General features: G+C 43.7%; 2 protein-coding genes and 1 pseudogene across 9 annotated transcripts; all 3 read right to left on the bottom strand.

Moving 5' to 3' along the window:
- Positions 1-4,099: 4,099 nt before the first annotated feature.
- Positions 4,100-25,702, bottom strand: HNRNPF (heterogeneous nuclear ribonucleoprotein F). Of its 7 annotated transcripts, none has more exons than XM_082854835.1 (4): positions 25,679-25,702; positions 25,286-25,352; positions 10,614-10,673; positions 4,100-6,611 (listed from the first exon to the last, which is right to left on the bottom strand). In XM_082854835.1, exon 4 carries the CDS (start codon positions 6,558-6,560, stop codon positions 5,307-5,309), a length of 1,254 nt encoding a protein of 417 aa, XP_082710961.1. In that variant the 5' UTR covers positions 6,561-6,611; positions 10,614-10,673; positions 25,286-25,352; positions 25,679-25,702; the 3' UTR covers positions 4,100-5,306. The 7 variants fall into 7 exon arrangements, with proteins under 7 accessions (XP_082710961.1, XP_082710958.1, XP_082710959.1 ...); XM_082854832.1 differs by lacking the exon at positions 25,679-25,702 and adding an exon at positions 12,615-12,758 and having other exon boundaries at positions 25,286-25,506; XM_082854833.1 differs by lacking the exons at positions 25,286-25,352; positions 25,679-25,702 and adding exons at positions 12,615-12,752; positions 13,574-13,689.
- A 6,142-nt stretch (positions 25,703-31,844) lies between these two features.
- Positions 31,845-33,222, bottom strand: LOC309971831 (phosphatidylethanolamine-binding protein 1-like; the record flags this gene model as incomplete). The annotated part of the gene is made up of 1 exon (XM_082855228.1): positions 31,845-33,222. The coding sequence occupies one exon, from the start codon at positions 33,220-33,222 to the stop codon at positions 32,659-32,661; it is 564 nt and encodes a 187-aa protein (XP_082711354.1). The 3' UTR covers positions 31,845-32,658.
- A 17,394-nt stretch (positions 33,223-50,616) lies between these two features.
- LOC309971807 (myelin protein zero-like protein 2) lies at positions 50,617-51,351 on the bottom strand (annotated as a pseudogene). Its single transcript has one exon. The product of its transcript is annotated as a myelin protein zero-like protein 2 (transcript).
- Positions 51,352-59,896: the final 8,545 nt, after the last annotated feature.

Here is a 59,896-nt window from a genome sequence, read left to right as displayed (position 1 = left end):
AAACCAGTACTTTAATGGAGGAATATTATTGAAAGCTTTCAATAAGATGCCCTCTGACCCCAAATGTTCAGCATCACATTTCCTAATGATAAAAAATAAACTTACCTTTCTTTGCAACAAGGCAAAGAAAAAAGTACATAAGGATTAGAAAGAAATTAATCAAAATGTCATTATTTGCAAATGGCACGACTTTGTAGAAAATCCAAAGAATCTACATTTAAATCAGCATAGGTAAAAGACTTTAGCAAGACCACAAAGGTCAATATAAAAATCCAGTTTTGTTTTTTTTTTTTTAATCCTTGTATTTCTAGTCCCAGGAACAAACTCTCAGCAAGAGAAATTTAAAAGACACCATTTAAAATATAATAAAATACCTAGAAACAAGTCTAACAAAATGTCCAAGAATTTTTACACAAAAACTAAAATCAAAACTCAGATACCGTAGAAGAGCTTCAGGACTTGATGCAACTGCTAACACTCAGTGCAGGGTGAGCACAGTACCTCCAGGAGCTGCTTTGAATAGTAAACGGCTCCCTGCTGCAGAGAACGTCGTGCTGATTCCTACCACTCAGGGGCTGAGCTGCCACTGTGTAGTGAGACATCAGAGACACCACACAAAACCATTTAGAACAGATACCTGGATGATGGAGCCTACTCTGTCCTTCGTAGCAGATGGCAGAGCAGCTTGCAGAATCCAGGCAGCCTTCTAGTCACCTGGTAATTGGGTATGAGCACTATTTTCAAGTGTAAAATAAGGTTTCTCCAAATCCAAAAGGTCCTACCAACAGTTATGCCTCTTTCTTGGTGATGCAGTATCTTGACCTTTCCACTGGAGGAAATGTTCCAGTTCTGCCCAGGTCCAGAGGTCAGCAAACATTTCCTATAAAGGCTCAGAGAGTAAGTGTCTGCTAGGCTTTGTGGGCCACATGGTCTCTGATGAACTACTCATCTATCTGCCGGTGTAGCTCAAGAGCAGGCTAGACAAAATAAATGAATGCACATGGCTGTGTACCAATAAAACATTATTTATAAAAACAGGCAGCAGGCCAGATTTGGCCCATGGACCCTAGTTAGCCAATCCCTGCCCAAGACCATTAGACCCTGAAAATGTCCCTGACATGGCAGAGCCCTGAATTCTTCCATCCCCTAGCACACAGGTAGGTGTCTTCCTAAGGAATCCCAAGTACTCACTGCTTCCTCCTCACCAAGACCAATGAGCATGTCATCAATATAGTGGATCATGGCAAGGTGATCAATGTCTCTCCAGACTGTATTGTAACAGAGAACAGGAGTTATACACACTTGGAAAAAGACAGGGAATGTGTTCTGATGTCCATGTTATAAGGTCATTTAAAAAAAATCTTTTGCTTGACTCTGTTTGAAAAGAACATATTCGCTAGGTCAGGGGCTTCCCAAGCTCCAGAGGCTTGTTGATCTATCCGGGCAAACACGCCACATTAAGCACTGAGCTGTGACTGGGGCAACTACATGGTTAAGTTCCTGGTCTTTCGCTATCTGCTGGAATCCATCTGCTCTTTCTGGGGAACAGGCAGGCAAATAAAAAGGGCTAGGCTTGCCTTTTTATTACGTGTTTCAGCATGGCCCTAAACCCAGACGCTGCACACACATCACAGAATCTTCGTTCACTGTCTTGGATGGGGAATGCCTTCTGAGAGGTTCCTCTTGGCCTTTCCTACCATGATGACTCTTCACAAGCCAGGGACCCAGTGTGAGGTATCTGTCAACTGCCTAGGGTACCCCTTCCCACTCACTCAGGGAGATAACCTAAGGGGTCTGCAAACCTGTTTAACCCACAATGAAATGAACATGTCACCTGGACTTCCTATGCTCCCAATCTTAACAGAAGGACTATGATCGCACTTTGGATCCCCTGGTATCAGTATCAACTCAGACCCCCTATCCAACAGCATATATAAGAGACTCGGGTCATTTCCTACCCCTGGCCGCAGAGGGGAAGATGTATAGAATCTTTATTACATAGTTGTTGCAATGCTGTCAGGCCCTTCCTCCACTCCAGTTGATGGTCTCTGGGACTGAGACCTGGCTCTGTTCTGGAAATAAATATAACAGACCTGTATGACCCCTGGACACACAGAGGTCTGACAGCCTTCACCACAGATCTGGCTGGGTAAAGGCTCCTCCTGCCTTTCGGGTTTTGGTGCCCGTCATGACAATTATGCTTACCTCACCATCTGATGATTGCCACTACCTGATCTCTGCTCTTCTGGAATCCTTTTACCCCTATTTTCTCCTACTGCCAACCCTGGCCAAGAGCTTCCATTAATGTCTCAAAATGCTGGTGCACCTCACCAGCACGTTATCGAATTTAGTGGAATGTCCTTGGATCCTTCCAGGAGAACATCTTTTAGCTGGTGTTTTTTCTGGCCTTAAATACTAATCTTCTCTAGCATGCCCACCTGAGTCCCCCAACCCCCTTTCTCAACACCCAGCATCTCTTCCTCCTATAGGCCATCGTCTCCAAGCTTCAAGGGTCAACTCTAGATTAGGATGGGCTCCAAGAATGCTTAGAATTTATATCCTGAGTCACAAGAGATGCCCCACATCAATCGTTTTATACTCAACCCTCTGGCCCAGCATCCTCAAGATCCCCTTGTGTGCTACGGCTCCTGTTCATACATACTAATCAGGCCCTGCAGTTTCCTTCTGTGCCACACTCAGTCCTGAGACTAGTTTTCTGAAACAGGAGTCAGTCATTTCCTTTAAGGGGCTAGAAATAGTAAAAATTCTGCAGGCCAAGGGAATTTGAAGTTTTCACAAATTTTTTTTTGGATAAAACTAAAACACTAAGAGCAGTATTTTGTACTACAGGTCTGCTAATAAGAATGGTATTCTTTTGGGAGAGATTCTAATTAATCGGGGTTTCCTGCCACCAAATTGACTCAACTGGAAACCATTCTTAGCTCATGAGTTATACTATATACTAAACCATATGGCAGGCTGGATTTGGCTTACCAGCAGCTTGCCAGCTCATTCTTCCAGCAGACTTGGAGAGCAGATATTATCTGATCAACCACATACCTCAGGTGATGCCTCTGGATAAGTCTTTCTTCTAATAAGAGGCACCAAAGCAACTGCTGCTGGCCCAGAAATTTGAGTCACTGTGGGATTTAAGGGCATCTAGCACATTCCCAATTTCCCACCCCAGGTTCTTGGAGCCCACTCCTTCCATATCTGAACCTCAAAATTAGCAAAGATTTACGGGGAATAAACGTACTCCTTGAACCTTCACTGCCCTATTAAGCCTTGGTCTTTTTTTGCGGTACGTGGGCCTCTCACTGCTGTGGCCTCCCCCGTTGCAGAGCACACGCTCCGGACGCGCAGGTCCAGCGGCCATGGCCCACGGGCCCGTGGGATCTTCCCGGACCGGGGCACGAACCTGCATCCCCTGCTTCGGCAGGCGGACTCCCAACCACTGCAACACCAGGGAAGCCCAAGCCTTGGTCTTTTAATCACATCCTAGACCTTGCCATCACAGGTTTCATGAACTCCCAGGTTTTCTGCCTGGGTTTCTCTGGGTCTTTCTCACAACCCAGATGGCCTTTGCTTCCCTGCAGTGGACTGTCACTCATGAGATGAGCAGACTGTGAACACAGCCTAGAACAGATGCGTGGTCTCTGCACAACTCACCTGCCCCCCAATTATGCTATCCAGTCTTCTCAGTTGACCTTCCCAGTTCTGCCTCTGGCATTACTGGGTTATGCTGCTGCCCTATCTCCAGCCACCTGAGTCTGTAGAACACTAGTGGGAAGAATGGCAGGGTGGGGTTGTGAAGCCCAAAAAAGCCAGGAAAGGCCTAAGACTCTCCAATCTACCTATAAAACCATCAGAGGCTTGGCTAACACAGCAGCTTCTCTGTAAATGAGGCCAGTGTCTTAAAATGAAGACACCATACAAAGATCCTATTAATGCTGGTGAAACTTGGGTAACTGGGCTACATTGTATAGTTATTAAAGTGGAAAAATAAAGCTGGGAAAGTTAATAGCTATCAAGCAAAGTTCTTTTTAATAAACTTCATTCACACTTTAAAGTCTTGACGGTTTTGGTGTATGTGTTAAGTTTAAAATGATGGATCGCTGTGTGCAGAGCTACCTGAAATTTGGAACTTGTTTCCAACTGCCAGATAGACAATTTTCTAATAACAATTTGGAAGTAGGTTTCAAACTTGAGAATATGTGTATCCTGCAATAACCAGTAACTGTAACCCAGCAGCGTGTGCTACAGAAATAATCCTAAGTGTGGAACAAAGACTGTTTAAATCAGCACATCTTATAGAAAAAAAAAAAACATAAAAATTGTGGCTAATGACTCAGTGTATGTAGCACACAAAACTAAAAATCTCTAACTATGAACAGGTGCCACCCGGCATAAAGGAAGGGAACAGCAGGACATTACAAATGGCTGATGAACAGAACACAAGTCACAGGAAGATGGGACTGTAGGCTTCTACTTTCATACTTTGTAGTCACCATTTCCACTCATATATTTAATGTTTTTAAATCTGAATGTTTAATTTAGCCTCGTTTTAAGAATACAAGGGAAATCATAGTGCTAAATTTTAAAATTCACACTGAAATACAGTAGTAAAATGAAATTTTCAACCACCCAGTCATTTTGCTATTTTTTGGTGAGTATATAGTCTGTGCCAGTCATTGTGAAAAAGTCTTTTTATTTTAAGAAAAAAATTTAGTCAACAAAAAAATTTAACAAGTTTCACTTAGCAAAATACACCCAAAAGGAAATCACAGTACAAAGAAAGTTTTAAGTCAAGGCCTCACCAATTCCTACAGTATTAGTAATGTGTCTCAATTTTCAAAACTAACTTTATAAAGCTTAAACTTAACCTAAAAGATTTTAAATGAAAATAAACTAGAATGAACAAACATGAGAAATGTTCATCTTTGAATTAGGGATCTAGCACCTTGAGTTTTCCAAAAAAGCACACCTCCCCAATGTGTTCACGATGATGTGGTGTAAAAGATCCACATTTAACGTACTTAAAACTACTTTAACTCAGATAACATCACTCCAGAAAGTACACTACCAAAATGTTGAGAAAAGCTGAAAATGGTTTTAGTTTACTCAATATAACATGCTAGAAGAAAGTTTGCATGAGAAAACACTGAAGAGGTAATTTTTTAATCCAGATTTTACAAACTCATGGTGCAAAATGGGTCCCACAGCTTCCTCTAGAGTAATAACTGCTTTTCACTGCTTGTTGGCTGCCTGTGAAAATCTGATGAAATAACTCAAAAGCTACTACAAAACTAGTCATATCCACTCATGCTGTTCTGGCCACCATAGCTAGCCGCCGCCCCATAACAGCCACTCACGGATTGGCTCTCAAGGCCACTGTAAGTGGACGGGGTTGACACCCCTATGCCTTGCATCATCTGGCTGCTATATGCCCCGTTGCTGGACCCTGTCGTGGAATTCAAGAAAAGTTCTATGTATCTGTGCTGCATGTTAGCCCTGTCTTTGGACATGGCCGCCACAGCTTCTTCGTGAGTGGCAAATTCGACATCAGCTTCACCGGTCACTCTTCCATCAGGGCCAATCTCAATATGGACTCTCACTGGGTTGAGTGGAGAGAAGAAGTTGTAAATGTCGTTCTCCGTGGCTTTGTAGGGCAGCCCTCTCATGTGGACACAGTGTCCAGTGGTGCTCTGGACAGTGAACTCGCCATCTCCATACCTTTGGTCATACATCCCAGAGAGACAGTAACTGAGGTCTCTTCCAAACAGGTCGGTGGTGAAGCCGTAGCCATCGCTGAGGCCACTGTACTCCTCATAGCCCCCATAGCCTGCAGCACTGTAGGCACCAGACCTCATCCTCTCCAGGCCTGCTTGCTTGACAATGCCGATATACCTCCTGGCTGTGCCAGGCCGGTCATAGGGCCCCGGCCGCTGCACTGACATGAACTTCAGAGGGGGATCCGAGTATGACCTAACTTCTTCCTGACTGCTCTTGAACACCTCAATATACCTGTGCCCTATTCTCTCCTTGTGCTTCCCTAGAGCCTTCTCAGCTAACTCCTGTGAGGCAAACTGCACAAAGGCTTCCCCTGTAATCTTGCCCTCGGGGTCCACAGGCAATGTGATCCCGTTTGGCACGATTTCCAACCCTGAGAAGAACTGAATGATTTCTTCCTTGGTGCATCCAAACGGGAGTCCTCGAAGTCGCACGAAACCATCATTGGCGGTGTCAGCACTGTTTGGACCACTGTGCTTCAACACCCAATCCATCTCGGTTCTGTGGGACTTGAACACCTCAATGTACCGATGTCCCATGCTTTCCCTGTCTTTTTTAAGGGCCATTTTTACATCATCTTCTGATTCAAGTTCAACAAAAGCCTCACCACTCTGCCTGCCTTCTCTAGTGTAGATAAAGTGAACGCCTGCAACCCCATCATGAATTGTGCAGTCGGAGAGGAAATTCTGCACATCCTCAACAGAGCAGGACCAGGGCAGGCCACGGAGCTTGACTACAAAGCCTTCACCTCCCTCGGGGCCCAACATCATGGACACTTGACAGAGCAGACGTCAAACAAACTTGGATGCAGCTTTTTGTGGCTGAAAAGAAAGCAAAAACTACTTTACATAAATTTTCATTTAATATGTATAACAAGAATATACAGTAAATAGTTTCCATTTTACAGATGAGGAAGGATGAGTGAAATTAAAAATGTTAAGATATATGAGCAGAGATTCAATCCTACATCTCTCCAAAAATAGTTACATTACTCACAGATAGATTGAAAATAACAAATTAGGGGGTCTTAAAAAAAAGAAATAAGTGAAACAATAGAGAGTAAAATTTGAAGAGCAAAATAGTGATCTGGAAGCTTCAATCAAGACAAAATCTACAAATTCTTATGATCAATTACTATGAGTTCTAGAAGGAAAGACAAGGGAATGAATTGAGGCAACATTCAGAAATACTAAGAACTTGTCAGAACTACAGGAAAACAGATGAGCTGTATTGTTGCATCGCTAAAGTAAAAGGCAAGGGAGGGTAGGTGTGACCTGGTACTTTGAACACAGAAGAATCTAAATATTGGGCAGGGCATTTTCTTGTTTTATTTAGTCCACGTTATCTGTTGTGATGAAATTTAGTGGTTCATTTAAAACAGCTCCTGTGTGATTCTTCAACTACAAGCCCTACATTTAACCAATTTGCTTGTTTGTGGCAAGACACTACAGAAGCAAAAAGATGTGACAAACACAGGCTATTTTAAATCACAATACAGAATAACATTTCCTGTGACACTGGGGTGAACCAGAATCAGTGTTCTTATCAGCAACAATGATGCAAGGATACAAGACAGCAATGGCTTCCAGAGCCTAAGGAAGTATCATTATTCCTATTGTCAAACCTAAGTGTGAGGTCAAATTAAGACATATCCAAACAAGCAGATTAGTGCATCAGCAATATCAGTTAAGTGTGATGCAAATGTAAAAATCAAATTATATGCTTCTCAGTTTCATATATTAAAAAAGGATCAACTGGGAATTCTCTGGTGGTCCAGTGTTCAAGACTCGGCACTTTCACTGCCATGGCCTGGGTTCAATCCCTGGTTGGGGAACTAAGATCCCGTAAGCAGCACAGTGCAGCCAAAAAAGAAAAGAAAAGAAAAGCGGGGGAGGGGGGAAGATCATAAAACACATTATGGGGACTTCCCTGGCTGTCCAGTGGTTAAGACTGCGCCTCCCAGTGCAGGGGGTGAGGGTTTGATCCCTGGTCAGGGTACAAAGATCCCACATGCCTCGAGGCCCAAAAAACATAAAACAGAAGCAATATTGTAACAAATTCAATAAAGGCTTTAAAAATGGTCCACATCAAAAAACAAAGGAAAAAATCTTAAAAAGAACACATCACGTTGATCAACGTAACACACATACTTTGCTGTGTTTCACTGAGGGACTACAAAGGGAATGAACTCCTCAGTGTACAAGAGGCGTGACAGGTGCCCTTCCTGACAGGGAAGTGCAAGTGCCATCTGACACCCAAGAGTCCAAACTGAAAAAGAGTAAAGGTCAAATCCATGTAAAGGGCTGTATTGTGAAGAGTAGGAATTGAGTCATCAGATAGCAATATACATATAACAGAGAGACAATAAAAATACAGATAGGACCCAAACTACATTCTTAGTGATCAATGCTCAAAACGGGCACTACTACAAGGAAATTGTTTCATGAAATTGTCATTTCACATCAAGTGTAACAGATGTAGCTGTTAAAGGTAAAAGCCACCTTTTGAAAAAATCTGGGCACGTTGGTCATTATGTAGAAAAATATAAAGCAGAATCCTACCTCAGATGAATCCCAAAACTATCCCAGATGGAATGGGGTATTTACACTATTAGAGCAAAACAGATTTCTAAAAACCCCACAATTTAAACAAATTAGAAAGCATGAATGGTTAAGAAAAAGAAAAGCAAACTGCTAATAGAGACACAGTGAAGCAAATTAGAAAAAGATTTAGAAATTTATAAACAAGGAGTTGCTTCTTCTCATAGCTAAGCTTGTTATCTGTGGCTCTGCTCTGTCAACTCCACCTGCCCCAAGAAATCCCCATCTTCACAAATGCTTCACAGAACACTATTTTCCTTGTCAATTAAGGAGATTATCTCATTTCTAACCAACCCTGTAATATACCCCTTCCCTGATACCAAGTCTGTCTCCAGCTACTTGCTGATTTGCTTTCCCTTTCAGTAAAATCTCATCCTCAAAAGGCCTCTACCCACCCCCACCATAAAAAGAAGGGCATGATCTCACTCTGCCAAGGACCTCCACGGCAAGAAAGGAACATTTTTTTACCTCCATCTTTTCAGTTCCCACAGCAGGATTTAACCATTCTCTCTGGAAATCCTTTCTCCCCATGGCTCTTGGTTTTCCTGTTAATTCCTTAGGCACTCTGCCTCTCTGAGCCCTTCCTCAAGGCTCAACCGTATGCAATCACTGGCCCTTCTTTCTTTTATGCCCCCCCACCCCCGCTTTGTAGGCAGCCTCACCTGATCTTTATATATGTCCAGGGCCAATTCTGGGCTCCAGAACCCAAGTTCCCAGCTTCAGGCTCCCTGAGGCCAAGATTGGTATACACAAACTCTACTCCATAGCACCACCTATGTACCACAAATGAACACAGCCTTTTTTCTGTAACTCTTCTATAGCAGCACCCTGGTCAGCCTTACCTGTCATCCAGAAGCTCTAGAATGAAACTAAAGTAATCCTTGAACAACTCCCAAGCCCTTAAATCCAATGAGCTCATCATTTCTTTGGGGGTCATCCCATTCTCCACCCTAATCCTATTCCTAACCCATACCTAAATTCTATTCAGTAACCCTTGACTCCAACAAGCAATAAATGTTTCTCACAACTCTTCTCAGTCCCTAGCACACTGCTTGGCATTATGATTTGAACTATCAAATCATCATCATCTTTGTGCACTTCCCTCATATCCCTTTCTACTTCCTTTCTTTCTAATCCCAGCACCAATAGCCCTTTCCAGGACACATTCACATCTGATCCTTAAAACTTTTCCAACCCTTCCTACAACCTAATCTGTAGCTCTTTTAAAGTGACTTTATGTCACTCTCCTGTTCTAAGATCTCAGTGGCTTCCCACTGCCTGGAACACAAACCACGGGGCTAAGGGGGTGCTCAGGCCTTGCAGCTCTGACCTGCAACACACGCTCACATCACTTGCATTAAAAAAATATACATCCTCTTATTCCTATATTTCTCTGTGCCTGCAGTGTGCCAGGCTCTCTGCTGCCTTGGGTGTGACACGTGGTAATTATCTCTCCAAATATACTCCCCCCAACCTTCTGTCTAGCTAAATCCCACTAATCCTTAAGGTCTCAGCTCAAATATACCACCTTTCCCATAAAATCTTCCCCTTCCACAAATTAAGTCTTACAGTTCTATGATCCCACAACATTCTAGGGAAACAAATTCATGATTTGTTTAAAACCCTTCAAAAATGCAAGAGAGCCTAGCAAGGACAGACTGATCTGTTCCGTAGGTCACTGTGGTCCCACCCCCAGCACAGCAGGCCCAAGATTAGCAAGAGATTAACTGATGGCCAGGTGGGGTGAACACCACTCTAGAATATGGCAGCCTGGTTAGGTTAAAAAAGACAAGCAGGGGGAAAAAAGACAAGCAGGAAACATAAAAGAACACAGACATTTCATGTAAGGACTACTTAAAACGCCCAATATAAAACAATTATAAATATTTTTTGTTTCAGAAAATAATGTTTCAAAAATAAAGTGACTTCTCTGAAGGCAATGTGAGGAGAGCACTCTTCCAAAACACTTATCTATACTTCTAATGTACGTAATGCAATATCCTCATCTTTGCCCTCAGAATCCTCTACATTTGGATTCTTTGCAGACTTACAGTACTTAGAACATTAACTAACACTTGAGAAAGTTAAGAAAGCTGGAGTTCTGCTCAACATTAGATTTACAGCTAGTGAAAAAAAAATTTACTTCACACTCAAGAAAGTGTTCTGTGTCAATAAAGTAAATCAATTATAAACTGAGAAATTACTTTTCTTAAAATAGCTCACCTTAAAGAACAGCGGGGGATGCCCACAGTCGAAGACACTCCAGGCAGGTAACGAACTGTCCTAAAAAAGAGCGATAAGGCCGTCTTGCCGCAGTGCCCCAGCACTCCCAGAGTGAGCAGAGCCAGCGGTTCCCCGGCTGGGCTGGGCTCCGGGCTCCCTTCCTCCGGAAAAGCCAAAGCCCGGGCTGTGGGAGGCCGTTTACAAAACCGCGGGGCTGCCTTCAAGAAAGTGCACGCCCGCCAGCCCCCACAGCTTTGAAACGCTTTACCTCTTTCCTAGGGTAACGCCGAGAGTACCAGCCTGGAACCCTCCCACTTGCCCTGAGAGATGTACTCAAAACGCGAGTTCTATACGCGAATACCTGAGCGCGCTAAGGCAGTTTAAATATCGAGGGCGGGAGGCACTATCGGGATGGAGCAGGGGCAATGTCAGCGCGGTTCCGGGAAGCCGCGGGCCGGGCGGGGGGGCGAGGAGCTGCGGCGCCGACTCGCACGGGAGGCCAGAGGCGTGGCCCGATTTTCACAGGGATGGACTCCAGAGAAAGGTGGTTTGCTAGAGACTGTTCCAACAGTATTTACAATTTACAAGCGTCCCTGGAGGACTGGCTGGAGATACTTAAGACTTTCTTTCCCAGTTTTATGTGATAGCTTCACTTCTTGAGACCTAATGTATTTGATCTAACATTAATCTTTTAACTGAGGAAGAGTGAGGGGAGGAAATGTTGAAATATGCTTTTCAATAGGAAAAACATCAGTACCATCAACCACAGCCATAGGACAAAGCTGTCCCCAAAATACTTATGTCCAGCGAATTAGTTTGAGAATTAAAGCACATTCTTAGTTTTAGAAACGTAGAACTGAGAAAATCAAGTTAATTTCTGAGCCTGCTGTCTTAGAGGTAATATCTGCCTTGCCTTATTAACGTCCTGTAATTATTACACGAGATACTATTTTTGGGGAAAGACCTATATAAATGTAAAGTATTACAATTTAAGAAGTAACAGTTTCAAATTCTCTAGAAGAGGGTTTTCAAGAGGCTTCACCAACCGTCCCTCTCCTCTGTTCCCAGAAAAGAGTGAAATCTAAAGTGTAGAAGCCAGTCATCCTAACGGGCCGAACCCCTTCTGCCTAGGTTTATCCCTGCTCCTGGCTCATTCCAGTGTGGTCCGCACACCAACGGCTGAGGCGCCTCCTCGGGCACGCACACTCGGGGGCGGCCAGAAGCAAGGAAGCCGATTCTCACGAGACTGAACCGCGTCGCACACACAGTTGAAGCGCTGCGGGGGAACACTGGTCGCCCACCCTCCTCCCCGGCAGCACCCTGCAATCGCTGCTGGCGGCGGCGGCGGCTAACAAAATACTGCTCTCGGGTGTTGCAACTGGAGACCGACTGAACTCAACGTACCGAACGGAGGGGACAACCAAGGATCTTACGCGCGCGCCACACACCCGCACACACACACACACACACACCCGCAACTGGACTATGACGTAAGTGCGCACACGGACCACCCGAGGATCTTGTCAAAATTCAGATCCTAAAACAATAGATCTGGGCCGGGGTCGAGACTAAGCATTTCTAACAGGCTCCCAGGACTCCTGGGACGGTCTCCAGAACATGCTCTTCCTCACTCTAATATACAGGTTAGGCAGGATTTAGTTCGGATCCAGGTGAACCAATCAAGATAAACAGGGTGCGCCTGAACGCACGGCTGATTAGGTTTCTCTAGGGATCACACAGGGCGCTTTAAACTGCACCCGCACCGTCTCTCTTCAGAGACGGGAACTCGGTGGGTTCCCAGCTTCACCCCCTTTATTTGTGTCCCAGTGAGGCCTGAAAAGCATTTCGTCCTCATTTGTAAATGAATTTTAACCTACAGCTGGCAGCACTCAGACTGTTCTGGCTGTCTTAATCACTCAGAAAGTTCTACCTCTTAAACCACAGTCCGCGTGAGACCCGGCCTCAGGATTACGCGGTTGACTCTTTGGCCCTAAGACTTACCGCTGAAAGGAGCAGGACCGATTTCTATCTTCATGAAGCAAGCGCGGTTCACAGCCAAAAGACCCCCAATTCCACCCGACGCTTAAAAACGCAGAGGATTCCGGGGAAAGACCAGGTGCATCTCCTTTTGTTATAAACCTGAAACTGAAACTCAACTGGCTGTGGAGAAACGCTTCAAACGAGGCTTGAAAGTGCGCTCTCAAAACCGCGGGCCGGCAGGGGCGCGTCTGAGCGATTTCGGCGGGAAGCGCGGTATGGGTCCCGGACACCAGGCTCTGGCGGAGGCACCGGGACAAGGTGAAGGGGTTCGCTCGGTCTTCACCGGGCGATCCGACAGTCTCGGGTCGGCCAAGCCCTACAGGAACGCGCGACAACAGGACGCCCCATCCCCGGGCCTGGGCGGGGTCAGCGGGAGCTTCCGGGGCGGGGCGAGCTACGGTTGGGGGGAGGGGGGAGAGGCTTCCCGGGCTACGCGAGTTGGGGGGAGGGGAAGGAGGTCACGAGGCTAAGGCTCCCCGAGCCCGGAGGTGGAGGGGAGCTCCCGGGGCAGGGGGACTCACTGGAGCAGGAAGAGGTTTCAGACCGGAGAGGGAGGCGGGAAGTGTTGGCGGCGAGGTGGGGAAGAGTTCTCCGGCCGGGCTTCCTGGAACCGCGGGGGGGGGGGAAGGGAAGGCGGAGCTCCCGAGTCAGAGGGGCTTCTAGGGGCGGCGAGGAAGAGTTCGCGGGACCCGAGGTCGGCGGACGCCTCCACGGGCTGGGGGCGGAGCTCCCGGGTCGGGTCGGGGGGACTTCCTGAAGCCGTGGGGTTGGGGGGGGAGGGGAATTCCCGGGGCAGCGAGGGGGAAGAGTTCCGGGGGGTAGAGGGGGCGGCTGTGCGGAAAGAGGTGGGGAAGAGTTCCCGAGACCCGCGGGGGGTTGGGGGGAGTGTGGGTGGGGGTCGTCCGCTCGCGGCGGCTCACCACGACGGGTCCGGGGCCTGGAGTCCGGAAGGCCGGCGCGCGGGGCTGCGTCCCGGAGGCAGAGGCCGCGTGACTGGGAGGGCGGCGAGCCGGACGTGGGTCACGGGGTGTAAAGGAGGAAGTGCCACCGACGGGCCCGCCAAGATGTCACCAATGGAAACGCGTCCTGCAGGTGCGGCCCGCGCGGTCGGCCAAGGCAGGAAGTGGGAGGAGGAGGGAAGGAAAGCAACGAGGAAGACCGTTCTGAGTGAGCTCTCAGGAGAGGTGCCAGGGTGGAGAAAAGTCCAGAGTACGGGCGGAGGGGAGGGGTGACCGGCACCAAGCATGTGGAAGGAGAAACCATACAATTTAAATTTAAATTTTAAAAAAAAATCATCTCTAAAGGCAGGAAAGGATTCAGAATGGAAACTAATGAACAAAAGGTAGAACGTCTTTGTGTATACAGTACCATGTTTTGTAGATTTGAGCCTAGTCATGTAAATATTTTTGCACAATTTTAAAAAGATTAATTTTAAAACACGCAATTTAAAACTTCATAACCTAACAAGCAGTTACATTTTATTAACTTTTGACTCAATTCAAATGAACTGGAAAACAATTATAAGGCAATTGCAGTAATCTTAACAGTGACTGACTTTACATTAAGAAATGATAAAATTTTAGTTGTAGCTATGCTGCTGTGATTTTTTTAAAAAGTCATTAGATATACATCTGATGCCTAGAGTCTGTTTCTAAATAATCTGCAGCGAGTCGGAATGAAACAACATGGGCCATGATTTAGTAATTATTGAAGCTGGGGGATGGGTACATGGAGTTTCATACTTTTGTCTCTACTTTTGTGTATGTTTAATACTTTTAGTAATAAAATTATCTAACAGGAAAAAGTCTTAATCTATTTACTAGAAACAACGAACAAACTACAGAATTTACAGGGAAAAGGAATGGTTTCTAGGTGAGAATATGATAATGCAGCCTACAAAGCCAGACTGTGGGTACTCAACAAGGACAATAGCCAGCCATTCAACAAAATATCTCCAAGGGAGCACTTACTGAATAAAAGAAATTTAACAGAATTATCAAGGATTCACAATCCATGGGACATATTTGGATCCTGATTCAAACCGGTTGGTCAACATTTATGAGACAATTTAGGAGATACCTGAACACTGATTTTACTTATGTCAGATATGATAGAATTGCAGTTATGTTTAAAAATAAAGGAATTAATTTTTAGAGATATTTTAAATACTTGCTTGTAGGTGAAATGGTGTGATGGCTGGGATCTGCTTCAAAATTATCTAATTCAAAATCCAGCCATCCCACAGAAAGTGAGAAAGACACTAAAAACTCATACATTCAAAAGAAATAAAACAATATTCTGAAGAAAAATTAAGCCACAAAATTGGCTTGTTTTTGGAAAGAGTATCTCTATGGAAATGAGTATCTTGACTGCTTCACGAGCACTTATTTCACTTCTTAAAATCCTCTTCAAAATACATTCTTGGTAATTTAAACGACTGGCATCCATTTTCTCACTTATTTTATTTGCATGTATTTGTTAAGTAGCGTTACATGTTCTTCCTTGGCTTAACTGGTTGGTGACACTGGCTAACTGGCTAGTCGAGTGTTAATAATTGATCAGTCATGATAGGGTTCCTGCCGGGTGAAGGAACAACATGTACAGAAGACACAGGGGAAAGTGTAATGCTGAGACAGAAAGCACCTCAAAACACCTGCAGCCAGCAGGGAGATCCACGAAAGGGGGAAGCAGAGTAAGATCCTCCAAAGCCCTGAAGGCCTGATTCGGTATTTTGGACTTTATTTACTCTAAGGGAAGATACTTAACTATTTCAAAATGGAATGTAGTATAGAGTTTTGTTTTTCAACAGTCTAGCTGCTCTCTGGAAAATGAATGATGGGAACAGATGCATGGAGACGGGATGGGAAGAAGTGAGACAAGTTTAGGAAGAACTGATGGTACGTACCCTGCAACAAAAACATTGTGGTGGAAACTGAAGCATGTGAAAGGATTTGAGTGATGTGCCGTAGATAAAATTTACCCAATTTCAAGTCATTCATTAACCCAGAAATATTGTGCACTTACAAGATGCAGGTACTGTGCTAAGTCCACAGAACAGTGGACTAAGAAATCAATAAAGAAACAAACAAATGTATGACAAATTCTGAAAACTCAAGAAAACAGGGATTAACTCACATTGGGGTTCTGAGGAAGTGACATTTAAACAGATCAGAAGCATGAACAGGGGTGGAAATGTTAAACTTTCTCCCCCTGGTAAAAAGCTAAGGTTTAAAAAGTAGAAATTAGAAGACCATATTATTATATTTTTCCTTTGTATATTACCTACTTATTTCCCCCAGATACTTGTTCAAATTATTTACGTTTTTAAAATGCAGCCGCTTGTCAGGATATGTTTTGGTGTTGGCTGCTTTGTAAAAATATTTTTATTTTGTGGTGAATCCTTTTAATCTTTATATTCAGTTCTTACTAAATTCAAAAAAGAGAATTTTAGATATCGTTTCTGCTACTGTCTTTTTTCCACTTGAGGAGCACACATGGGGTCTGGGGAAGAAGCAATTCCCAGTCACGGGACAGTATATGAGCAGAGCCCAGATTCCTACTTGTTATGGATGTTTTCCTGTTCTATTGGAAACTACATTAGAAACCTCAAGACTCTTCCAACCTGGCAATTTTATAAAGTCCCAATTCAGTGGTTCTTAAACATTTTTTTGCTGTCAGGGACTCCACCTGAGAATATGATGTAGGTCTGGATCAACTTTTTTTAAAAGTATACCCACACACACACACACAACTGTACCTAAATTTTCAAGCAGCTCATGCCTCTCAAGTGTGAGAACTCTGACCTAATTTGTACAACATACCAAGTTCAACACATAAAACTACCTAAAGGCTATTAAAGAAAAGAGAAGCTTTAAGATACAAAGTACTATATATAAAATAAACAAACAAGGTCCTACTGTATAGCACAGGGAACTATATTCAATATCCTGTAATAAACCATAAATGGAAAGGAATATGAAAAAAAATATATATATGCATAAATGAATCACTTTGCTGTACACCAGAAACTAACACAACATTGTAAATCAACTTCAATTAAAAAAAAAGAGAAGCTATAGGTGGGGTGATTAAAGTAAATGACATTTTAAATGTTCGTTGCTATTACTACATTTTTATCCATCAAAGAAAATATAATTTGTAAGCAACAGGAAAGCTGTTTTCCATTATCTTTTAGCTATTAGGCTCTTTAGCTTACTGTAGCTAAGTCTGGGGTAATATTACAGTTTTCCTCAGTGTTCATTTCTCAAAACGTGTGTTAACTAAAAAGCAAAAATAGTGTAATGTTAGGTAAATTATGTCTATAATGCTTGTACTGAAATTAACACAAGGGACAAATTATTAGCCGCCATAGAACAAGAAATCATTGCTCTGTATTATTGATTGCATTAGTGACTCAAGAATCAAGATCTAAAGTTACAACAGAAAAAAAAGTATCAGGTGGGGTGTTCATAAAAAGCAGGTTGGAGGTTCCAGGGATTTCCCTGGTGGTTCAGTGGGTAGGACTCTGCACATCCAAGTGCAGGGGGCTGGGGTTCGATCCCTGGTCGGAGAACTAGATCCCACATGCATGCCGCAACTAAGTCTGCATGCCGCAACTAAAAATCCTGCGTGCTGCAACTAAGGCCCGGTGCAGCCAAAATAAATGAATAAAATAATTAATTTTTAAGAAGAAAGAAAGAAAAAGAACCCTCCAGTGTTAAAGATAAAAATCTGTTCTCCTCAACTGAGGGAAATATTTTGTCATCTGTGTTAATGAATGCCCACAGCCCCTTCAAGAGGCCTAGAGCTTCCTCCTGGGTCTTACTGGAGAGCTGCCATCTTGTCAGGTCCCCTGCAGCTGCCATAGGAGTGGAGGCAGCTGTAGCTCCTTGTGCTCCATGTTTGCTGCTCAGGGGACCGTAGCACACTGCCCCGGGGAGGTGGGGGGGGGGGAGCGGGGCGGGTAGAGAACAGAGCCAAGAGGAGGAAAGGAACATGACAATGTACTTGAGAGGGGTTCCAGCACCAGAATACCACAAATCGGACAACGGCTTAGAACAGCAGACAGTTTTCTGGGAACAAGAAGTACTGTACAAAACTGTAAATATTTTAACGGAAAAAATAACAAGCACTCTCAGATACTTGATTACAGAATAAAAAACTTTCCAGTGCTAAAAATTGAGTTTTGAATTTATAAAGTTAGTAATGAATTGAAAGAAAAGGTAGAATGTATTGAAAGAAAGGGTAGTGGCTTGGAAAACCAAGTGGAAGAAATAGCTCAAAACAAAGAAAAAACCCCAGAAACAATGAGGGGAAAAAGATGAAATTCAGAGGAGTAAGAGATAACATGAGACAGGAGAAACAACATGTGAATGATAGGAATTCCAGAAGGAGAAAAGGACAAAATGGAGGCGAGAACAGATAAAGAATGGAAGGAAACTTTCCTGGCTTAAGATAAACTCAGTGGTATAGTTCCCAACAGATACTTTAAAAACACACAACCCAGGCATATGATGGTAAAAAAAAATTTAAAGTACAGAGAAAAACTGCTTTGGAAAAAGAACAAGTTAGGTACAAAGGATAAAAATGTGGTACCAATAGCCACACACTGCTACTGAGCACTTAAAACGTGCTAAGTACAAACTGAGATGTGCCCTAAGTGATAAAATTTAGTACATATAAAGTGAATTGCAGGGGATTCCCTGGCAGTCCAGTGGTTAGGGCTCTGCGCTCTCACTGCCAAGGGCATGGGTTCGATCCCTGGTGGGGGAACTAACATCCCACAAGCCTCTTGGAGCAGCCAAAAAAATATTAATAATAATAATTAAATTTAATTTAAATTTAAAAAATTAAAATGAATTGCGAACAAGAACCTAAAACCTCAACTTCAAAATATTGATTACATATTGAAGTGATACTTTGGATGTGTTGAACCAATCAAAATATATATTAAAATATACTTTATTAAAATATTTTCCAACGCATTCTATATACAAGGCCAGTATTAATTACCCCCTGTTATGGGCTGAACATTATGTCCCCAAAATTCACATGTTAAAGTCCTAACCCCCAGTACCTCAGAACGTGACGAGGTTTGGATATAGTCTTTACAGAGGTAATTAAGTTAAAAATGACATAATTAAGATGGGCTGTATTCCAACATGAAGAAGGGGAAATTTGGACACAGATAAGCAGAGGGAAGACAGCTATCTATAAACCAGATAGAGAGGTCTGGAACGATATATCCTCTTCCTCAAGCTTCTTAGAGGGAACCAAACCTGCTGACACCTTGATGTAGGACTTCTGGCCTCCAGAACTATGAGACAATAAATGGTTTAAGTAACCAAGTCTGTAGGACTTTGTTATGGTATCCCCAGCAAACTAATACACTTGTAGATATCAAAACCAGACAGACATTGCAAGATAACCCCTTATGAGTACAGACACAAAATCCCAACAAAATACTAACAAACTGAATCCAGCAACCTGTAAAAAGGATTATACACCGTGAACAAGTGGGATTTATCCTAGGAATGCTTAAGAATGCTTAAGGGTGTTTCAACGTAAGAAAAGGTACTGGGGCCATCTGCAGCCACATGGATAGACCTAGAGATTATCTCACTAAGTGAAGTAAGCCAGACAAGAAAGACAAATATGATATCCCTTATATGTGGAATCTAAAAACAAAACAAAAACAAATAACTTATTTACAAAGCAGAAAGAGACTCACAGACATAGAAAACAAACTTATGGTTACCAAAGGGGGGAGTGTAAATTAGCAAGTTGGAATTAACATATACACACTCCTATATATAAAATAACCAACAGGGACCTACTGTATAGCACAGGGAACTATACTCAATATTTTGTAATATCCTCTAAGGGAAAAGAATCTGAGAAAGAATACACATACGTATAACTGAGTCACTGTGCTGTACACCTGAAACTAATATATATTGTAAATCAACTATACTTCAATTTAATTAATTAAAGAAAATATACTGAAATTAGATAGTGGGGATGGTTTTTACAACTTTTTTACAAAAAAAAAAAAAGCACCTCTGAACTGTACCCTTTAAAAAGGTGAACTGTATGGTATGTGAATTACATCAATTATTTAAAAATTTAAATCATAATTCTATTGGACATAATTCTATTGGACATCATAATTCTATTGGACAGCACTATTTTTTTTTAAACTGGGTGATCAAATGTTTATTTTAATTCTTACAAAATACTATAGAAATGAACCCAAACTAAACAGGTATGTACATGTACATATGTACAAAATTTTAAACTTCTGAAAAAGAATCTATAAAAGTAGATGGTTAAAATGGAAAACAAACAAACTTAAAAAAGATTTAAAACCAGTACTATGAAGCTGATTTCCTCAAAGCAAAGTAATTATAATTTTAAATTGCGGGCTGTGGCCGGTCTTCTAGGCTTATTGTGGACAGCACTATTCTAACCAAATATTCATGTAAAGCAGAAGAGACCTCAATTAGGGGAAGATGAAGAATGGAGATGTCAATGATGGACCATCTTTGCATGTAGATAAACTTAAAAGGAGAGAGTGTGGTAGGAATTTGTAAAATATTTATACTATATGAGGATTTTTGTAAAAGGCATACTGTAAGGGAAACATAATAGTTTAGAATTTTCTTCATTCTTGTCATTTTTTCCCCTTAAATGATTATCGCTTTTTGTGTCCTGTTTAAGAGACCTTTTTCCTAGCCCAAGGCCATGTGGATATTTTTTTTTTAACTTAAAGCTCTGTTGTTTCCATCGATGTTTTTTTTAACATTTTGATCTACAATAAACTAGGAATTGATTTTCCAAGAGTTTTAGAATTAGTTTATCAAGTTTCACAGGCTAATTTCATTCATGAACTCACATGAAAAATTCCTAAATAAACATTAGCCAACCAAATCTAGCAATACACAAAGCTATTTAATACAACATGACCAAGTTGGATTTATTCCAGGAATGCAACTTTAATTCATCATTTCAAAGTCAATCACTGATACTGTCACATTAACATATTGATGAAGGTAAAATATGGGTTAACTAAGAATTTTTCATGTTTCTAAGAAATACCCTAAATAACAGAAGAAAAATAGACGTGGATGAATTGTCTTTACACTGGCAGCAGGGAAAACTTTCCTGACCATGACTCAAACCCCATAATATAGAAAAATACACAAATACACACACATAAACAAAACAACCTAAACTTCTTATGCATGGCTAAAAATACCATAAGCTAAGCAAAATACCAATGATAAAATGGGAAAGACATTTGCAATTTATTTCCCAAAAGTGTTAATACCCTTAAGGTACAGAGAGAGCTTCTAAAGAGAGAAACAAAAAGTCCAACAATCCAAAAAAGAAAATGGGCTAGAGGTATGGACACTTGACAGAAAAAGAAATGCCTTTAAACACGAAAAGATGCTCAACATCACCATGTAAGATAAATTAGAATTTTAAATGAAACAACATTTAAAATACCTATCACACTGGCAAAAATACAAAAGTTTGACAACAAACCTGCTTGGAGAGGCTGTAGATCAGCAGACACTCTCAGATACTGTTTGTGGAAATATTAAATGGTTCAACCCCTATGACCAGGAAAGTGAAAAGACGCCTGCAGAGGCTATCCATTGCAGCACAACCCAATTGCCCATCAGTAGAGATCCAGTTGAATAAACTTTGACGGATCCACCTAATGAAGTATTACGCCTTAAACCAAGGAAGCCAAAGACCACTGAAATTGTGTCAAGAAAGGAACCAATCTGAAAGGCTCCCATTGGCCAAAAATTGAATAATTGGAGCATCAAAGAGAATAAAAGCTACAGTGGATTAAAGCACATCCTATATGTTAAAATCCATGACTTCATAATGATACCAGAAAAATTAGTGTCTAAGGATTCAATTCATTATGCTGGATATGGATACTAAATATAAAAAAGGAATCAAAAACTTAACCTGCCTTTTATAAGGTACATCTTAGAGTAATCAAATGATTAACAAAGAAAATTTCCTCTCTACAGAAGTACACCTGCTAATAACTGAGAAGGAATATTGAATTAAAATATCACTGATCTGGAAACAATCAACAAAATAATGCATTCAGAGAACGAACATCAACAGCTGCTAACATCACAAAGAAGGAACACCAACCAATATGTGCCTCTGGCAGGAGTACACAGCACCTCCCATGCAGTATTTCAAAATAAAATCTCAACAGAATCAGGATAGCCTGTAGAGGATAACTACGATTTTACAGGAAATGCAGAGGACAGAGATTCAAACACCACCATGGGAATGCAGTCAGAAAAACCCAGAATGTGGGGAAGGAAACCTACGTGACACACAACCTGATTTGTTCAAAGAAAAAACTTTTAAGAATAGAGAACCTTTAGATCGTCACTGTCTAATAAGGTACCCTCTTGTCATACTTGACATGTGGCTGGTACAAATTGAGATGTGCTATAAAATAAGCATACACTGGATTTTGAAAGCTTAGTTCAAAAAAAAAGCATGAAAAATGTAATATAAAAATTTACTGGGGAAAAAAAAATTTATTGGGGGACTGCCCTGGTGGCGGGCACAGTGGTTAAGAATCTGCCTGCCAATGCAGGGGACACGGGTTCGAGCCCTGGTCCGGGAAGATCCCACACATGCCACAGAGCAACTAAGCCTGTGCGCCCAACTACTGAGCCCGCGCTCCTCAACAAGAGAAGCCACCAGGATGAGAAGCCTGGGCACCACAACGAAGAGTAGCCCCCACTCACCGCAACTAGAGAAAGCCTGCACACAACGAAGACCCAACGTAGCCAAAAATTTTAAAAAATAATAAATTAATTACAAAAATTTATTACATGATGAAGTGATTATTTGGGGTCTATTTTAGATATATAACATGTTAAACTAAATTACGAAAGTGAACTATGTTTCTTTTTATCAGAAAATGTAAAATTATGTGGCTTGCATTATATTTGTTGGACAGTGCTGCTCTGTCTTAAAACATAACTTAAGAGATATATATCTACTAAACATATAATGACCTTGTTCGGATCCCAAATCAAACCAACCAGCTATATAAAAATATTTATTACACAATCGGGTACATTTGAACACTGGGTATTTGATGATATCAAGGAATTATTATTTCTTTAGTTGTGATAATGGTATTGTGATTATATTTTAAAAGTCCTTAGAAATACAAACAAATAGTTAAAATAAGCCAGGCTGGTCTCAGATGAACCTGGTTCTCCCTTTGCCCAGTCTTTTGTCTTCCACAAGAATCTTTGCTCAGGGCAACTAATTAGGGGCAGCGGCCCTGGCAGAGAGGACTGTCCCTGTCAGATAGATCTGAGTTCCAGTCCCAACTGTGTTCCTAGGACACATCTGCATGATGGGAATACAGTAATACCTCCTTCTTCACTGGTCTCGAGCACGTGATTAGAAAATGTGGTCAAGCACCTAGCTCTGTGTGTGGATCCAGTACGGGTCAATTAATGTGTTTCTACAAAGAGCCTGAGAGCCAGAGCTCAGACTGGAGAGGGCAGGTTGGTGGGAAAGTCACCTCTGTGGAAGGAGGCCCCCTCCCACTTCTGTACCCCCTTCAGGCACCTACTCCAAGGGCACGCACCACGTGCCTCCACTCTCCCTCAGTTTGGGCCATATTCAAGAACTAACCCTCCTCCTAATCAATCCTTTCCCTTAAATCAATTCACATTTTTATTCGAGTTATTTTATGTTTAAAGGAGCCTTGTAGCAATACTCAAGTGAAAACCAGCCACCTGCCAGTTAAAACAAAAACAAAAAGCAAATACTACAAAAAAGAATGTTACTAAAAGACAAAACTAAAAATAAAAAGGAGACCATAATATGGAAATCATAAACCTAATTAATTTACAGAAATGCATATAGGAAGATGAGATCCCCAAGGGAAAGGCTGGACCTGCTTAACACCAGTTATAAAGCAGTCTCTCTCAATATTCATTAAGAGCAGAAATTAAAAAAAAAAAAAGCAGAAATTTACTCACTTGAAAATGATGAAATCTTGTCTAAAAATTAGCACTGAAAACATTACTTTTCACTGATAGACCCTGACACTTTTGTCTAACCGGAGAACTCGAGGTATTTTCATTCTTACTAGAAATTCAGAAACAAATAGTTAACTTTTAAAAACGTGACTAAAAGTAAGAGTGAGAATTATATTAAGATCGATAGTTCCGATGATGTCCTTCACTAAAAAATTATTTGCAGCCTTCCACTCTCCGGGTTCCACGAGGGTCAGACCAGCCGAGGACCGCCCCTAACGTCTGCCGCCCGGGGCCCCTCCCCCACCTCCACCGCCGCCCGACCCAGGCGGTTCCGGGAAGCGGCCGCTCGTGGGCCCCCCGGAACCTCGAGAACACTTGTGAAGCATGCTGGCTCGTCAAGGCCTCGGGGAAAAAAACTGCCGGAAGGGCGTCCCGCGGAACGCGCAGGGCTCGCCTGTGGCTGGGGAAGGGGTGGGGGGGGGCTCGCCTGGGGTTGTCTGGCGGGAACCTGTGGGGGTCCTCCGAGAGACCCTTTAAGGTACAGATTAACGGAGAGGGGCTGCAACCCCAAGCGATTCCGTAAAAGACCGGGGCCCAGGGCCGGTCGGGTCCCCGAGACTCGCGCAGCCTCCCCTAGGCCGCCCGGCACCGCCTTCCGTGAGCCACGCGGGGACAGGGCGGCGGAGGCGCGGCGCGAGCGCCGGCAGCGTCCAGAAGTTTCTTGGGCGCAGTCAAGAATCAGCAAAAGTACATTCAAAGATAAAAGAAGCACAGGACAAGGAAAAAGAAACGGCCGAATTAAGTTCGCTTAGCAGAAGTGTGGTCATCAGGCAAAGACAACGAGAACCAAAGAGTTTCAGCCAAAATACAGACACGATACCTCTGAGAGCAGGAGACAAATGCAGACAAGGGCTCAGGGCACACACGCCGCACGGAGAGAAAGAAAAGGCCGCAAAGCTCCGAAGTGGAGGCTCGGCGAGCGGGAACGTGGGAGGGGGGAGGAGTCAGGTACCCAACCAGTCTTGTGCAACTCGCGGACGCGTTCAGCCACGTGCAAGTACCGCTTTCATTTTAAAATGAACCCCCTCGCACGGTCGCCTGGTTTTCTCACCCTACTCCTGGCAAGGGCGCTCGGCTCTGCTCCCTCAGGAGTCCGCACGAGGCTCTTCTTCCCTTCGTCGCTTCGGACTCTGCCTCTCCGACCCCAAATCTCAACCCCGCGGTCCAGTCCCCGAACGTAAGGCCCTTGACCTCAGACCCACCTCCCCTAAGCCCAAAGCTTAGCCCCGCGGTCCCCACCCTCAGTGGGCCGGGTCCCCGCGTTCAGTACTCAGTCGGTCCCCGGGTGTATGGCCCCTGACCTCAGATCCCACCTCCTCCGACCCCAAATCTCAGCCCCGCAGTCCCCAACCCCCAGTAGGCCCAGTCCCTAATCGGTCCCGGGTGTGCGGGCCTTCACCTCCGATCCCGCCTCCCCTGACACCCAAATCTCAAGCCCTCGGTCCTCCATGGTAGGGGTCCCATTCCCCGGCCGCTCCCCGGTATGCGGGCCTCGGACACGCCGCCCGTCCCACCCCTCACCTCGGGCTCCAAGTCTCCACGCCCCCGCTTTTCTTCACATCCGGCACCTCGTCGTCCCTCTGAGCACCTATAGGAGGGTGGAACGCGGGGGACTTGGCAGTTGTAGCTGAGGCAGTTGAAGCTTGTTTACCATCACTATGGAAACCCCTGGCAGCGCGCCCCGGGAGAGGGCCCCCCGGAGAGGCTGGGTCAGGCGCGCGGCGGGCCCGAGGCCACAACTCCCGTCCGTCGTGCGCACGCGGCGCTTCCGGAAGACCTTCGGCTCTCGGAGTGCCCTGCCCTCCCTCGGCCCTGCGCCCAAGCACCCGGGAATAGCAGCCCCAGGAACCCGCGCCCTCGGCCCGCTCCCGGCTGCCAGCGTAACCGCGGGCCGGTTTCCCTGCAGAACCCTACCTTTTTCTTCAGAAAGACACGGCGTAGTCCCACTTCCAAGACGGAGCCGGAAAGACGCAAAGACCACGGCGGGGCGGGGGCTCTGAGGCGGTCGTCCGTGGGCGGGGCCGAGAGGGCGCATTGTGACGCTCCCGGAGCGGAGCCAGGGATTGGCCGGCCAGGAGTAGGGCAGGGCCAGGGCCTGAGGACCGGAAGCGCTGCGGGAAGGGGAGGGGTGGGACGTGGGCGAGTGCTGGTCGGGGGAGGGGAGGAATTGTGGGGCACGGTTGAACCTGTAAGGATACTGACTGGGAGAGTCCCCCAAACAGTGAGCCCAAAGGACGCCCGGATTGAAGACCAGGGTGACAGAAGAAAATGAGAGTCATTTCCGGATGAGAGTGAAGAAAGAGGGAACCGAGAACATCGGAGACCGATAAAGGCGGCTCCGAGGGCAGGGTTTAGGGAGGGATTAGCAGGTTGACTGAGGTTGCTTACGTGATTATCACTTGGGCTGAGAAGCCCCAGGGTTTCTGAAGGTGACCCTCAAGACGCCGAGGCAATGCACAGTGTTCAGTGAGAGCCCCTGAGCCGACTGGCTGGATGGTAGCTGAAATGGCTACCCTGCCTGAGGCAGTGGAACAGATTCTTTAATGTGTTCTGGGATTAATAATTCTTACCATTTTATTTTTGTAGTCTCCATAAAGAGGAAGATATAAATGCACTCATTACTGGTGAAGCAGAAGATTATTTTTAAAATCACCAGTTAAATTAAGGGGATGCTTGGAATAGGGCCAGATTATGAATGGGCGACCATAGTAAAGGAAGGAGCAGTTTGTCAAAAGAAGCTGATTCCAGGAAAAAAAAAATGGGAAGAGTAAAAGGAGGAGGTGAAAATGTACTAGAAAACTGATGAGGCATAATTTCAGAGAACAGGTCCTACAAAAATCAAATAGGTATTCATAAGAAACCCAATGACTCCATCACAACTCAGGCTGTAGAAAAGTCTGTTTCTGGAGAGAAAATGCAAGTAGCTAATCTGAGGCAAATATTCAAATTATACCCCCCCCCAAAAAAAAAAGACTTCAGAATTTAGGGACTGAAACCAGGTCCAAGAAGACATGTTCATGCAATCCACTAAGAGGGCCTCTGAGCCATGCGGGCTTTTTTTTTTTCTCGGTACGCGGGCCGCTCACTGTTGTGGCATGGGGGCTTTTTGATCCCCTCAGCAAGTCTGACAGTTCTCCAGCATTCATAAATGATGCATAAATGATGCAGGCCTCTTTGAGGCCTTCTTTAATGAAAGAATAGGGCTTTGGCCTGATGATGAGCCTTCCCCTGCTCCTAGGGAGTCCACTACAGTATCTTTTGCAGGTGAGCACCAGCACAGTCACATGTTGGCCCTCGTCCACAGTAAGGGTTGGGATAGCTCAGACTGGTGTCACAGATCCCAGACCTTTTCCACAGATAGCCATCTCACCTCACCAACTGGAGGATGCTTGCGCGCACCCGGTCCCCTTGGACTACCTCCTCAGCCGCGGGGCTTTAGAGGCCTCCACCTTTTCTTTTCACCTCTGTGTCCGCAAAAGTGTCTCACCTAAGCTCTGAAATCGAAAAAGACACATTTGTTCGATTCTTACAAGTACCTGCACCGAGGTGCACCTCTACTGTCTGGTTTAAAAACAGTTGAGGGACTTCCCTGGTGGTCCAATGACTAAGACTCTGCCCTCCCAATGCAGGAGGCCCGGGTTCAATTCCTGGTCAGGGAACTAGATCCCACATGCTGCAACAACAACAACAAAAAATCCCTAAGGGGCCTTCCCTGGTGGCGCAGTGGTTGAGAGTCCGCCTGCCGATGCAGGGGACACGGGTTGGTGCCCCGGTCCGGGAAGATCCCACATGCTGCGTAGCGGCTGGGCCCGTGAGCCATGGCCGCTGAGCCTGTGCATCCGGAGCCTGTGCTCCGCAACGGGAGAGGCCACAACAGTGGGAGGCCCACGTACCACCAAAAAAAAAAAAAAAAAAAAAAAAAAAAAATCCCGTATGCAGGAACGAAGATCCCGCGTGCCTCAACTAAGACCCGACGCAGCCAAATAAATAAATAAATATTTTAAAAATAAAGCGAAGTAAAAACAATTGAATTCAGCACAAATGAAAATCACCCCAAGATGTATCCTCTTACAGATTGACCTGCCTGCTTATTTCCTGTTGTTAATATAAACAGATTATTATCACAGATTTAATACCTTTTAATAAGTATTTTTTAAGTTTTAAAAAATAAGCTCGTCTCTGGAAACCACTCGTCCACAACAAATGGTACAGAGGTTTGTATTGTCTAGAATTTTACAACTGGTATCCCTTGAAAGAACAATTTGCCCTTTAAGCTTTGATACCCCCCTCCCCTTCTTTCCCAGGAGTGCGCCTGGATAGGCAGGATCACCAAGGCTCAGAGGAGGCTCTTACTCAAAATCCCGTTATCTGTCAAATAGCAGTGGCAGTAACAATAGTGAATATGTATTGCACCTTCACTGTGCTTTGCACTATTAGGAGTATTTAATCTCATTTAAGCATCATAGCAACCCACCAGTAGATGTTACTATTATCATCACCACTTAGTAGAAGGATACAGAGGTATAGAGTTGTTAAGGTAACTTTCCTAAGGTCACTCAGCTTGTGGATAGCAGGTCTGACCATTGGGCTAAGGCACTCTATTTCCAGGGTCTTGCACTCGTTAAAATGCTGCACTCTCAAGTGCAGTGAGAGATAGGTCTTTCAGGCTGGCTCCCAAGCCCCTTCTCTGCCTCCCTTTCCCATCTGAAAGAAGGAAAGAATGAAGTGAGAAAACAATTGAACTGCCCAGCCACAGTATAGGTCCAGTCCAAATGTAATGATTCTCCTTTGGTGCTGTAGTAGCCAAGGATGAAGGATAAGATAACCTAGGTGAGATGCCAGCAGGCTCAGCGGTCACAGGCTTGTGTGATCAATTTTCTTGACCAATATAGAAAAATGTACCTTTGAAGCAGCACCAATGCTTATTCAAGAAATAAGTCACAATAGCTGGGACATGGAAGCAACCTAAGTGTCCATCAACAGACGAATGGATAAAGAAGATGTGGCACATATATACAGTGGAATATTAGCCATAAAAAGAAACGAGATTGAGTTATTTGTAGTGAGGTGGATGGACCTAGAGTCTGTCATACAGAGTGAAGTAAGTCAGAAAGAGAAAAATACTGTATATTAACACATATATGTATGGAATCTAAGAAAAAAAAAAAAGGTCATGAAGAACCTAGGGGCAAGATGGGAATAAAGACACAGACCTACTAGAGAATGGACTTGAGGATATGGGGACGGGGAAGGGTAAGCTGTGACAAAGTGAGAGAGTGGCATGGACATATATACACTAACAAAAGTAAAATAGATAGCTAGTGGGAAGCAGCCGCATAGCACAGGGAAATCAGCTCGGTGCTTTGTGACCACCTAGAGGGGTGGGATAGGGAGGGTGGGAGGGAGGGAGATGGAAGAGGGAAGAGATATGGGAACATATGTATATGTATAACTGATTCACTTTGTTATAAAGCAGAAACTAACACACCATTGTAAAGCAATTATAGTCCAATAAAGATGTTTAAAAAAATGAAAAGAAAAAGAAATAAGTCACAATAGCCAGGACATGCAAGCAATCTAAGTGACTATCAACAGAGGGATGGACAAAGAAGATGTGGCCCATATATACCATGGAATATTACTCAGCCATAAAAAGAAATGAGATTGAGTTATTTGTGGTGAGGTGGATGGACCTAGAATCTGTCATACAGAGTGAAGTAAGTCAGAAAGAGAAAAACAAATACTGTATGCTAACACATATATATGGAATCTAAAAAAAAAATTGTTCTGATGAACCTAGGGGCAGGACAGTAATAAAGACACAGATGTAGAGAATGGACTTGAGGACATGGGGAGGGGGAAGGGTAAGCTGGGATGAAGTGAGAGAGACATATATACACTACCAAATGTAAAGTAGATAGGTAGTTGGAAGCAGCTGTATAGCACAGGGAGATCAGCTCGGTGCTTTGTGACCACCTACAGGGGTGGGATAGGGAGGGTGGGAGGGAGATGCAAGAGGGAGGGGATATGGGGATATAGGTATGCATATAGCTGATTCACTTTGTTATACAGCAGAAACTAACACAATATTGTAAAGCAATTATACTCCAATAAAGATGTTAAAAAAAAAAAAAGTCACCACCACAGAAGTCTGGACCCCTGGGTTATTTGCAGTTCTTTTCAGATACTTTTCAGTTCTTTCAAACAGCACTTCGTGTTAAACAGTAAAAGAGGGGTTATGGCACCTAATGAGTTTGATGGTTACTTGCTTGAATTGGTTTCTTTGCCTCACCAAAGACTGCAGGGGGACTGGGTGGTACTGGGCAGTGTTGTGTGGCTGCCCTTACTTTGACCATTTCCACAGCAGGCCTGGCCAGCAACAAGGCCTGACTTAAGCTATGTCTAGCTCTGTCACCATGCTGAGTTGTCCCCCTTTAGCTTGATAATGGGCTTTCCCCACCAGAAATATGTACAGTTAGGCTCCTTCACTTCTGCGGGGGCCTCAGGAGAGGCAGAAAACTTCATTTGCATCAAGATGTGCTATTATGTGTCAATTATATCTCAATAAAACTAGAAAAAAAAAGATGTGCTGGGTGCAGGTCAGCTTGCAGCTTTTCTCTTTCTCATTAACCTCCATTTTATAGAAATTATGGAATATTTAAAACATACAGAAAATTACAGATATTGTAAAAATCTAAGAGATAATGCCATTTGATATATTGACTACTTCCTTTGTTTTTGGACCAAAAATTACAGATAAACCAGTGTCTGAGGTGCTTTTCAACTCTTCAACTCTTTAAAAAGCAGTGATTTGAATTCCCTGGTGGTCCAGTGGTTAAGACTCTGCACTCCCACTGCAGGGGGGCACAAGTTCAATCCCTGGTGGGGGAAACTAAGATCCCACATGCCCCGTGGTTCAGCCAAAAAAAAAGCAATTAGTATAATACAATTTTTTTTTTTAATTTTTGGCTGTGTTGGGTCTTGCTGCACGCAGGCTTTCTCTAGTTGCAGCGAGCAGGGGCTACTCTTCGTTGCGGTGCGTGGGCTTCTCATTGTGGTGGCTTCTCTTGTTGGCTTTAGGCATGTGGACTTCAGTAGTTGCAGCATGCAGGCTCAGTAGTTGTGGCACGCGAGCTTAGTTGCTCTGCGACATGTGGGATCTTCCCAGACCAGGGATTGAACTGGTGTCTCCTGCATTGGCAGGCAGATTCTTGACCACTGCGCCACCAGGGAAGTCCTATAATACAATTTTTGAATGATGAAATATTTCAAAATTTGAGAAAAATTTTGAAGATAATATGTACATACAGTGTGGAGTAATGAAGTCTTGAGAGCAGAAAAGTAACAAAATGTGTAGTCCATTTACATATTTTTTTAAAGACTATTGCTTCCTGTAGTATAGTTTGTATGGGTAGGTGTGTGCTATCTTGATCCAGTTTTGAGGCCCTAGCTAGAAGCTGGTCAGTTCCTCTTCTTGAACAGCCCATTAAGTCCATACCACCGAACACCACCCTTATTGGGCTCTCACATTCTGGGGCCATCGTATGCTCACCCTAATTGCCCCAGGACTAAATATCAGACAACCAGGGACAGCCCCTGTGCCCCAGAACCTTCTGAAATTATTCAAATTAGCCAGTCCTACATCTGTTTGCTCTCTTTCCTTCCAGCAAAACCACAGTAAAGATGCTTGCCCATAGTTCCCCCTTGCTCTGCTGTGAGACTGACCTGGTACTTCCCTTGAGCGGTCATGGGTGGCATACTGTGTCCTCCCCTGAGAGCTGTGAGTACAAAACACTGTAAAACTCTTTCCGTTTTTTTCTCTTGATCTGCATCTGACGGAGCCATGCCTCATCCGAGGTAATATGGTTAAAACAGCTCCTTCCCACTGTGCCTTCTAGTTCAAAACCATCATGGCTGTGTAGGTGGGAGGAAGTCTGTCACTAAATTCCACGCATCTGTTCTCCAGTGCCCCTGAATACTAGCACCTTCTGGGGAGCAGCCCCTCCTGCCTCTGGTTCTTCACAGCAGAGTTTGTGCTCCCCAAGGGCCAATGGGCAAGGAGGCCAGGGATGGCAAGTGATTCTTTTTTTAAAAAATAAATTTATTTATTTATTTTTGGCTGCATTGGGTCTTTTTTTTTTTTTTAACTATGCAATGTTTTTATTCAACTACAAGCAAATAGCAGAATTAACACAACATTCAGCAACTCCAGACCGGCTTTTCTTACACCGAAGAGTGATCAATTTAACAGGCACAGACTTCCGGATTTCTGATGACCTCTCACTCAGCCCTGCAGCTCATCTAGATGGCCAAGCTTTAACAGCAACTCTCTCCCTATTGCTTTTTTCAGTATTGCTCTTTAAAGGAGCCAGAGCAAGACACTGACACCCACTAACCAGCCTGAGATGTATCACATGGTGGGCTAGCGGACGTGCCGGCCGCTGGTTGTCTTCGTGAGAGACAGGGCTGTGAAAACACATGCCAGAAGATGCCGTCACAGACAATCCTGGGCTCGGGCTCACAAAGGCAGAGGCAATCAACCCTTTCTTTTTTTCTACCTCCCTTAAAGATTCTTTGATGCTCTGCTCTAATACTGCAGACCTGGTCTTTTTACCAGAATTTTTTTCTTCTTTAACGTCTGGGTTGTTATTCTTATATTAACATTTTGATGACCCCATCCTAGTACCAAAATATCCCCCACCAAAACGGAGTTCAAATTTGATCAAAACGTAAACCCCCTAGAATTACAGAGGACAGGCAGAAGGAAAAGTCACCCTAAACCTAAATCTGACCGCTCAGGGGTCAGGCAGGGGGAAGAGGAGAAATCTGCATGCATCACTAAACTGAAACACTGCTTGGGAACTCTGGGACCGTGTCCATCTCCTGGCTTTCCTCTACTTCCCAAAAAGCTGCTCGTACAGTTTGGGCACATAGTCATCCCATTCGGCCTGGTAACACGTGCCAGCCACCGGAGCCCCGAGCTCGTACTTTTTGCGGAAATTTGCCACCTTGAATTTGCCACGGTGGTCTCCAGATCTGTTGCTGAGAATGGGCTCATCACACTTCAGTGGCCTGTCCTGCTCGTAAACCAGCCAGGTGTAGCGGTGAAGGCCTGTGCCCTTGGGAGGCCCAGAGCCCACATAATAGGAGATGACCGTGCCACTGCTGATGTCGTTGCCCTTCATGTTGACCACCAGGAAATGATGCCATTCCCTGTATTCGGGGTCCTTCCTGCTGGGAGCATCCGGGTCTGTCAAGACCAAGGTATACAGTTTACCTGGATCAAGGCCATCCCATGCAATGCTGGTGGGCTGGTTCTTAACCTGGGTGGGTGTCAGCACTTTGCCCAGCTCGTCAACTTCCACCCTGCCGTATTTGACCTGCAGCGGGTGCTGCGGCCTCTCGTCCACTTCCTGCAGGCTCAAAGGCCCAGACCACTTGCTGAGGTCCACCGGCATCACGAAGCCGAGAGGATCGGACAGCAGGGAAAGCTGCAGGAGGACTCACGCAGGGTAGCAGCCCAGACTCCCAGCGGTCTGCAAGCTGTACAGAGGCAACTCTGGGTCTTATTTTTAAAATTCATAACAGAAAATATTTATTCAATATTAAGCACAATGGTATTTAGTACAAGTGAATGCTGGTATAAACTTTTTCTTTTTTAGTCTTGATATTTCAGATTATCTTTTTTTTTAAACATCTTTATTGGAGTATAATTGCTTTACAATGGTGTGCTAGTTTCCGCTGTATAACAAAGTGAATCAGCCATACGTATACATATATCTCCATATCTCCTCCCTCTTGCGTCTCACCCCCCCCATCCCACCCCTCTAGGTGGTCACAAAGCACCGAGCTGATCTTGCGTTGGGTCTTCGTTGCTGCGTGTGGGCTTTCTCTAGTTGCGGCTAGTGGGGGCTACTCTTTGTGGCAGTACGCAGACCTCTCATTGCAGTGGCTTCTCTTTATTGCAGAGCACGGGCTCTAGGTGTGCACGGGCTTCAGTAGCTGTGGCACCTGGGCTCAGTAGTTGTGGCTCGTGGGCTCTAGAGCACAGGCTCAGCTGTTGTGGCGCACGGGCTTAGTTGCTCCGCGGCATGCGGGATCTTCCCAGACCAGGGCTCAAACCTGTGTCCCCTGCATTGACAGGTGGATTCTTAACCACTGCGCCACCAGGGAAGTCCATTGGCCAGTGATTCTTGAGCCTCACTCCATGTGGGAAAGATGTTAGGAAAGGACAGAAGTGTGGGCCCAGGCCATGTGGGTTGCAATCCTCCTTCTGAGAGCTCACTAAATGCTAACGATTTTCATTACATATGTTTTTGTCGGAAGTTTGCTTTTCTATCACTTGGGATTTCTTAAGCAGCAATGTGTCCTAACATTTTCATTTTGACCACTCTATTTATGAAAAGATAAACCCCAAGTTTTATCGTGGAAAAATGGAACAAATTTGAGATCTTTATCCTCATAATAGGAATGCTCAATAATGTTGACTTTGAAAGTTTCTGACCTACAACAGATGAAAAAGGGGGATTGGGGTTTGTAAGTTAACAGTCAGTTGACTAAAGTGGTTTGATGTGTGGGTGGTAATGAGAGAGACAGAGGAAAAAAAGAGAGAGAGAGAGAGAAGGAAAGGATAGGACTTATTCCTGTTCTGTATAGTGAAAGAGAAACCAAAACTTTTCCTGCATCACAGACAGCCTCATATCAGGAATCATTAAAACTACCTAAACTCTTGCTCTTGTCAGGGTATCCCAAGAGGCAGGCCACATCGGGCGCTATAAAGAAACCAGGGGTGGGCTTCCCTGGTGGTGCAGTGGTTGAGAGTCTGCCTGCCGATGCAGGGGACACGAGTTCGTGCCCCGGTCCGGGAAGATCCCACATGCCGCGGAGCGGCTAGGCGCATGAGCCATGGCCGCTGAGCCTGCGCGTCCGGAGCCTGTGTTCCGCAACGGGAGAGGCCACAGCAGTGAGAAGCCCGCGTACCACACACACACAAAAGAAACCAGGGGGACTTCCCTGGTGGTGCAGTGGTTAAGAATCCGTCTGCCAATGCAGGGGACACGGGTTCGAGCCCTGGTCCGGGAAGATCCCACATGCCGCGGAGCTACTAAGCCCGTGCGCCACAACAGCTGAGCCTGCACTCTAGAGCCCATGAGCCACAACCATCGAGCCCGCGAGCCACAACTACTGAAGCCCGCGCACCTAGAGCCTGTACTCCGCGAGAAGGCACCGCAATGAGAAGACCGCGCACCACAACGAAGAGTAACCTCCACTCTCTACAACTAGAGGAAAGCTCCCATGCAGCAACCAAGACCCAACACAGCCAAAAATAAATAAATAAAAATAATTTAATTAAAAAACAAAACTATGGTCCCTCCTCATGCACATTCTTAACTAAATGGATCAACTTAACCACAGATAATTTAGCACTCCAATGGCCATTAAGAGAAACTTCCGACCTCCCCAAACTTGTTTTTCTCAGAATGAAATTAGAAGACTGTGGCTCTAAAATTAAACCGATTGAATGGGATGCATATTTTCATTGATACCTGGAGGCTTCAAATGTATCCAAGATTCTAAAATTGCCCCTTTACAAAATACCATTTCTAAATTAACCAAGGTGAAAAAACAATTGAAAGAGGACCATAAAAATCTTCTGAGGCCTCTTTTCCCCCTTCCCCCATCCTCTTTGTCTCTGGAGCCAGCTTCCTCTTTCCCTTCTGTACTGTCCCCGACTCCTCTATACACTCCACTTCCTTATTCTAATCCCCTTACTGAACTTTCCTTTTTCTCTGAACCTTTCCATGTCTCCTCCTCTCCTGAACCTATTAAAATCTGTGCCTCTTAAATCAGACCCTCTGAGGATCGAAATGCTAAGCCTTGACTGACACAACATTGTAAAGCAACAATACTCCAATAAAAATGAATTTAAAAAATGCTTTAATTAAAAAAATGCTAAGTCTCTAATTTCTTATGTTCACTGTACTAAAGCTGAACTATGAGCCATAGTCAAAGATTTTCCCGAAGTAACTGAGGATCCCCAGAGATTTGCTGAGGAATTTAATATAGTCATTCAAACGTATCAACTGGGCTTCTCTGAGTTATATCAACTAATTCATATCCTTGTCAGTAAAGGCCAGGCCCACACTGAATGAAAACTGCCAATTGAGATGATCCTGAGAAATCTTTAGAATTACAACCTGGGGACAAAGAAACCCCTGTCGCCTTATTATCAGGCTCATGGAATCACCGAGTGACACCATTTGGCAATTCTTAGGACTTTCCCAAAACCAGTTGATCAGAATAAGATTCAAGCTTGTATCCACAAGCCCAATGAGCTCATGCATGATTATTATACAGCCAGCTCCAAATCGTCTTTAAAGAAAATTCTGGTCTTCCTTTGGGTGCTGAATCTACTTGAGTTGCCTTTAAATCTATGTTGATTAACAGGCTGAACTGAGATCTTTCTCTTCTAGTTAAAAGGACCAGGATATAATGGGAAATTATGTCCACTATAGATTTAGTTAGTTTAGAAACCCAACTCACCCAAACCCTAGATGATTCAACTTAAAGGAAGACTACTAAAATCCTTAATCTTCAATTCCAGAATTGGAGGTCTCTAAACAAAAACAAAATCCTTCTGGTGTCCATGATAATTTCTAAAAGCTAGGACACTGGAAAAATTACTGCTACAAGTTTCAGTACTCCAAGCACCTTCAATCCTCTAACCAGCCTTACCAATGTCCTCAACCCCAAGGACGCTGAGGAACTACAGGGGATTTCCCCACTTCTTTCTCTTAATTGACTTGAAGAAACTACTCTATAGATTGGGGGCAAATCTCTTTCTGTCCTTTTTGCACCAGAGCTACACTCTTGGTGCTCAGCCCCACTACCATTAAAAAGCCCCTGCCTCAGAGTACTAAAATGCTTCAAATAGTGGGGGTCTCTAATAAACCTCAATAGGTTTTTATCTCTAAAACTATCCCCTTTTGCTTAGGCCCTCTAAGAGGTACTCACTGTTTTTGCCTTTGTTCCTCCACCTCTATTTACTTATTGACCCAAGATATTTTAGAAAAATAACATGCTGGAATTTCTTTCTCCCAAAAGAGAGAAACAATTCTAGAATTTGAGACCAGCAACCAAAATAGCCAATTAGGTGAATCAAATGGCCCTTCAACTGCTTTTTCTTTTCTCCATCTCTGACCTGGAGCTAATTTCAAGAACACTAATGATTGGTCCCTATTCGGTCAGCTACCACTCTCCTTATGGGCAAAATCCTCAACTGATATTTGCAGTACCCACATGCACCTCCTACTAAGATCCAAATAGGTCCCTCAAAACTTCTCCACAGGATTAATCAATACCCCAAAATAAAGAGGCCCTTCAAGGCATTAAACCAATAACATAAGGCCCAGGGCCTCATTAGCCCCTGCACCAGTCAGTGCAACACTCGCATTTTACCTGTGAAGAAACCAAATAGTTGTGGACGGAGGCTTGTCTAGGACCTGCGAGCCATAAACAGTGTTGTCATCCCTCAACACCCTGTTGCCCCAATCCCTACGCTTCACTAGCCTCCATCCCTACTGAGAGCAAATTTTTTGGTGTGATTTAATTTCTGTAGTGCTTCTTTAAAGTATCCCAGTAGATGAGTCAATATAGTATCTTTCTGTCTTTACTTGGGAAGGCCAGCAATATACCTTTACAGGAATGCCCCAGGGTTTCACTGAAAGCCCTTCTTATTTCTCACAAACTTCATTTATTTATTTATTTTTTGCCACACCAGGCAGCTTGCGGGATCTTAGCTCCCCCACCAGGGTTGGAACCCATGCCCCCTGAAGTGGAAGCACAGAGTCCTAACCACTGGACCACCAGGAAAGTCCCCTCACAAAATTTAAAGGCTGACCTGGGACTTCCCTGGTGACACAGTGGTTAAGAATCCGCCTGCCAATGCAGGGGACACGGGTTCAAGCCCTGGTCCAGGAAGATCCCACATACCACTGAGCAACTAAGCCTGTGTGCCACAACTACTGAGCCTGCGCTCTAGAGCCCGCGAGCCACAACTGCTGAAGCCCCCACACCTAGAGCCCGTGTTCCACAGCAAGAGAAGCCACTGCAAGGAGAAGCCTGCCTACCGCAACGAAGAGTAGCCCCCGCTCATCGCAACTAGAGAAAACCCACACACAGCAATGAAGACCCAACACAGCCAAACAAAAAAACAAACAAAAAAAAGATGATATCTAGATGCTTGATCTAGATGATATCAAGTTCTCTGGAGGCTCCACTTGAATAGAATGTGTGGATGACTTAGTTCTCTGCTCCCCATCTTAAGCCTCCTCACAAGAAGAAAACACCTGTTTGCTGAAACTCCTAGCCAAAAAGGGGCGTAAAGTCTCTAAGGAAAAAATTACAATTTGTTCAAATTCAAGTTTGATATTTAGGACATCTATTCTCAGAACAAGGACTGCATCTAGATCCAGACAGACTTCATGGAATCTTGAACTTCCCAAAGCCCCAAATCAAATGCAAACTGCAATGCTTTCTTGGATTGGCAGGATGTTTTCTCAGCTGGATTCCCCCAAATTTCCCTTACAGCCCAACCTTTATATCCCTTGTTAAAAACTACTAAACCTGACTCTTATCACCTGGGAAGATTCAGGTGACAGGACTTTCCAAATCTTAAAGGAAAATTTAATACCTTCCCCTGTCCTTGGACACCCCAATTATCAACTTCTTCTCTTCCTTTTTGTGTATGAAAAAAGAAGGGAATGCCCTTGGGGTACTCACTCAAAAGTATGGGATCACCACTGACGCATAGGGTATTACAGCCAACAACTAGAACCTGGAACCTGGGGATACCTCCTAACCCCCACCTCAGAGCTGTACCTGCTACTGCCCTCTTTGTAAAGACTGAAGAAATAGTCATGGGATCCTCTTTAACCAACTTTGTGCCACATGCTGTTGAAGCTCTTAACCCTCATCATAACCAACATTTTTCAGTAAGCCATCTCACTTCCTATGAAATTCTCCTGTTAACTGCCCCTTAAATCACTTTTCCTACTTTAATAACTTTAACCCTGCTACTCGTCTCCCCTCTTTTACAGATGACACACACACACCCTACTCCCACCCCATGACTGCTTATAGTAAATGCCCTTAGGTAATGTTGACATCTCATGGTTTACTGATGGTCCTTATTTAAAAGATGAACATGGTAACTATCGTGCTGGATATGCAATGTCAACTCTTCTTTAAGTAACTGAAGTGGCACCTTTGCCTTTGACTACTTTGGCCCAATAAGCCAAACTATGTGCACTCACATGGGCCTGTATCTTAGTCAAGGGCAAAACTGCCAACATGTACACTGACAGTAGCTATGCCTTTGGCGTGGCTCACAATTTGGGAATGTTATAGAAACAGCATGGCTTCCTTACTTTCAGCAGAGATCAAATTAAAAACAGCCTTTATGTTCAGGAATTATTAGAAACCATATTATTACCTGCTGCTTTGTCTATTATTAAGGTTCTGAGGCATGCTACGCTTGACTCTTTAGAAGCTAAAGGAAATCACCTTGTTAATATTTCCGCAAAAAAAAAGCTGCCCTTTTGGGACTTCCCTGGTGGTTCAGTGGTTAAGGCTCTGCGCTTCCAATGCAGGGGGCTCGGGTTCGATTCCTGGTCAGGGAACTAAGATCCTGAATGCTGCACAGCATGGCCAAAAAAAAAAAAAAAATGCTGCCCTCAAAGGGTTATTGTCCAAAGGAATTTGGACCCTTCTGAATGTTGGATCTGTCATCAGAAAACCCAATCTGTCCATGACAGCCATGACCCTTTAGTCTTCATCTCCACTGTGACAGCTAACTATAGCCACACCCCTTTGCATATTTTTCATCAAGTCAGAACTTCTACAACCAGATTCCTGTACTTTGCTTTGACCTCTTCCATGTCATAGCTCTCAATGCAGCTAACCATACCTATTCCACCTGTACAGTTCTCAACACTAGGTTAGGTCTGCTTGCCATGGCAAAACAACTCCCTTCTGTATGGCCTTTGAGAACAAAGTCCACAGAACATGATGGTTTCTCCCTAACTGTTCACCAAACACCACTGACCCACTGAAAGGGCTAATAGAATAATCCCAATTAATGGCACTATTAATAATCAAACCCTAGCAGTAGTCTTACATGCACCACCTGATCTTATCTTTGTAACAAACGGGCCTCCTGATGGGCTTGTGAATGTTTAGACAGTTGGCAGATTGGAGGCCAATGCTAGTTACTAGTATTTTTAACTGTCCCCTTGGACATTCATAATAAATCTGAAGTCTCCCATTGGTCCTGTCATTCATCTTCTCCATTAAACCTTCATTGCCACCTTAAACCTTCATTGCCACCTTAAATGGGAATTCCCAGGAGGTATACATGACTCTAGATTTGCTTTCATTGGAAGGGCACTTATTCATGCCAGTGAACAAATGAATAGAAATCTCTCTGGAGGAACTTCCCTGGCAGTTCAGTGCTTAAGGGAACTAAGACCCCACATGCTGCACAGCGTAGCCAAAAAAAAAAAAAAAGAAAGAAAGAAAGAAAAAAAGAAGTCTCTCTGGAATTGGGAAAACTTGCTGATTCTACCAATAAGGCAATAGCAGTCCAACAACAATTACTTGACTCATAGGCCAGAGTAGTTTTGGATAATTGCTTAAATCTTAATTACCCAGCATTTGTGTGATTGCAAACATCACCTACTGTGCATGGATAAATTCTTCTGGAGAAGTAGAAACCCCATAGGCATACCTTAGATATATTTTGGGTTTGGTTCTAGACTACCATAAGAATACGAATATTGCAATAAAACAAGTTACATAAATTTTGATTTCCCAGTGCATATAAAAGTTATGTTTAGGGCTTCCCTGGTGGCACAGTGGTTGAGAGTCTGCCTGCCGATTCGGGGGACACGGGTTCGTGCCCCGGTCCGGGAAGATCCCACATGCTGTGGAGTGGCTGGGCCCGTGAGCCATGGCCACTGAGCCTGCACGTCCGGAGCCTGTGCTCTGCAAAGGGAGCGGCCACAGCAGTGAGAAGCCCGTGTACCGCAAAAAAAAAAAGTTATGTTTACACTATACTGTAGTATGTTCGGTGTACAATGGCATTATGTCTAAAAAACAATGTACATACCTTAATTAAAAAACACTTTAGACTTCCGGGAAGATGGCGGAAGAGTAAGACGCGGAGATTACCTTCCTCCCCACAGATACACCAGAAATACATCTACGCGTGGAACAACTCCTACGGAGCACCTACTGAACGCTGGCAGAAGACCTCAGACCTCCCAAAAGGCAAGGAACCCCCCACGTACCTGGTTAGGGCAAAAGAAAAAACTAAACAGAGACAAAAGGATAGGGACGGGTCCTGCACCAGCGGGAGAGAGCTGTGAAGGAGGAAAAGTGTCCACACACTAGGAAGCCCCTTCGCGGGTGGAGACTTCGGGAGGCGGAGTGGGGGAGCTTGGGAGCCGCGGAGGAGAGCACAGCAACAGGGGTGCGGAGGGCAAAGCGGACAGATTCCAGCGCAGAGGATCGGGCCGACCGGAACTCACCAGCCGAGAGGCTTGTCTGCTCGCCCGCCGGGGCGGGCGGGACTGGGAGCTGAGGCTCCGGCTTTTGTCGGAGAGCCGGGAGAGGACTGAGGTTGGCGGCGTGAACACAGCCTGCAGGGCGTTAGTGCACCGCGGCTAGCCGGGAGGGAGTCCGGGGAAAAGTCTGGACCTGCCGAAGAGGCAAGAGACTTTTACGTCCCTCTTTGTTTCCTGGTGCACGAGGAGAGGGGATTAAGAACGCTGCTTGAGAGAGCTCCAGGGACGGGCGCGAGCCGCGGCTAAAAGTGCGGAGCACAGAGGCAGACATGAGACGCTAAGGCCGCTGCTGCCGCCACCAGGAGGCCTGTGTGCGAACACAGGTCACTAGCCACACGCCCTTCCGGGGAGCCTGTGCAGCCCGCCACTGCCAGGGTCCCGGGATCCAGGGACAACTCCCCCGGGAGAACGCACGGCACGCCTCAGGCTGCAACGTCACGCTGGCCTCTGCCGCCGCAGGCCCGCCCCACACTCCGTGACCCTCCCTACCCCCCGGCCTGAGTGAGCCAGAGCCTCCGAATCAGCGGCTCCTTTAACCCCGTCCTGTCTGAGCAAAGAACAGACGCCCTCCGGCGACCTACACGCACAGGCGGGGCCAAATCCAAAGCTGAGCCCCTGGGAACTGTGAGAACAAAGAAGAGAAAGGGAAATCTCTCCCAGCAGCCTCAGAAGCAGCGGATTAAAGCTCCACAATCAACTTGATATACCCTGCATCTGTGGAATACCTGAATAGACAACGAATCATCCCAAATTAAGGAGCCCTGTGGATGAAAGGCTCTTGGTGCTGCAGCCAGGAGTCAGTGCTGTGCCTCTGAGGTGGGAGAGCCAACTTCAGGACACTGATCCACAAGAGGCCTCCCAGCTGCACATAATATCAAACAGCAAAAATCTCCGAGAGATCTCCATCTCAACGCCAGCACCCAGCTTCACTCAACGACCAGCAAGCTACAGTGCTGGACATCCTATGCCAAACAACTAGCAAGACTGGAACACAACCCCACCCATTAGCAGAGAGGCTGCCCAAAATCATAATAAGTCTACAGACACCCCAAAACACACCACCAGACGTGGACCTGCCCACCAGAAAGACAAGATCCAGCCTCATCCACCAGAACACAGGCACTAGTACCCTCCACCAGGAAGCCTACACAACCCACTGAACTAACCTTAGCCACTGGGGACAGACACAAAAAACAACAGGAACTACGAACCTTCACCCTGCAAAAAAGGAGACCCCAAACACAGTAAGATAAGCAAAATGAAAAGACAGAAAAACACACAGCAGATGAAGGAGCAAGATAAAAACCCACCAGACCTAACAAATGAAGAGGAAATAGGCAGTCTACCTGAAAAAGAATTCAGAATAATGATAGTAAGGTTGATCCGAAATCTTGGAGATAGAATGGACAATAGAATGGACAAAATGCAAGAATCAGTTAACAAGGACCTAGAAGAACTAAAGATGAAACAAGCAATGATGAACAACACAATAAATGAAATTAAAAGTACTCTAGATGGGATCAATAGCAGAATAACTGAGGCAGAAGAACGGATAAGTGACCTGGAAGATAAAATAGTGGAAATAACTACTGCAGAGCAGAATAAAGAAAAAAGAATGAAAAGAACTGAGGACAGTCTCAGAGACCTCTGGGACAACATTAAACGCACCAACATTCAAATTATAGGGGTTCCAGAAGAAGAAGAGAAAAAGAAAGGGACTGAGAAAATATTTGAAGAGATTATAGTTGAAAACTTCCCTAATATGGGAAAGGAAATAGTTAATCAAGTCCAGGAAGCACAGAGAGTCCCATACAGGATAAATCCAAGGAGAAATACGCCAAGACACATATTAATCAAACTGTCAAAAATTAAATACAAAGAAAACATATTAAAAGCAGCAAGGGAAAAACAACAAATAACACACAAGGGAATCCCCATAAGGTTAACAGCTGATCTTTCAGCAGAAACTCTGCAAGCCAGAAGGGAGTGGCAGGACATATTGAAAGTGTTGAAGGAGAAAAACCTGCAACCAAGATTACTCTACCCAGCAAGGATCTCATTCAGATTTGATGGAGAAATTAAAACCTTTACAGACAAGCAAAAGCTGAGAGAGTTCAGCACCACCAAACCAGCTCTACAACAACTGCTAAAGGAACTTCTCTAGGCAAGAAACACAAAAGAAGGAAAAGACCTACAATAACAAACCCAAAACAATTAAGAAAATGGGAATGGGAACACACATATCGATAATTACCTTAAATGTAAATGGACTAAATGCTCCCACCAAAAGACACAGATTGGCTGAATGGATACAAAAACAAGACCCACATATTTGCTGTCTACAAGAGACCCACTTCAGACCTAGAGACACATACAGACTGAAAGTAAGGGGATGGAAAAAGGTATTTCATGCAAATGGAAACCAAAAGAAAGCTGGAGTAGCAATTCTCATATCAGACAAAATAGACTTTAAAACAAAGACTATTACAAGAGACAAAGAAGGACACTACATAATGATCAAGGGATCGATCCAAGAGGAAGATATAACAATTGTAAATATTTATGCACCCAACATAGGTGCACCTCAATACATAAGGCAAATACTGACAACCATAAAAGGGGAAATCGACAGTAACACATTCATAGTAGGGGACTTTAACACCCCACTTTCACCAATGGACAGATCATCCAAAATGAAAATAAATAAGGAAACACAAGCTTTAAATGATACATTAAACGAGATGGAGTTAATTGACATTTATAGGACATTCCATCCAAAAACAACAGAATACACATTTTTCTCAAGTGCTCATGGAACATTCTCCAGGATAGATCATATCTTGGGTCACAAATCAAGCCTTGGTAAATTTAAGAAAATTGAAATTGTATCAAGTATCTTTTCCGACCACAATGCTATGAGACTCGATATCAATTACAGGAGAAGATCTGTAAAAAATACAAACACATGGAGGCTAAACAATACACTACTTAATAATGAAGTGATCACTGAAGAAATCAAAGAGGAAATCAAAAAATACCTAGAAACAAATGACAATGGAGACACGACGACTCAAAATCTATGGGATGCAGCAAAAGCAGTTCTAAGAGGGAAGTTTATAGCAATACAATCTTACCTTAAGAAACAGGAAACATCTCGAATAAACAACCTAACCTTGCACCTAAAGCAATTAGAGAAAGAAGAACAAAAAAACCCCGAAGTTAGCAGGAGGAAAGAAATCATAAAAATCAGATCAGAAATAAATGAAAAAGAAATGAAGGAAACGATAGCAAAGATCAATAAAACTAAAAGCTGGTTCTTTGAAAGGATAAACAAAATTGATAAACCATTAGCCAGACTCATCAAGAAAAAAAGAGAGAAGACTCAAATCAATAGAATTAGAAATGAAAAAGGAGAAGTAACAACTGACACTGCAGAAATACAAAAGATCATGAGAGATTACTACAAGCAACTCTATGCCAATAAAATGGACAACCTGGAAGAAATGGACAAATTCTTAGAAAGGCACAACCTGCCAAGACTGAATCAGGAAGAAATAGAAAATATGAACAGACCAATCACAAGCACTGAAATTGAAACTGTGATTAAAAGTCTTCCAACAAGCAAAAGCCCAGGACCAGATGGCTTCACAGGCGAATTCTATCAAACATTTAGAGAAGAGCTATCACCTATCCTTCTCAGACTCTTCCAAAATATAGCAGAGGGAGGAACACTCCCCAACTCGTTCTACGAGGCCACCATCACCCTGATACCAAAACCAGACAAGGATGTCACAAAGAAAGAAAACTACAGGCCAATATCACTGATGAATATAGATGCAAAGATCCTCAACAAAATACTAGCAAACAGAATCCAACAGCACATTAAACGGATCATACACCATGATCAAGTGGGGTTTATTCCAGGAATGCAAGGATTCTTCAATATACGCAAATCAATCATTGTGATACACCATATTAACAAATTGAAGGAGAAAAACCATATGATCATCTCAATAGATGCAGAGAAAGCTTTCCACAAAATTCAACACCCATTTATGATAAAAACCCTGCAGAAAGTAGGCATAGAGGGAACTTTCCTCAACATAATAAAGGCCATATATGACAAACCCACAGCCAACATCGTCCTCAATGGTGAAAAACTGAAAGCATTTCCACTAAGATCAGGAACAAGACAAGGTTGCCCACTCTCACCACTCTTATTCAACATAGTTTTGGAAGTTTTAGCCACAGCAATCAGAGAAGAAAAGGATATAAAAGGAATCCAAATCGGAAAAGAAGAAGTGAAGCTGTCACTGTTTGCAGATGACATGATACTATACATAGAGAATCCTAAAGATGCTACCAGAAAACTACTAGAGCTAATCAATGAATTTGGTAAAGTAGCAGGATACAAAATTAATGCACAGAAATCTCTGGCATTCCTATACACTAATGATGAAAAATCTGAAAGTGAAATCAAGAAAACACTCCCATTTACCATTGCAACAAAAAGAATAAAATACCTAGGAATAAGCCTACCTAAGGAGACAAAAGACCTGTATGCAGAAAATTATAAGACACTGATGAAAGAAATTAAAGATGATACAAATAGATGGAGAGATATACCATGTTCTTGGATTGGAAGAATCAACATTGTGAAAATGACTCTACTACCCAAAGCAATCTACAGATTCAATGCAATCCCTATGAAACTACCACTGGCATTTTTCACAGAACTAGAATAAAAAATTTCACAGTTTGTATGGAAACACAAAAGACCCCGAATAGCCAAAGCAATCTTGAGAATGAAAAATGGAGCTGGAGGAATCAGGCTTCCTGACTTCAGACTATACTACAGAGCTACAGTAATCAAGACAGTATGGTACTGGCACAAAAACAGAAATATAGATCAATGGAACAGGATAGAAAGCCCAGAGATAAACCCACGCACATATGGTCACCTTAGCTTTGACAAAGGAGGCAGAAATGTACAGTGGAGAAAGGACAGCCTATTCAATAAGTGGTGCTGGGAAAACTGGACAGCTACATGTAAAAGTATGAGATTAGATCACTCCCTAACACCATACACAAAAATAAGCTCAAAATAGATTAAAGACCTAAATGTAAGGCCAGAAACTATCAAACTCTTAGAGGAAAACATAGGCAGAACACTCTACGACATAAATCACAGCAAGGTCCTTTTTGACCCACCTCCTAGAGAAATGGAAATAAAAACAAAAGTAAACAAATGGGACCTAATGAAACTTAAAAGCTTTTGTGCAGCAAAGGAAACCATAAAGAAGACCAAAAGACAACCCTCAGAATGGGAGAAAATATTTGCAAATGAAGCAACTGACAAAGGATTAATCTCCAAAATTTATAAGCAGCTCATGCAGCTTAATAACAAAAAAACAAACAACCCAATCCAAAAATGGGCAGAAGACCTAAATAGACATTTCTCCAAAGAAGATATACAGAGTGCCAACAAACACATGAAAGAATGCTCAACATCACTAATCATTAGAGAAATGCAAATCAAAACTACAATGAGATATCATCTCACACCAGTCAGAATGGCCATCATCAAAAAATCTAGAAACAATAAATGCTGGAGAGGGTGTGGAGAAAAGGGAACCCTCTTACACTGTTGGTGGAAATGTAAATTGATACAGCCACTGTGGAGAACAGTATGGAGGTTCCTTAAAAAGCTACAAATAGAACTACCATATGACCCAGCAATCCCACTACTGGGCATATACCCTGAGAAAACCATAATTCCAAAAGAGTCATGTACCAAAATGTTCATTGCAGCTCTATTTACAATAGCCCAGAGATGGAAACAACCTAAGTGCCCATCATCGGATGAATGGATAAAGAAGATGTGGCACATATATACAATGGAATATTACTCAGCCATAAAAAGAGATGAAATTGAGCTATTTGTAATGAGGTAGATAGACCTAGAGTCTGTCATACAGAGTGAAGTAAGTCAGAAAGAGAGAGACAAATACCGTATGCTAACACATATATATGGAATTTAAGAAAAAAAAATGTCATGAAAAACCTAGGGGTGAAACAGGAATAAAGACACAGACTTACTAGAGAATGGACTTGAGGCTATGGGGAGGGGGAAGGGTAAACAGTGACAAAGCGATAAAGAGGCATGGACATATATACCCTACCAAACGTAAGGTAGATAGCTAGTGGGAAGCAGCCGCATAGCACAGGGAGATCAGCTCGGTGCTTTGTGACCGCCTGGAGGGGTGGGATAGGTAGGGTGGGAGGGAGGGAGACGCAAGCGGGAAGAGATGTGGGAACATATGTATATATATAACTGATTCATTTTGTTGTGAAGCTGAAACTAACATACCATTGTAAAGCAATTATACTCCAATAAAGATGTTTAAAAAAAAAAAACTACTGTGCTAGATGGAGAAACAGACAAGTAAACACATGTAGTGAATGTTGAGTAAAGTTGCATACAATACAAAGACCCTCATGAGACAGAATGAGGAGAAATTCAGGAAGATTTCAGACTAGAGGTAATGGAACCTGAAAAAAAAAAAAAACACTTTATTGTAAAAGAATGTTAACCGTCGTCTGAGCCTTCAGCGAGTCATAATCTTTTTGCTGGTGGAAGGTTTGAAATATTGTGAGAATTACCGAAATGTGACATAGAGACACAAAATGAGCACATGCTGTCAGAAAAATGGTGCCAATAGACTTGGTCAATGCAGAGTTTCCATAAACCTTCAAGTTGTAAAAAAAAACCCTCTATATCTACTAAGCACAATAAAGTGAAGTGCAGTAAAATGAGGTATGCCTGTACATAAAGTTAGGGAACAAGCATATTGGCTACAACAAATTTCACTGACAATCCATGGTCCTTTGATTTGCTTTTGGCTTAAAATCCCAATTTTTAGTGGTCTTCTATTGATATAGAAATATTTAGTAATTTACACAATATTTTAAAAATTATTTTTATCAGTTTCTAAGTTACTGTGTAAGATTTAACTTAATGTACCAGTTAATGGTCTATCAGAAGATTATATTCTTCTGCCTGGAAGACTTCATTAAGAAAAAGGAGATTTTTGGGGGGGAACTTCCCTGGTGTGCAGTGGTTAAGACTCTGCACTCCCAATGCAGGGGATCCAGGTTCGATCCCCGGTCAGGGAACTAGATCTCACATGCATGCTGTAACTAAGAGCTTGCATGCCACAATTCTAAGGAGCCCATATGCCGCAACTAAGGAGGCTGCCTGCTGCAACTAAGACCCAGCGCAACCAAAATAAATATTTTTAAAAAAGGAAAAGGGCTTCCCTGGTGGTGCAGTGGTTAAGAATCTGCCTGCCAGTGTAAGGGACATGGGTTCGAGCCCTGGTCCGGGAAGATCCCACATGCCACGGAGCAACTAAGTCCGTGTGCCACAACTACTGAGCTCTGCGCTCTACAGCCTGTAAGCCACAACTACTGAGCCCACGTGCCACAACTACTGAAGCCTGTGCGCCTAGAGCCTGTGCTCTGCAACAAGAGAAGCTACCACAATGAGAAGCCCGCGCACCGCAACAAAGAGTAGCCCCTGCTCACTGCAACTAGAGAAAGCCTGTGTGCAGCAACGAAGACCCAACACAGCCAAAATTAAATAAATAAAATAAATTGATTTAAAAAAAGGATATTTTTTGATGTTTTATAATACAATAATATCAAAACAAAACTCATTTAAAAAAACTTGTTTTATTATGGAAAATTTCAAAACTACAGAAAAATAAAGAGAATAGTATAATTTAAAAAAAAGAGAGAGAACTGACCAACAAAGATGAAAATGCAGCAAATAAATGAAAAGTGATAATGCTGGGAGTGAAACTGGAATTGAGTATAAATGGAGTTACAGAAGAACTAGCTAAATGGGGGAATGTTGACACTGCCGCTGTTCAGGAGACTAGATCTGCATCCAGAGGAACCTGTTGAAGGGGAACTGATCAACAGAAATGAGGAAAGACCCAACACAGTCAAAAATAAATAATAAATAAATAAATAAATTTTTTAAAAAGTGGAAAGGATACAATGTTGCAAGCTGATCCAAATTTATAAAGGAGTATGACAGTTCACCAAGGCATTGAAAAGATGCTCGCTGTATTATTTGTAAATTATACAATGAAAAGAAGAAGCAAGCATTCTTCAGACTACTCTTGGAAAGTTTTTACAAATAAAACACTTTAGGGAATTCCTTGGCGGTCCAGTGGTTAGGGCTCCGAGCTTCCACTGCAGGGGGCACGGTTTGATTCCTGGTCGTGGAATTAAGATCCTGCAGGCCACACGGAGTGCCCAAAAAAAAAAAAAAAAAGTTAAAAAAACCCCACTTTAACGCAGACGTAGAGAATGGACTTGAGGACATGGGGAGGGGGAAGGGTAAGCTGGGACGAAGTGAGAGAGTGGAATGGACATATATACACTACGAAATGTAAAGTAGATAGCTAGTGGGAAGCAGCTGCATAGCACAGGGAGATCAGCTCGGTGCTTTGTGACCATCTAGAGGGGTGGGATAGGGAGGGTGGGAGGGAGACGTAAGAGGGAGGGGATATGGGGATATATGTATACATATAGCTGATTCACTTTGTTATACAGCAGAAACTAACACAACATTGTAAAGCTACAATAAAGATGTTAAAAAAAATCCCACGTTAATGCTTAAGTTTTCTAATAAGCTATAGAACACAAAATAAATATCATTTTTTGTATTGTTTTAATTTCCCAATACACTTTTTTTTTTTTTGGTGTGGGGAGAATTAGCTCACCTTTTAATTGAGAGTGTGAGAAGGAAAGAGTAAACATGTTAACTTTAGCAGCAAGAATGCTGCTCTAAGGATTATGAAAGGCAAGTTGGCTTTTATCCCATTTGATGCCAATATATGTGTATACAAGTCATAATCCACAAGGAGTGTTTAAGGGCAAAAATGTAGCTTCTTAGTATACAAAAGCTAATGAGCATTTGAAAAATATTTGCACTTGGAAATTAAATAAAACCTTAGTAACAGGGCTGTGTGCGAGTCTGGTGATATCTGCTCAAGAACGGCCCTATGCTGGCACCAGAAGAACATTGCTTGTCTAGGTGTTTTCATACTGCAGAGCTGGTTGGAAGACAGGTTACAACTGGAAAAGCCAAAGAAAAGCTTCCATTAACTTCATCTTATTTTAGGGTTCTGGTTCTTGGAACTCTTCAGCTTCCATCTAAGAATGTTGGTCTGTGTCTTCCAAACGGAGAATATTTTTCTTGATTGAGCTTTTCTTTTTCTTTTATCTCCACCACTTTATGAGCTCTTTCAGCCCACCACTTTTTCCAGAAATCCTGGAAGAGGACCACCACAATTACTATTCTGACCATCAGTGCACAAGCTGAGCCGATGGCCAGAGCAAGGAAGTGGATCTCAGAGACACGTACAGTGTGCACGATGCTGAGCCAGATCTCCCCTATCAGCACATCAACATCACGTGGGTTCTTCACCTGGCAGGTTTATGTCCCACTGTCATCAAACTGCAGCTTACAGAGGATGATGGAGACATCATACCGTCTCGGGGTTCCCATCCCAGACCACCCGGTCCTTGAAACGCCCACTCATGGGTTTGAAGGGATCCACATGGTAGTCGAAAACAAACTGCTCAGACACTCCCACCTCCAGGTCACTGTTAGTGCATCAGCCATAGGGGCAAAGCTGGAGAAAGTGCACAGAAGATAAAGAGAATTAAATTGTCCTGTTCTTGCGTTTAGAGAGTGTACCATAGAGCTCAGGGAATTTTATTCTCTTTTTTTTTTTGTTTTTTTTGTTTGGTACGCGGGCCTCTCACTGTTGTGGCCTCTCCCGTTGCGGAGCACAGGCTCCGGACGCGCAGGCTCAGCGGCCATGGCTCACAGGCCCAGCCGCTCCGCGGCATGTGGGATCTTCGCGGACCGGGGCACGAACCCGTGTTCCCTGCATCGGCAGGCGGACTCTCAACCACTGCGCCACCAGGGAAGCCCAGGGATTTTTATTCTTAAGAATAAAAATTCTCGGGAGTTCCCTGGCAGTCCAGTGGTTAGGACTCCATGCTTTCACTTCCGAGGGCCTGGGTTTGATCCCTGGTCTGGGAACTAAGATCCCACAAGCTGTGTGTCGCAGCCAAGGAAAAAAAAACGAATAAAGATTCTCAGGAGTCACATGTAACTAAAGACTCTGAGAATAGAAAATTTGATTAAATCACGTAGTAATCAAATACAAAGATTACTACAAAAACAATACAGCTCCAGTCAATCCTTGTCTAAAATATATTATCAAGCACCTGTGAGCAACCCTAAATTGTACTGAAAACCACAGTACACTTAGGCCCTAGAGGGAAAGTCAGAAGCAAACCTTGATAATGCTTCCTGTCACTCCTTCACCCTAAGATTTTGAATGTCTGTGCTCTTCACAAATGAGACTTTATAAAAGCTGCTTTTAAATTTCAGACGTTGGATCACAGTAAATTCAGTGTGAAATAATCCACTGTGGGATAAAAGTTCACAGGGGTGACAAATGGAGTTAAGGAAGTCTCTGGTGCCTTCCTTCTGAGAAATACTACACCCACAGAGTTACAGTGGATGGCCAGCACCTCAGAAGGCTACACTTCCTCTGTATACAAGTGAAACTGCCTCAAGGAAACAAGCTTTTTTTCTGAAGTGATTAGTATGAGTACCACACCTAAGACTTAAATAACAGGTTCTAACCCCTCCAGGTGGAGTGAAGAAAGGCAGTGGCTTAGAGCAGAGACAGAGCCCCAGGGCAACCCTTTCAGCGTGGTAGCTGAAGATAGTAGGATTTCTGGTTCTCTTTTCCCTTCATCTAAAGCTGCACTGTGTGATAACGGGGCCATTTAGCCACATAGGCTTGTTGAACACTGGAAATGTGGCTAGTATGACTGAGGACCTGACTTTTTACTTTGTCAAGTACACAACATAACATTTACCATCTTAAACATTTCTAAGTTCAGTAGTGTTAAGTACATTTGGTATTGTGCAACCAATCTCCATAGTTCATTTTTATCTTGAAAACCTGAAACTCTCTGCTTATTAACAACTTCCCATTTCCTGCCTCCCCCCAGTGTCTGGCAGCATCACCATTCTAATTTCTGGCTCTATGAATCTGACTACTTTTGATACTTCATGTAAGTGGAATCATACAATACTTGTCTTTTTGTGACTGGCTTATTTCACGTAGCATAAGGTCCTCAAATTCATGTTCTAGAATTTCCTCCCTTTGTAAAAAGGCTGAGTAATATTCCCTTGTCTGTATATACCACATTTTGTTTATTCATTCATCTGGCAATGGACACTTGGGTTGCTTCCAACTTTTGACTATTGTAAATAATGCTGCTATGAACATTGGTGTACAACTATCTCTTGAGACTGTGCCTTCAATTCTTTCAGTTACATATCCAGAAAACAGAACTGCTGGATCATATGGTAATTCTTTTTAAATTTTTTCCACAGCAGCTGCAACATTTTACATTCCTATCAGCAACACAGAGTTCCAATTTCTCCATATCCCTGGCTTAATATGAATTTAAAACTCATAATTCAGTTATGGAAAAACTTTTAAGTATGTTTGGAACAACATGGATATAGGAATCTGCTTTTTCAACTCTAAATTTTATGAAATCTAAATATACATTAAGTATTCCTAATAAAAATTAAAATTCCTGACTTAAAAAAATATATGGAGATGTGCTGTAGGTGGAAGACACACACCAGCTTCAAAGAATTAAAAAAAGAACATAAAATGTCTCATTGATAATGTTATATATTGACTACATACGAGATGATATTTTGGATATGTTGATCCAAATAAAACTATTAAAATTAATATTACCTGTGCTTTTACTTTTGTAAATGTGGCTACTAGAAAAAATTTAAATTACATTTGCAGCTCACATTATATTTCTATTGGACAGCACTGTTATAGAGGTAGCTACTACCACTCGTACCACATAATGAAAGGCATCAGATTCTGGAAGACAAGCTCCTTCTGCAGTCCAAATTGTTTTAAGTCAAGCAGGCCCTTTTTTTCTTTTTTTTAAAAATAAATTTATTTATTTACTTTTGGCTGCGCTGGGTTTTTGTTGCTGTGCGTGGGCTTTCCTTAGTTGCGGCGAGTGGGGGCTACTCTTCGTTGCGCTGCACGGGCTTCTCATTGCAGTGGCTTCTCTTCTTGTAGCACATGGGCTTCAGTAGTTGTGGCACACGGGCTCAGTAGTTGTGGCTTGCAGGCTCTAGAGCTCAGGCTCAGTAGTCGTGTTGCACAGTCTTAGTTGCTCCGCCCGCACCAGGGTTCGAACCCGTGTCCCCTGCATTGGTAGGCGGATTCTTAACCACTGCGCCACCAGGGAAGTCCTCGAGCAAGCCTTTTTCAACCTCTCTTCTGCCCTTGACATCTATATATATCTTTCTTTTACTACAGGAGGATTACCTGAATGAAAATTTCTATCCACTGTTACTGTGAATAGCTGGGCTATTATACTTAGTCTCTCAGTGACTATCTGGGGTCCAGGCTTGAGTATCCTATATTCTCTGTTTTGTTGGTGTATCATGGCCTGATGCCTTCCATTACAGTATCAATTAACTCCTGTGCCTGCGTCATGGCTGGGGGCTGTGTGACAACACCACACCACAGGAAGCTCAGGAGATGTGTCCATGTGTTTGCAGAGTCGAAAGAGGCATTTTCATTTCTTCTTCTTCGACTTGACAGTGCTTCCTTGACACAACTTCTCCTCCTGTATCTTTGTGATTCTTACCCACTTACAGCTTACTTCCACTCTGAAAGCAGTCAGGAATCTTACTTTTGTCTATGTGATGACAAAATAGTGGGGCAGGACCTAGACCAGGTGTGGTCACTTTCAGTAACTGTGGCTACAATCCCAGAGGGAATGAGGGGAGGGGAGGGGGGGCTATGGGGGGGCCCCAGGAAGGAACCCTGAAATGTCAGGTAGGGAAGATCCAGAAGCTGGAATTGAGGCAGAAGAGCTGTTGTGACTAGAGCTGTTGCTCTTGACTACACCTCTTCTCATTTCTGTTGCTCATACTGGGGTCACTCTAGATACAATAACCATCACCCCGGTTCAAAACAAAAATAATCCTTCTCCCTAAAGGGTAAATTGGGCATAAGCTTTTTTTTTAAAATGTTTTTTTAAAAATTTATTTATTTGGCTATATCAGGTCTTAGTTGCGGCACATGGGCTCTTCGTTGTGGCGTGAAGGCTCCAGAATGCACAGGCTTAGCTGCCTCACAGCTTGTGAGATCTTAGTTCCCTGACCAGGGATCAAACCTGTGTCCCCTGTATTGGAAGGTGGATTCTTAACCACTGGACCACCAGGGAAGTCCCTGGGCATAAGCTTTTTTTAAATAAAATTTTTATTTTGGAATAATTTTAAGTCTACAGATTAGTTGCAAAGATAGTACAGGGAGCTCCTGTATACCCTTTACTTTTTTTCCCTGTATTTAATGTCTATATAACCATGTCACATTTGTCAAGACTAAGAAATTCACATTGGTATAATATTCTTAATTAAACTATAGACTTTAGTCTGATTTTACCGTTTATGTCCTTCTACCATTCTAGAATCCAAACCACAATCCCACATGGCATTTAGCATACAAGCCTTTCATATACCAAGATCTTGCCCCATTTTATCATTCACATTAATGTTTGTTTTGATTTCTCGTTAGAGTATAGGCTCTAAAGTTTTGTATGGTTATGTATAATTCATAAATATAAGTTTATTCATACTGGTGATGCCCACCAAAGACTACCGAAACATAGTTATGGTCAAACAATGAAGGGTTAACTGCTATAGTGAGGGAGACCTGACACTATGGGCAACCATGCATCTCAGGAAATGGGTGTTAAAGAGGGCTTATTATATAGTGCGTGGGCTTGTGTTAGGTGATTTGGGGGCAGGCCCAAGGAAACAGGGGTCTGCTCTGGTGCTGTCAGAAAGCGGGGCAATTCAGTGATTCGCTTAGTAGTTTTTATCTGGAAAGCAAGAAAAATGGATCATTAGTGAAGCAATAGTCACTCATGTTAGCTAGGGAAGGGATGTTTGGTCATCTTTTTGTGGTTGCAGTGTCCATCTGTTTAGGCACGATTAGTCTTATTTTCTTCACCTTCCATCTCGTCAGAGACCTCATCTGACATCAAAATTCCATGACATCGCTTATGTGTATCAGGGCATTCAGGCCAGCTACCAACGGTGGCTCTGGGGCCTCCTTTACTTCTTAGAGCTGAACCTGATCACAATTAAGATGGAAAGCAAAAGGAGATTGCTTAGCAGTTTTTGCTACAGGATATGACAACTGTTGGAAACTGACACTGCTAATTCGACACTGTACAGGTGCTTAACAAATAACTCGTCGCCAAGGGCTGGAAAGTTCGATCTTTTTCAGAGCAGAAACACGGCTGGTTTGGATGTAGCAGGAACTCAAATGACAATGAACTGTCGTACGTGTTTCTTCCAGAAGTGAAGGTCTTAGTGGTGGCATCCTCTGCCCCAGCACTTTGTCTCTGAGGACCAGGCCTGAACCGAAAGCCCTGCGGACCTGAAGCAGGGGTCACCAACCCCCTGGGGCCGCTACCAGTCCCTAGCCTGTTAGGAACCCGGCCACACAGCAGGAGGTGAGCGGCAGGCAACGAAACTTCATCTGCTGCTCCCCATCGCTCACATTACCGCCTGAACCATCGCTGGAATTACTGCCAGAACCATCCCCCCCACCATTCGCATTACCGCCTGAAACTCCACCCCCCCAAAATTGTCTTAAACAGTCCCTGGTGCCAAAAAGGCTGGGGACCACTGGTCTGAAGGAACAAGCCGAGGGAGCCAGGCGAGGTCCCGTGACCCTGCGGAGCAGCGACCCAAGACCTGACAGCACAGCCTGCGGCCGCTCAAGTTCTGCCTCTAGAGCCGCCATTATCGGTCTCCGCTGTTCCCGGTTCCCTCTCTCCTTCTCAACAGGAAATGACTCTCATTTCCTTCTACCACGCTTGTCTTCAATCCAGGCGTCGTCTGGGCTCACTGTTTGGGAGACTCTCCCAGTCAGCAACTTTAGAAGCTCAGGCGTGCCTCACAAGCCCTTCCCTACCCCCGAGGAGGGATCACGTAGATCCCTCGCCTCCCTTCCCAGCAGCACCCGGCTCTGCAAGCCCCGGCCCCGCCCTGCGCCTGGCCGACCAATCCCCGGCTCCGCTCCGGACGCGTCACAATGGCGCCCTCGTGGCCCCGACCCCGGACGCCCTCCTCGGAGACCCCGCCCCGGCGCGGTCTTTGCGTCCTTCCGGCTCTCTTTCGGAAGTAGGATTGCGCCGCGTCTTCCTGGAGAAGAAGGTGGGGTTTGGCGAGAACCCGGAAGCGGGGCGGGGGCGCGGGTTCCTGGGGCTGTAGTTCCCTGATGCTTGGGCACAGGACCGACAGAGGGCAGAACACGCCGAGAGCCGAAGGGCTTTCGGAGGCGATGCATGCGCACGACGTGCGGGAGTTGTAGACTCCGGCCCGCCGAGCTCCTGACCACGCCCCTCGGAAGCCTCGCCCAGGGGTTTCCATGGTGATGTTAAACCAGCCTCAACTGCGACTGCAGAATTCGCCGCGTTTTACCCTCCTCTAGGTTCGCAGAGGGATAGGGACGACCGAGGTGCCGGATGTGGAGAAGAGCGGGAGCATGGAGACTCGGAACCCTAAGTGAAGGGTGGGACGGGGGCGGGACAGAAGGGGACGAGTTTGGGGAAAATCCCTTTTTTAGGGCAGGGATGTCTGGGAGTCCTGGACGGGTCCGCATCCTAGGACCCGGGGGTATGAGAGGTCTGCGCCAACATGTAGGGACACCTTTAAGGGTGTAGACGTGGTTGGAAGAAAGCTCTTTTTACTTTAGTTTGTTTTATTTCTTAAGGCAGTACATTCACATAGTTAAAGACTCACAAACTTGCAGAAGGCTTTATTACTCAGAAAGTTTTCTCCTACCCATTTCCTGTACCCTGAGGAAATGTTTTCAAACCTTTGAATTTTTCTTCTCCAGAAGTTTTATTTCTTCCTTTTGTATCTGCATCTCTTCTCTGTATTTTTCCTTCATCAGCTTCACTAAATTTGAATACTTCAATCTGAAATATTTCCTTATTGATTTCCTTTGCCTCCTGGTCACACTTTGCTGCAGCATGTGTGTAGTCAGCCATTTGCTCTTCTCTTTTTCTAGTCATACCCTTGACTACCTTTTGCACTGGTTCCTTTTTGACATCTCATTTTGGAATGAGCCTGAATTCAGCAGGTTGTGGGAGTGGGTCCAGGGCTTTGTCTCACGCTCTCACATTTTTCTTTATTATAAAGATTTGATTGTAGTTATGTTTTCCCACTTTAAAAATATGACATATACGAGATATATTGTAAAACATATCTCGAAGGTGTAAAGAATACAACTCAATCCGTGATCTGTGTATCCACCACTAATCTTAAGATGTAGTACTCTACCCGGTCCCCTTTCCCATTAGATCTGAACACTGCTCTTAGTGGTCGTAAAGGGAGGAATAGTAGGAATGAAGCTGTCCTCACAGTGCTTGTAGTCTGCTATATAGCATGTGGGCTAGTTTCAAACAAGGTGTAATTCTCTTAGAACTTGTTTCCTCCTCCCCTGTAAAATGGCATAATCTTAGGCTTAAAGGGAGGCTGTATGTGAAGCTTGGGCAGTTGGTACAGTGATTGCTGACTGGTATTTCTGTATTTGGGAGGGATTTATCAATGGCTTTCTTGACTCTTGATTGAAAGTGTTCCTTTTTCCTAAGATCTGTTACCAGTAAAGCTGCATTCATCTGTGACTGTGGATCTATAGAGTTGGGAGGGAAACTTTATGGGAAGACACAAGCTAAGAGATAATAGGCTCTTTTATGTGGAAACCTTGACCTTTTGTGGGTTTTTTTTTTGTTGTTGTTGTTAATGTTGGTACCTGGCATATAAGTGAACCAATAAAAGACTCCTGGATGTAAAAAACAAAGAAAGAAATAGAACTCCACCTTTTTTCTTATGACCCTTTGTGTGATGCCGATCATCACAGCTCCCCTCATCATTGTGTTGGATTTTATGTTTGTCAATTACTTGCTTTTCTTTATAATTTGATTAAAATTGTATCCCACAGAAAAATGTATTGAATAGTTTTGTATGTCTTTGGATTCTGTATATGTTGTTTTCATAATTTATGTTTTCTTCTGTGCCTTTCTTTAGTTAAGACCTTGTGTTAACCTTGTCTTTACTTAAGACCTTGTCTTAACCTTGTCTGTTGTCTTCACAGGAGTATTCCAAGACCAAGCGTAAAGCTCGAACCCATGTCCCCTGCATTGGCAGGTGGATGCTTAACCACTGCGCCACCAGGGAAGTCCCAATTTTTGCTGTTTTATAGTATTCCATTTAGTAAGTGGTCAACAACTTATTTCTCCAGTATTCTGTTAAGTGACTTATATGTAGGTTGTTTCCAGTTTTTGGTATTATAAACAGTGGTGCTTTGAGTCAGCACATATCTTCTGGGGCACATGTGCCAGACTTAGTTTTGGGTTCTATACATGTAATGCAATGTAATGTCATTGCATGAGGGATATTGCTTTACTGTTCTTTTTTTATGTTTTTGGGTTTGGTATAAGGGTGTACCTGACCTCATTAAATGAGTTGGGACAGTGTTTCCTCCTCTTCCACTTTCTGAAAGATATTGTTTAAAGTTGGTTTTAATTCTTCTCTAAATATTTGGCATAACTTTTCAGCAAAACCATCTGGTCTAGAGATTTTGGGGAGAGTTTTTAAATTCAATTTTAAATTTATTATTTATTTATTTAAAAAATCTAAGTACAGTCACTATTATATGTTTACAGCTCATTTTTATTTTTTATTTTTTTTATTTTTTTATTACTTTTTTTTTGCGGTATGCAGGCCTCTCACTGCCGTGGCCTCTCCCGCCGCGGAGCACAGGCTCCGGACGCACAGGCCCAGCGGCCATGGCTCACGGGCCCAGCCGCCCCGCGGCACGTGGGATTCCCCCGGACCGGGGCACAAACCCGTGTCCCCTGCATCGGCAGGCGGACTCCCAACCACTGCGCCACCAGGGAAGCCCTACAGCTCATTTTTAAATGAATTTATTTATTTGTTTTTGGCTGTGCTGGGTCTTTGTTGCTGCATGCGGGCTTTCTCTGGTTGCAGCAAGCGGGGGCTACTCTTCGTTGTGGTGGGTGGGCTTCTCATTGTGGTGGCTTATTTTGTTGCGGAGCACGGGCTCTAGGCGCGTAGGCTTCAGTAGTTGTGGCACACAGGCTTCAGTGGTTGTGGCGCACAGGCTTAGTTGCTCCGTGGCATGTGGGATCTTCCCGGACCAGGGCTTGAACCCATGTCCCCTGCATTGGCAGGCAGATTCTTAACCACCGCGCCACCAGGGAAGTCTGCAAATTCAATTATTTAATAGTTATAGGGCTGTTCAAATTATCT

This window comes from Leucopleurus acutus (genome assembly GCF_964270905.1).
Source record: "Leucopleurus acutus genome assembly, chromosome: 14".
Lineage (NCBI taxonomy): Eukaryota > Metazoa > Chordata > Mammalia > Artiodactyla > Delphinidae > Leucopleurus > Leucopleurus acutus.
The sequence above is the reverse complement of the archived record's forward strand: the minus strand, read 5'-3'. Positions and strand labels throughout refer to the sequence as shown.

Excerpts from the sequence above, each read along its gene's own strand:
- HNRNPF (XM_082854835.1), bottom strand. The coding sequence starts at position 6,560 with ATGATGTTGGGCCCCGAGGGAGGTGAAGGCTTTGTAGTCAAGCTCCGT.